We start from the raw sequence: 70,670 nt of genomic DNA, 5'->3' as shown, positions 1-70,670 counted from the left end.
AGGGCTGGGCTGGGTCGTGAGTTCCTGGAAGCAGGGAGGGGCCGGCTAGGAGCAGGACGCTGGAAGGTAATCCAAATCAAAGTCCTCAGATGCGTCAGCAAGGCCAAAGGGCATAGCATAAACAGGGCCCCAAACCAGACACGGCCAGTGACCGGGCTTCTGGGCTGAGCTGGATGAGAATGGAGTTAGGAGCAAGCGGGGAGGCACCAGGCCAAGAGTAAAGTCAAAGTTCATTGGTCTCTGGGTGCGTGAGTGGGGCGTGCTGACCCAGCACTTGAACTCTGTACACCATCCTAAGATTGTGACAGCCATGACCTCCGACAGAATTACCCCCACCCTTGGTCCTTGGCAATGGACTCTGCTGTTCCTACTACCACAAGGTGGCATCTATGCCACCTCCCCTGGAGTCTGCGCTGGCTTTGTGACTTGCTTTGACCAATAGGATGTGGTAGGAGTGATGTTGTCCACCTTCTGAGGCTGGGCTCCCTTTCAGAATGTTTCTATCATCAAGTAAAGAAGCCCAGCATGGAAGACCGGAGGAGAGGAAGCCTAGGCCCCCCAACCACGCCACGCTGCCAACGGACTGCAGCTGCACGCATAAGACAAGCAGAGGAACTCACAGAACCGTAAGAAGTAATAGATTGTTGTAAGTCATTAAATTTGGGGATGGTTGTTACACAGCAACAGATAACTGACACATCGCTCTACCCTATACATTTACAAAGGGTCTTTCATGTTGGGCAAGCTCAGAATTGTGAGACCCAAAGTTACAAATGTCTTATGTGTTAATTTATTACATTCTCAGAACCCCTTCACAGATACTAAGTTAATCGTCATGACAATACAGTGAGGAAGAGGAAGAGGGAATGTGGCATATCTCCCTTACACAGATGGGAAAACTGAGGCACAGAAAGATATGTGACTTCCCCAAAATTGATGCTATTATGGACTGAATTGTATCCCCCAAAATTCATATATTGAAGCCCTAACACACACACACACCCGTGTTACTATATTTGGAGTCAGGGCCTTAAAAGCTAATAGTTAAATGAGGTCATAAGAGTAGGCCTTAACCTAAGAGGACATGCACAGATAAAAGGCCATGTAAGGACACAGTAAGAAGGCAGCTGTCTGCAAGCCAAGGAGAGAGGCCTCAGGAAAAACCACACCTGTTCACACCTGGATTTCCAGGCTCCTATGAGAAAACACATTTCTATTGTTAAAGCCACCCCATGTGTGGTCTTGCATTATGGCAGCCCCAGCAAACAAATACAGATGCCGAGCCCTAACGGGTGTGGTTCAGTGGATAGAGCGTTGGCCTGCGGACTCAAGGGTCCCAGGTTCGATTCTGATCAAGGGCATGTACCTTGGTTGCGGGCACATCCCCAGTGGGAGGTGTGCAGGAGGCAGCTGATCGATGTTTCTCTCTCAACGATGTTTCTAGCTCTCTATCCCTCTCCCTTCCTCTCTGTAAAAAATCAATAAAATATATTTTTGTAAAAATACAGATGCCAATAGTCAAATTTAGGTCTTCTACTTTCTTAGAAGGAATTTTCTTAAGACAATAAGATACCATTTCTTGCATAACAAATTGGCAAAGATTTTTTTTTTTTTTTGGCAAAGATTTTTGAAAGATAAACTTAGTAGCAGTGAGGGTGTGGAGAAATGGACTTTCTCAATCACCACAGGTGGGAGTCTAAATTGGTACAACTTTCTAGAGGGAATTTGGTAATCATATCAAAGGTCTTAACAGTGTACTTACCATCATTTTCTCCTAAGGGCAAAAGACTGAAAATGACCCATGGCAGGCTGTATTTTCTAAAGATGGAAGCAGCAATAGATCCCATTTCCCATGCTCTTCTTCAAGGTGATGTTGGCCCTCCTCCACTGGGAGGTGGGGCCTATTCCCTCCCCTGGAACCTGGACAGACCAATAGAATACAGTGGAAGCCAAGGCACGTGACTCCCAAGGCTAGCTGCCACCTCGGCCCCTGCACAGCCCACGCCGTGGGATCCAGCCTCCTGCTGTGAGGACGCTGAGCAGCTCTGCGAGGCCCGTGTGGAGTGAACCAAGGCCCCAGCCCGCGGCCAGCACCACATGCCAGCGCCACGAGCGAGGGATTAGAAACCATCCTCCAGGCCCAGGTGACTGCAGGCCCAGAGGCCCCAGGTGAGAACTGCCCAGCTGACTCCTACTCAAATTTCCGACCAACAGAAACCGTAGAAAAAAGTACATTTCTATTGTTCTGTCAACTGCGTTTCAGGGCAATTCGTTATACGGCCATATCTAATATACAACCTATATGTCCATCAATAGGGAACTATTTAGGTATATTACAGTCTGTGCATATAATGAAACACTGGGCAGCTGTTTTTAAAAATACTTTTTAAAAATCACACATTTTTATTTATTGATTGATTTTAGAGAGAGAGAAAGAGAGAGAGAGAGAGAATGCATCCATGCATTCATTGGTTGATTCTTATATGTGCCTTGACCAGGCATTGAACCTGCGACCTTGCATATCAGAGACGAAGCTCCAACCAACTGAGCTACCTGGCCAGGGCGAAGAAGTTTTTTATGTACTGACATGGAAAGTTTTCCAACATCATTTTTTAGATGAAAACTGCCAAGTGCAGAATAGTATATAGAAGATACTACCATTTATGAAAAAAATTGTGTGTGTACAGATAGACATATCTATATTCTAGAGGCCTGGTGCATGAAATTTGTGCACAGGCAGGGTCCCTAGACCTGGCCGGCGATCAGTGCTGATCTTTGGGGGCAACCAGTGGGGTGATTGGGGGGCCCCCATTGGCACCCTCATTGCCCGGCCTGATGCCACCTGCTTGCCAGCCCCACCCCCCACTGCTGCCACCGGTTACCTCCCTCTGTAGGGTGACAGGGGGCAGGAGGGTAGGGGGATGGCGGGGGTAGGGCAGGCCCCCACTGGCATCTGCCTTGGCTGGCCTGGGGCCTGTGGGCTGGGGGCAGCTCCTGTGTTGAGCGTCTTCCCCCTGGTGGTCAGTGAGCATCATAGCGACCAGTCTTTCTACCAGTCAGTTGATTTGCATATTAGGCTTTTATTATATAGGAGGATATGTACATATGCATAGTTATAGAGAATGCACACTGGACAGCTCACACTATATATATATATATATGTATATATATATATATATATATATGCACAGTATCTCTGAGGAGAACATAAAATGCTGGTAATAGTGACTGCCCAGGAGAGATCAGATATGGGTAGATGCCTTTCAAATTTTGAACCAAGGGAATATATTATCTACTCAAAAATAAAGTTCAAAACTTTTAAATAGTGCTTCCTCTTCAACTCAGATATTTTACTTGTAGGAATGTACACTTAGTAAATGATCATGACAAAGATTTAGCTATGAGAAGTTATGAAATGGTATGGTATAACCTTATCTTTAAAGTAAAACTTACCCTATAAATGTAGATGGACATGGAGATTAAGACACATGGAGAAATACAGAGAGATACAGAGACCAAAATGCTACTCAACAGTGGTTATCTCTGCGAGATCAGATGATCATTCATTTTGTTTTCTTCTGTTCTGTGTTTTCAACAACAAACATGTTACTTTTGTAAAAACACAAATGTTAAGTTTGTCCCTTTTAATAAATATACATGGATGATCCTATAAATAGCAGCCCCAGGTGGAGAATTTGATGCTTTATTGTTAGAGACACAGTTTTTCAAGGACAAAGATTACCAGACTTGTACTGCTGGGTAGAGAGAGCTGCCCACTCAGCATTTTGGTCACAGTGCTGACCCCTCCCAGCCCGATGGCCAGGGGGCCGTGCCCAGAGGCTGCAGACCCAAACCTCCCCTGGTCAAAACTGGTAGGCCAGGGGACTCCCGAACTTCTAGAGGCAATGCAGCTCTAAGGAATGGTCTTGGACCAATCTCCAGCCTGATTTCCAGAGCAGACTCACTGTTTTCCCTTCCGCTGTAGGTAAAAATCAACTGTTATGGGCTGAATTGGGTGCCCCCCCCCCAAAAAAAAATTCAGAATGTGCTGTATTTGGAGATTTTACCTTTAAAGAGGGAATTAAGTAAAATGAAGCCACTAAAGTGGGCCCTAATCCAATATCTTATATAATAAAAGCCTAATATGCTAAGTGTCCGGTCGTCTGGTCGCTGTGCCACCCGCTGGGACTCAGAAGCTGGAGCTTTGCCGGTGCCGAGTGACCAGGGCGGTCAGACACAAGCAGGATGTCCAGTTCAATTTGAATTCACACAAACAACAACTGTTTTCGCATAAGGATATCCTACATGTTGTTTGTCTGCAATTCAAATGTAACTGTGTCCAGTGAGGCCCCCCCACCGGGTGTCCCCTGTCCTGGGTCTTTTGGGCCCCCCCTCCCCCGCGCAGCTGCGAGTCACACAGTGGGGACCTCTAGGCAAATGTTTCCGAACGGAACAGCATCACGGTTTAGGGAAATCCCCTCACCGTCCCCATAACGCATGTGTTGGCAAAGCAGAAACCCTGCCTGCGAGAGGAAAACAGAAGAGGTGAGGGGGTTCCTAGCATCCCGAGGTGGCTTCAGCCTGCTCCTGCCTCCCGAGGGCGCCGCTGCTCTGAGATCCGGGACTGGGGACCAGACCTTCCCAACTCCTCCCGCCCCCCCCAAACAGGGGGCAGATACTCCTTCAGGCGTTTCTGCGAAAAGGTCTGCGGGAGGAGTGGCCCTGGGGCTGTGTGAGCTGGGCAGGTGCTTGACAGTGTGCCCCCTCCGGCATCCCTGTGGGGGTTACAGGAGGACACGCCTGGCAGGGAAGGGCGCATGCCCGTGCTCCCCACCCGGTGAGGACCTTTCTTTACCCCCGGCCAGTGGGAAGGCAGGTCCTCAGTGCTCTGTGCTCCCAGAGCCTGGCCTCGGGAAGCCCCCCAAATGGACCCGGCCACTGGACAGGACTCGGCAGTGAGCCCTGTCACCTGTCATTTGGCAGCAGGCCAGGGGGCAGGACTCAGAAGGTTTTGGTTTTGGACACACACACCCCCCACGTCCCGAGGGTGAGGGGCCTGGGGGGGAGGAAGTGGGGGGACTGGTGTGTCCCCAGCGTGGGGTAGGGCCCTGCCTCTTCTGGGGAAGCTGGGCTGCGACCCGGGTGGGGAAGGCCCTGAAGGTCCGCTCTGCCCGGCACCGGCTCTGGCCCTGCCTGGACACCCCGCTTCTTGGAAAGAAACTGAAAGCCGAGGAGAAAGGCCACTTCCCTCCTCATAAGAGGAACTCGGAGGCGCCCTGGCAGGAAAGTCTCGGTGGGGCTTCTCGGAAGCCGCGGCAGCTGCTCTACGGAGGAAAACCGCAGCCCTGCGGCCGCTGGAGCCCCATGGACAGGCCCGGCCCGCTCACGCTTGCTCTCAGCACCCCACCTCCTCTTTGCCAGTCTTCATGCCGCCCTGCTGCCCGGGTGCCCTCCCTTCCCCCCAGCAGCCCCCAACCAGGACCATCCAGTGTCAGGGTCTAGGGCCCTCCTCTCTCCACCACCCACCACTCACCATGGGCTCCCACCCTCAGGGAGGCGCTGCCCCTCCAACAGGCTGGCTGTGGCACCTGGGGGCACAAGGAGCTGTGTTTGGAACAGGTCGCATCCCCGGAGCATCTCCGCTAGCCTAGTGGGTTGAAGCGAGGGCATTTTCTGGGCACCCAGGGTGCTGAACGGTGACTGCTATGCATTTCATTCATTCTAGACTGGACCCGGCTTCTTTCTCTCAGGGGAGCGGGGTGCCTCTCCCATCCTGGGCACACGGGCAGCTGCTGCAGAGAGAGGAGAAGTGCATAGGGACAGTCCCAGCAGGTCAACCCGGGAGCCCTGAGCCTCAGCACAAACGTGTCCGTGGGCGTGGCACTCGGATCTGGCCCGGGCACTCCTCGCTGAAAACCTTCCGGGGCTCCCACTCTTCCAGGGCTGCAGTCCAGGTGCGAGACCTTTGGCACTGGGTCCCAGCTCTCCTCTCCCGCTCCTGTGGGCTTTGCTCTGATGAGCCTCTGCCTCCTCCACTCAGCCACCCGCTCATGTGATAAGACCCCGTGGGGCATGGATCTGGGGGGAGTCTTCCCTGCTCCCAGTGCCAGTCCAGATGGGTTAGGAGCTGCCTCCCTGACCTCACCGGTGCATCCCTCCCCAGGTGCATCCTCATCACCATCACCTGGTGGCTGCCTAGTCCCTTGACCATCACCCAGCCAGTAGGCACCCAAAGGGCAGCGACTGTGGGCTTGGCGTATCTCAATGAACATTTGATGAGTGAACTTAGGTCTATCTACCAGGCTGTGTGTCTGAGAGCCCCACGTGCCCACAGGCCCACCATCCGCGTGTGGATGTGTATCCCCCCTGCGGTGGGAGGAGACACGAGCAAAGCTGTCCTGGTCTTCCTGAGCTGTGTCTGGGTCCCTGCATTTACCCACCAGCGTCACTGACAAGTTTGGACAGCAGGTGGCGCTGCACCCCTCCTCTGTGTTCATCCTGATGGACCCTGTCATTACCGGAGGGGCCTCAGCAGGCACACAGGGCAACTGGGGCTGCCTGGGTCTCCTGGGGAATCAGTCTGGTCTTCCGATTGAGCATCCAGGGCTCTGACCCCACAGGACCCAAACCCCAGTTCAACCCATGCCCATGCCACTCTGTATGCCAGCACCCAACTGCACCCCCCAGGAAAGCCTGAAGTCCAGGCGGCTGCAGAGCACAGACGTGAAAATAAAAGCATGTGCTCAGAGTTCCAGCTCTGTCTCTGGCTGGCTGTGCGACCTTGGGCAAGTCTCTTGACCTCTCTGAGCTCATTTTTATGTCTGTTAAATGGGGATCATGGCAATCTGCGAGAAGACACAACCCGTGCGGGACATGGGTCACAGCGGGGCTGCACTGTAAGGCAGTGGTTCTCAAGCGGTAGCCCTGGAGGGCTCCTTAAAATACAGGCGTGGGCATCCCCTCCAGATTGTCAGACTCGGTAGCTCTTCCGTGAATTTGCGTTTCTATGGAGTTCCCGGGTGGTGCCCATGCTGCTGGTCGCTTTGAGACCCACTGGCTAGAGGATGCCCACGCTCATCAGGGAGACACACAAGGCTAGGCACAAAGCAGCCGGCCTCCTGTGACGTGGGTGGAAGGAGAGGACATGCAGGCAAACTCTGAGGGCTGCAGGGGCGCACGGAGGGGAAACACAGCCTGCGGCCTGGGGAGAAAGAGGGGCCTCCGCGCTCTCCCGCCACAACGTCAGCCCCGCCCCCTGGGCAGCCGGTGGCGGGCGGAGGCGAGCGGGCGCTGGCGCTGGCGGGGAACCAGGCCGGCCTCCCTCCACGTGGCCGCCGCCTTTCCCTGGAAGGGATGGGTCGCTGGTTTTCCTCTCCGGCTTGGCCTCTGCTGTGCTTCCTCAGTTCTGGGAACTCACATTTCCTTTGTCTTTCTTGTTTTAATGCTGCTTTTTCATCAGATTATCGACAGGGTAACGCACGCTGGTCTTAGAGCGTTATCACGGGGCGGCAGAGGATGGAGAAGAGAATGGACACAGCCATCCGGGGGGCAGGCCATCGGCCGCAATCGCGGTTTCTTCCCTCGGATAGGCGTCTCCCGCGCACGGTTGCAGCCACTTGACATGGTCGCAGGCGCTGTCCTTTGACACGAGCTCTTAGGACAGAGATGTGAGGGCCGCGCAGCGATCTGAGTGCCGAAATGAGTGCTGCTCCCGCCGCAGGAAGCACAGTCTGTTCAGGTGACTCACGGGCCGACTTCCTAGGAAGGGACTCACTGGGTCAAAGGGCATGCAAAGTAAACACTTAGGGAAATATTAACAAAGTGAGTGTAATATCCATACACGGAGAACTTCAAAACAATGTTTTTTAAAAGATCCGAATAAATGAAGAAACATACCATGGACTAATTTGGAAAACTCAATATTCCTGAGCTGGCGATTCTATTCACATTGATCCATAGATTCAAATGCAACCCTTATAAAAATTCAAGCAGGGTTGTTTTTGTAGGAATTAGCATATTAATATGTATGGTGTCAGGTGGGTGCTAGACTTATCAGGGTGATTACTTCATAAGTTATATAAAAGTCTAATTACTTTGTTGTGTATCTGAGACTAACAATGTTGTATATCAACTGTCATTGAAAGAAATTAATTGTTTTTTTTAAAAGAAAGAAATTAGCAAATTAATCCTAAAATGCACTGCACATAAAAATGGAAAAGACCCAGAATAGCCGATATAACTTTGGGGAAAAAATTGAAGGATCCACATTACCTTATTTCAAAATTTACTATAAATAACAGTAATGAAGAAAGTGTGATATTGGTATAAGGACAGACATATTGATCAATGGAACAGAATAAAGACCACAGAAATATATATACAGTGGGGCCTTGACTTATGAGTTTAATTCGTTCTGAGACCGAGCTCGTTAAGGAGCTCGTTAAGGAGTTCGTTAACTCAAATTACTCTATCAACTCAATGCAAAAAATCGGCCGTGAGACAGCTGGTATCTCAAAAAACTCGTTAGTCGGGACACTCTTAAGTCAAGGCCCCACTGTATTTTTTATAAAAGGACTCAATGCATATGGACAGACGGCTTTCCAAAAAAGGTTGTTCAGTTGAAGCTCCCGCCAAGGTGCAGGGTCATGGCAGCTGTAGGACCCATCACAACACTTGAGATGGACCAAGGAGGCTCAGGCAGCTGCAGGGAGCGGCGGGGGGCCCAGCACCCTCCAACCGCCTGTCCTCCTGGGCAGTCAGGCCCAGCCGCGCTCCAGGTGAAGGACGTGAAACTCAGGCCGGATGTGCCCCGGCAAGGCTGCCCTCCTGTTCTTGGAGCCAGGGTCGTCCTGACCCCTCACTGCCCCTCATCCCTCATGCCCAGTCTGTCTGCAAATGCTGTTAGGCTACCTTCCAAACACATCTCAGATGTGACCACTCCCCACCACCGCCCTGGCCCATCTCTGCCTGGGTGACTCAGCAGCCCTCGGTATCTCCCCCCAGTCTTTGCCCCATGAGAGCCTGTCCTCCGCAGTAGGCGGAGAGATCTTTTTAAAACAGGTCAAATCAGGGTGGTCCCCAGCTCAGAGCCCTCAGTGGCTCCCATCTCACTCTGAGTAAAAGCAAGGACTTACCACGTATGACCCACAAGGCTGTCAGGGTATGTGCCTCCCCTATTCCCTCCCTGCCCTCACTTTCTACCACTCCCTCCCTCACCTACTCGGCTCCCGGTGCTCCTCAGAGCATCCGAGCATATGCCTGCCACAGCCTCGTCTACTCAGATGTCATCTCAGAACAACCCCAAGCAAATAGGACTATTTTTTTTTCTACCTTTGCCATGATGTATCTCAGTCACTATCTCAACTGCCCACCTCCCTCAGCCCTCAGGCCTTGGAATCCAGGTGCATGTGACTTCGCCTCATGTCTGTAGCCCCAGGTCCAAGCTCAGGGCCTGAAACAGAGCAGACGCTCCAGACGAGGCTGGTGGACTGAACGAACGAATGAACAGGCTGGGATGAAGCAGGACCTATTTTGGAAGGTACTCCTGACCACTCTGTCTAAGCACCCTGGCCATCTTCATTCCCTTGCCCTGAGTCACATATGTCATTACTGCCTGCTTTCCCGCTGGAAGAAAGCCTCCAGGAGGGCCATACTCTGCCTACAGTGTTCATTGCTGTACCCCCAGCACCTGACGTACTGCCTGGCGCACAGTAGGTGCTCATTGAAGCTGTTGAATGGATAATTGAACGAAAGGTGTCACCATCTGGGTGTGTGGTTTCTCCTCTAGACTGTACCTGTCGCCAGCTTGTGGACAGCACCCAGCACATAGCCAGTACCCGTCTAGTGTATGAATACATGACGGGGGCAGGGGTTGGGGGAGTGGGTAGGAAGCAGGGCCCGAGAGACCGCTGATGCCGAGACTGGAGTTCCAGATGAGCCCCTGGGCCATTCTCAATCATCGAGGCCTGGGGCTAGTCACTTCACCTCCTTGAACCTTGGTTTTGTCATCCATAAAATGAGCATGATGACACCTGTGCTGCCTGCGTTACAGGGCTGTGTGAGGATTAAATGACAGATAGAGGTCAGCAAAGCGCAAAGGCAGCCCTGCTCAAGCTGCAGCTTCGCTCTGAGGGCCCCCTCCCCCCAACTCGCTCCTCCGAGTACCTCTAGACTGTGTGCCCTCGAGTGCGAGGCCAGGCCTCTTCATCTCTGCATCCATCCGCCGGGTACTGTGCCTGGAAGCTGGGCAGTGCCCCTTGGGCATCTGATGACTGATCAACAAATACATTTGTTGACACCTATAGCCAGTTACCCTGACACAAATAAGTCAGGTGGGAAGCTCAGAGCCTGACCGAGGGCTGGGGTGAGGCCACCCAGCTGGGACTCTGGGTTCTGGGGCAGAGGACCTGCTGGGGCCTCGAGTGCGCCACCTGGGAGACAGGGAAGGAGGAATGAGGGACCGGCCTGCTCCCCCTGGGATGGCACCTGGCAGCCTCCTCCCCAACATCGCCACAGTGGCCACATCTGGGCTGCAGGGCGGAGGCCTGGCTACCCACCTGCATTCCTCGCTGGTCTGCCCGTGACCTCATCCCAGCCGGCAGCTGCCCACGGGGCGAGGCTTCGCCCCACTCTGCAGATGAGGACACGGAGGCTGGCGGAAATGATGCCGGTCCCGTGGCCTCGGGCCCCCCAGAGGGAGGTGGCGTGTGGTCATGGAGGTCACTTCTTGCTGTCCATCGGGCTTAAACACCCCATTGATCCTCTCCTCACCCTTCACAAACTCTGGTCGGCTGGCCGGCTGACTCCCTAGGGCTGCCCGAGGTGCCCTGGGTTTGCCAGGCTCGGCTGCCTCCCCCCCCCTCCCCCGCCAGGCTCCATGACCCAGCAGGGCTAGCTGACAGACAGGCCCTGCCGGGAAGGGCGTGGGACGAAGTGAGCGAAACTCCTTTTAGGAAGGAACTCCTGTCAGAGCCAAGGCTGAGAAACCAGCCTCTTGCCAAGACCTGGGGTGGGGAGCCCAGGTGAGGCGACTCAGCCCTCAGGAATGGGTGGGGTCTTGAGGGGAGGCTCGCACTTCCTCCCGCCCCAGCCCAGGGTCCTGTTCAATCCTTACCGAGGAGTTTCCTGGCGACAGGCAGTGACCTGTCGGCCGCCCGTGTGGGAAGCAGCTTGGCGTGGCCCTCACCACCTCGTTAGGGTGACTCACCCCGGACTCACCTGGCTGTCAGGGACCTGTCCCACTCCCCCCAGAACCAGCTCTGCCGGCACCCGGAGGGGCAGGGGCCTCTGTTCTCCAGCTCCCCATCCTCCCTGGCACCCAGGGCAGAGCCTGCCTGGCACACAGGCAGGACTCAGAATTCATTCATTCATATTTGTTCGCTCATAGTTATTGAGCACCTACTGTATGCCAGACACTGTGCTAGATGCGAGGATACAAGGCGAGCCAGGCAAACCCAAATCCCTGCCCTCCTGGAATGCACATCCTCACCGGGAAAGTCCGACTGTAAACAAATCAGTGAATCATACAAGCTCTCCAAGAGAAAAATAGAGCAAGAAAGTGTGAGATAAAGGTTGCAATTTTTAATAGGATGTTTGGGTGGCCCTCTCCGAGGTGATATTTGAGCAAAGTCTGATGAAGATGAAGATGAAGAAGGGAGCTGTGCAGAGAAGGGAGGGGAGAGGCGTACCAGGAGCAGCAGGTGCAAAAGCCCTGGTGTGGGAGTGCAGGGGGCGGGTATTCCCGGACCAGGGAGGAGCCCTGAAGAGCAGGGGCAGAGCGGCTAGGGGAGCGCAGTGGGCGGTGGGAAGATGGAGCAGAAGAGGCAGGGTGGTCTAGAGTCTGTGCAGGGTCTTAAAGGCCTTTGTAAGAACTTTGGCTTTTACTTCAGCTGAATTTTGTCAAAATGCTCCCAAATCCCCCTGTTGTACCCCAGACCAGTCCCCCAGACTTCTTCTGCCTGGCTCGGAGCTCAGAGAGCTGAGTCAAGGATCAGGGGTGATTTTCCTGGGAAGGGTCTGGAAGGATGAGTTGGGTTGCCGCCTGTGGAGAATGCATGAGGAGGAAGGTGCCTGTTGGGGAAAAAGTACCCACCCTACAGGGATGAGTGGAGAGAGGAAAAGAAGGGAGCAGGGGCTGGAAAAGGAAGGTGAGCCCAGTAAGAGAGAGTCTTGCCCAGCTCTCTCCCACCCCCAAGCCTGTCTTCCCAGACTCGTCTGGGACACATCCCACCCGACACCCTGCTCCAACCTCTCTCAGCTCTGGGCTCTGCACATGCTCTCCCCTCTGCCGGGATTCTCTGCTGCTCTCTGCCTGTGAGCTCCCACTCCTCCTCGCCACGTGGTCTCTGAGTCTGCAGAGCGGAGCTCCTGCCACAGCCCAGCACGCCCCACTGCAGCACGCCCCACTGCAGCACGCCCCACTGCAGCACGCCCCACTGAGGGGTCTCATTCTCCCTGAGACCATGGCTGTGGAGACGGTGGCTGTGGAGACGATGGCTGTGGAGACCATGGCTATGGAGACCATGGCTGTGGACCACGCTGGCTTTGCTCACCTTCACGTCCTCAGAGCCTGACATGGAGCAGGTGCTGACCCAGGCGAGTGCGTGCACAAACGCTTGCTAGGATTTGCACGCCTCAGAGGGTCTGGAGCAGAGTAACAAGATCAGACTCACATGTGGGGAAGGTGACTGTCACTCAGGGCATGTTGGGGCTGGGGCGGCTGGAGGAGGGTAACTGCCCAGAGGCTGCTGCAATCGTCCAGGCAGGGGCCAGAGAGAAGTGAGGAAGGGCAGAACCAGGGTGCCAGCGGCTGGGAGTAAGAGGAGGGGCAAGAGCGAAACATCCATGGGACATCCGCCTGGGCCTGGGCGCGGCGAGGAGGCGGGAGTGGAGGGCGAGGTCCAACTTTCCCTCTTTTATTTCGTGTCCTTCCTTCTGCCCTGACCCTGGACAGAGATCACTCACTCAGACAAGATCGCGCAGTGGTGACAAGCATGAGCCTTTGGGGCCCGACTCTGGATTCAGATCCCATTTGCGCCACACGTGCTGTGTGACATCGGGGCGGGTTCCTCAGCCTCTGGCCCTCGGTTTACCCACCCATAAGGCAAGGATGGCAAGTGAGGATTAGTTGCTGCATTTTATGATTCGAAGAGCCCCATTTTCACAGTTCTGCCATCCGGGTGAATCTTAGAACCAACGGCATGACTCGCATTCTTCAGTGGCACATACATCACGGTGAATCTGAAGACCCGGGGAGCCTTGGGTTTGATGAGACACAAGGTACATGGAGAAAGCAGTCCCTGGCCCATCATGAGGGCTGAACAAATGTTAGCTACTGCAATTCTGTCAGCATTTGCTCTCTGAGCACATCGGTAACCAATGCCCCATCAGAATAAAGAGGTAATTATACTTTGGAGCTAAAACAGAAAAGGAGCTAACTCATAAATAGAGATAAAGGTGAAAACATTTTAGTAATTCTCCGCCCCCCCCACCCCCACGCCCCCAAAACACCCAAAGCCAAATGCTTCCTCTGAAAGATGCCGTGGAATTCTGCCGAAGTTCCAGGGAAAACTTCAGGAATTTCTCCTTCCCGGCGGGGGCCAGGACTCCTGGCTCCCTGGCCAGCAGGGGGAAGCAGGGCATGTCCCCGTGACTCAGGGTGTTCCCTGCGTCCTTGCAAATTTCCCTGAGTCACCGTTACTCACTGCCCACAATCAGGGTTCTGCTGCCTTCTGACCAGGAGACCGATGCCCTGGGATCAAGGGCCGCCCTCAAACAAAAGTGCCATTATAGCAAGTTCAGCGCCCCGTGGGCGTCCCTGCTCAGCAGAGGAGGGTGACCCTCGCTGTCTTATTCTTGGCCTCCTTCCTGGGTTGCGCTCCTGCCTACTGATCTTGCAAATCCCTGGCCACTCGCCTTGTTTTCGCTCCTCACTTAAGTACATGTCTGGGAAAAGCCGCCACCCCCACAGGCCCTGCTGTGTGTGGAAATGGTGACAGGCTTGGAGGAGGAGAAGCTGGTGGCTGGGCGAGGGAGGGAGAGCTGGCCCAGGCAGGCGCTCTGAGGTGCAGCTGCTGGGGGCAGTGACACCCCCAGGGCCAGTCCTGCGTCCCTTGGCCTCGGCCAGGGTGCCCACCCAGCTCTTCTCCTCTCCTGCTCCGACCGCATTGCCCTGTCCGGCTCCCACGCGTCTCTGGGGACAGGAGCAGGCTCCCTCCTGGGGCTGGAGGCTGTGAGCCTGGGCGCATAAGAATGTGACCGCACACAGGCAGCGGGCACGTGCTGGACTGACCGTGGGGAGGTGGGGGTGAAAGTAGCCCCCGCCAACGTGTCTGCTCCCGAGAGCTCTCAGCCAGCTAGGAGGCGGGAAAAGTGTGCCTGGGGCACTCTTCCAGGGAAAGTGAGGGCCTGAGGGTCAGCAGTGGGTCTCTTGGAGGCCTTTGGGCAGGACGACTGCCCTCTCTCCTGGGCCCAGATGCCAGGCCAGTGTTCTTCCAGGGCCACAGCCCAGCCCTGCAGCCCTCAGTCTCCTGGCAGCGTCACTCCAGACCAGTCCCCTCACGAGCTGCCTGGAGCCTCTCCTTGGGCTGGGCTGGCGTAGACACCAGGATGGGCCCCAAGCCTCAGGATGCCGCCTCCCACCACCCATCAGCTCCGCACACTTTTATTTTATGTAAAGGCACTTTGCAAATGCTGCCCCAGGCCTCCTAACTCTGCTCCCCAGCCTTCCCCACCTCAATATTGAAGTTCCTTGTCCATTACAGATGACTTCCTGAAGGCAGGGTAGGTCCAATTCACCTTTGATCTCCTGCCCCTCGCACAGTTCTGGCACATAGTAGGCATGTCATGAACATTTGTTGCATTAAAGCACTGTGTGAGACCTCACCAATGCCTGTGTCAGCCTGGGGTGACAGGCATTATCATTCCCATTTTAAATATGAGCAGATTGCCCGGCCAGCCTGGCTCAGTGGTTGAGCATCAACCTATGAACCAAGAGGTCACAGTTCGATGCCCCAGCTGTGGGCTTGATCCCCAGTGTGGGGCACACAGGCAGCAGCTGATCAATGATTCTCTCTCATCATTGATGTTTCTCTCTCTCTCTCTTTCTCTCTCATTTCCTTCCTCTCTGAAATAAATAAAAAAATATTTTAAATATATCCTCTAGTATATATATACTAGAGGCCCAGTGCATGAATTCGTGCACGGGAGGAGTCCACTTGGCCACCCCCAATCGGGGCCTATCGGGCCGGGCCGGCCAGGGGGAGGGGATGCGGGAGGCTGGCTGACCGTCCCCACCCCCTGATTGAACTCCCGGTTGAGGGGACAATTTGCATATTAGCCTTTTATGATATAGGATATAAGCAGGGAGGGTAATAGCCTTTTCTGTGGTCCCTCAGTTAACAAGTAGCAGATCTGGGTTTTTAAGCAAGGTCTGTCAAGCCCGAGAGCCTTCGTTCTTGACCACTGTATCATACTGCGTGCCTACAAGGGGTGCTTAGTGAACAACAGCTGTTTGATAAACAGTACTGATTCACGACAATTCATTGAGGTTGTGTTTTTGTTCCCATTTTACAGATAAGGAAACTGAGGCTCGGAGAGTTTCCATCGCTTGCTCAAGACCACACAGCGGTGGAGGCTGATCGGGTTTTGGCCTGAGTCTTCTGACTATACAAGCTGTGATGTAACCACAACACCCACTGTCTCTTTTGGGGGAACACTGTGAGAGCTGGTCAACTGCACCCCTAACAGCCTACTGGTGTTCTCTTTCTGTGGAGCCAGCCTCCTGTCTGGAATTTTCTCTTGCCCGTCCCTTTCTCCTGGGCAGCACCGGAGCTTTCAACCCAGCCTCGCAAGTGCAGAGACCTCCTGTGGCTGCGCAGCGCCCAGTGCAGGCCACCTCTGTCCTGGGCCGTCAATCACGTCTCGAGGCCTTGCCCCCAAGTCCCTTCAACAGAGCCCAACAACCTGGTTTCAAGCTCCTCAGCGGGGTCTTCACCAAAGGTCACCTTGGGAGAGATGTCAGGGGCAGATGACAGCGGTGAGAGGCCACCGGGAAGGGTGGCAGGGCATCGGCCACCCTGGCGGGCGCCTTGTTTCCTTGGTGGCATCTTTTCAGCCAAAGCAAATATAGCGGCAGTCGTGGGCTGCTCGGCACCGCACGCGTGTCCTTCTCCAGCCGCGGGCCCTGGAGGACAGCTCTCAGCTGGTCGAGAGCACTGGCATCCTGCCCAACTTCGCTCGGCTCTCAAGGTCACAGAGAACACTGTCCTGTGACCAATGCTGGGTCAATCCCGCAATCAGACTCATTAGAAGCATTGCTGGGGTGGTGAGAAGAAATTTCAATAGTGCTGCAAAAAGAGACCTGTTTACCTCACCCCATGAGGATGGCTACTCTTTTTTTTTAATATATATATTTTTTTTCATTGATATCAGAGAGGGAGAAATGGAAACATCAATGATGAGAGAGAACCATTGATCGGCTGCCTCCTGGGCACCCCTTACTGGAGATCGAACCTGCAACCCAGGCTTGTGCCCTTGACCGGAGTCGAACCTGGGACCTTTCAGGTTGCAGGCTGACACTCTATCCACTGAGCCAAACCAGCTAGGGTGAATGGTGGGATTGTAAAGTGATGCAACTGGAGAACAGTATGGAAGGTCCTAAAAAAAATAATAAAATAAAACTCCCATATGATCCAGCATACATTCCATTTCTAGGCACACATCCAAAAGAATTAAAGCAGGGTCTCAAAGAGATATTTGCACACGCATGTTCATTGCAGTGTTACCTCCAATTCCACCAAGAGGGGGAACGTCCATCTAAATGTCCACCGAAGATGAATAAACAAAATCTGATCTATCCATGCAATGAGATATTACTCAGCCTTCAAAAGGAATGGAGGTCTGACACACGCTCCACGGACGAGCCTGGAGGGTGCTGTGCTGAGTGAAATAAGCCAGATGCAAAAGGACAGACACTGCGTGGTTCCACTTACGGAGGAAACTGAAGTGGTCAAGTTCACAGAAACAGAAAGTAGAATGGCGGCGACTGAGAAGGTGGGGGAGGGGAAACGGGAATGGGTATTCATGGGTATTGAGTTTCAGTTTTGCAAGATGAAGAAAGTTCTGGAGATTGACTGCTCAGCAGTGTGAACTTACCACTGCGGAAGTGTGCACACTTAACAAATGGTTAAGAGGGTAAATTTGTATTTTACCGTAATTAAAAATAACTTTTCCAAAAGGGGGGGCGGGGCTTGTTGATTTCCTCGCTGTAGATGTGTTTATAATATTGCCCACGGCGGGCACTTTGTAGGCATCGCTTTCCTTCATTCTCACCGCGATGTCATGTGCTGGGCGTCCCTGTTCCTTTTTCACAGCCCGGGAAACTGAGGCTCCGTGAGGGAACCGACTGAGGGGAAGAGCTCCCGTTGGTACTCAGGTTTGTCCACCTGCAAACCTCCGTCCCGCCCCGTCCCGCCCCACCGGCTGAGTGTCTCCTGGCTGAAGCCCCCCATCACTGACAGAAAGAAAATGAACGTTTAATGCGAGCGCTCTGTTTCCCCAACTGAGCACGGGTTCCTTGGTGACGACCCGGCATCTTCTATTTCTCGACTTGCTGGGGAATTGAGCTGAGCACTGAGCAGGCGTCATGAGTGGGTAACAAGCACTTGAGAACTCAAAGCACCAGGATGGGTTTTCACAGAAAATATCAGTTAAGCAGGTGCAGCTCACACAGCATTTCCATATACATTAACCGATTTGCTCCTGATGGAGCCCTGGATGAAAGGCCTCATTATCGGCTCCATTCTACAGAGGAGGTGTGATTGACAGGTGTCTCAGCCCTCCCCCCTGCCCCCACCCCCGCTCCCCCGAAGTCTGTGGTGCTTTGGCAGGCGGCCTCATAAAGTTAGGGCCCCGCACCCTCTGGCTCAGGGCTCTCTGTGTACCTCGTGCGATGCTCACCTGCTGACCGAGAGGGCGAGCCTTGGTCTGTCTCCAAGGTCAAGTAAACGCCTGACAGCCGCGTGAAGGCTGGAGGCGCCCTCCTGAGATTGCAGTTGCAGCCCCGATTCTCAGCCAAGTGAGTGAAATGCCTGGGCAGTCCCGGCCCCGGGACAGGGCTGGTCAGAGGCGTCAGGCTGGAGTCCAGGTAAGCCGGGAGGCCTGGCAGCTGGCAGAGGGCATGGAGGCACCGATGGGGTCAAGCTCAGAGAGACAGCTAAGACCTTGACTTTGAAATGAGCCGGCTGCCCAGGTCTGCTGCCCGGGGCTCAGAGATTTGACCGGAGGGGCCAAAGTGGCAGAGTGGAGGCCCAAGGCAGCTTGCTCTGGGCCTGTTTCCCACCCGTGCCGAGTGAGCGTGGGGGCAGCCCAAGGTTCCTGGCCCCAGAGCGAGAGTGGTGGGCGGCCTGCAGGTGGGGACAGCAGGATGGCCACCCAATGGACAACCACATGTCTGGTCCCCTCATTATGCCGTTTTCCCCTGATGACAAAGGTATCTTGTGTTCACAATAAAAAAAAAAAAAATTGAAGACTACCAAAAACCCACACACCAGCGATGCTCTCTTCAACTGTAAAAAAGACAAAGTTAAAAGGCAAATGCCCTGTCTCCCCTCCCCCACACGCCCAGAAGTCGTCTATGGTGACAGTTTGACAGCGTTTGTTAAGACTTCTCTCTCTCCTTCTCTTCCCTTTGGCGGGAAAGTGCAGTGATTTTTCCCTGAAGGGAAACAAAAACTCCGTCACTGCTGTCACTGACAACATAAATGTCCATAATTCCGTTTAATATGTTGGTGACGAGGTGATCCGTCTGGGAAGTGTTCTGGCCCTGTCCTCTCTGACTCCTCTACCTCCCCCTCCTCCGGCACCTTCACCGCCTCCCCACGAGGGAGACTGGAGGCCGCGCTGCCCGCCGCCCGCCCGCCCGCCACACCGCCCTGGTAGGTGGCTGGACTCCACATTCCACCAGTAGAACGTCAGACCTTCAGTGGAAAACTGCATTTTCCCGGAAAACACAACTCTCCCTCCTGGGAACCGTGAATCCTTCAAGTGTGTGGAAGGGAAAGGAGTTGGAAATTTCTTTTCTGAGGACAGGATTTGGTTGTTTGTTTGTTTTTTTAATATTTATGGGAGTGTGTTTTTCCCGATTACAAAAATAACACATGTGTTGTAGAAAATGTAGAAAAAGAGCTTAAATAAGAAAACAAAATTTGCTCATAAAATATTACTCAGCGATAATCTCCCCTCACATTTTTACACAAAAATCTTCTAGTCTTTTTCCTGTGTAAGTGATGTATGTGTAGGTGAGTGCACACAAACGTATTCACACACACACACACACATAATACCAAACTGGCACTGTCCTTTGCTACTATACCGCGTCACTAAATATTCTTTGGTCACATGACTCTTAATGCATACGTGCAGGCCATCATAGAAATACAGCAACTATGGGTAACTGACATGTTACCCACAGCTGACAGGTAGCTGGTTCTGTCCTTTGGCCAATGCTGCAGTGACCACCTTGTGGAGAAACGCTGTGTGCAGTTTTAGGGGTTTTTAAAAGATTTTAAAATTAAGTTTTAGAGAGAGAGGAAGGGAGAGGGAGAGAGAAACATTCATGTGAGAGCGGAACATTCTCGGCTGCCTCCTGCATGCCTCCTACCCGGGATCTTGCCTGCAACCCAAGCATGTGCCCTGACCAGGAATCCAACCGGCAACCTTTCAGTGCCCGGAGCCACGCGGGCCAGGGCGTGTGCAGTTTTAATCACGGGATTGGGGAGCACACACAGAGGTGCCAGAGCCTGGAGGCAGGGGTCATTGAGAAGAGGGTGTCTCCCCCAGTGAAACCTGCAGCACGTGGAGACCGGGGACACCACAACCTTCCCAGATTGCGCAGCGTGGCCTGTGGCTGGCCCTGCTGAGTGGCACATGAGACGTGACAGGCAGGTGCTGTTTGCCGGCCAGATGACTGCTTCAGTGTTGTCCTCCCTCTATAAAAATAGCTCACATTCTGCAATAGACTGGCACTGCTCTCTCCCAGGGCAAGCCACACCCACAGCCCCTGGAGGCACAGCTGGCACTGCTGGGCATAGGAGCCCACACCCTGGCCGCAACTGCCCCGGCCAAGGTTTGGCCTGACACTTACCAGTTGGCTAGCTGTGCAGAGGGGCCTGGAGGAAGGGTGGCCCAGCCTGGAACTCTGCCCTGGGGGGGCCTTGGTGTTGAACAGTGGCTCGTCCAGCCAGCTCTCTCCCCCCCGGACGCGTAAGGAGCAGAGGACCACTAATGGGCAGCAGGCGAGGATTGCATGAGGCGACGGCAGCGAGCAGGAGCCAGGAGGCAGCAGAAGACATGAGGCAGCGTCACAGGCGGGTTGGTGTGAGGGTCAGGCCTCCAGCAGGAGGGTCCAGCGTGCGGGGGGCTGCTCCCTGCCTGATGAGACCCCGCCAGGCTCCCCCGCTCCCTGCACAGCCTCGCCGCTGGAAGTGGCCGAGCGGGTCGGGGTTCCCCGAGGCCTGCAGAGCCTCACTGCACACGTGGAGCGTGCTTTAGTCACACCGTGCTCTCTCAGGCGGTCTCGCATGCAACCCCGGGGCGGAGAGAGGCTTATTCCCCCTGCACAGAGGGGGCACTGATGTTTAGAGGGGATATGAGTGCGCTGGCAGGTCAGGCCCACGGGCAGAAACTCAGAGCCAAGTTTGTGGGCCCCACACGCAGGCTGTTCTCACCACCCCCGGGGGCCTCCCTCCCTCTGAGCTGCAGCACCGGCCACCAGCCCTCCCTGTCTGCAGGGGAGGCAGGCTTCCTGTGTTGCCACTCATCCACTCAATTTGATGTTGTAATTAATGCATGAGGACTGGGCTTGCAGGGTTTCTTGTCCATAGTGCCGGGCAGGTGTGAGCAGACAGTAGGTGCTCAGTAAATACTGATGGTCCCAAATGCAGTTTTTCAAAATTCAGAGGCCCACGTCCCACCGGAGAGGACAGAATAGGCCTCCTGGCAACTTTGCAAACTTCCTCTGGGAGTCCGGTCACATTCCAGTTTGTAAATCAGGTAGAAAGGGTGCCGATTCAGCTGCTTCCACTCTCAAAAACCCAGCCATGAACCAGGAAGTAAGCAAAAACATGCAAATGAGCAACCCAGCTGAATCTCATGCAAGCCATGTGCAAGGGCTAACGCCTGTTTGTCAAAGACACAGCCCCGCTCTGCACCTAGAAACCCTGCTTCACACAGAATGCTAACGAGGCGGGCCACTTGGCTTCTCAGCCCACAGGGTGTTGGAAGCAGGCATGGGAACAGCTGTGAGGACCTGCAAGCTGAAGGTTTGAGAATTAGCATTTTAGAATACAGTAAGTCCTCAACATCGGCAAGAGGTTTTGCGACTTTGAATGAAACGGCATATAACAAAACCAATTTTACCATAGGCCAATTGATATACACCAGCGTTGCGTTCCTACGGCATCTCATTATAACAAAACGGCATTGAATGAGCAATGACGTGCTATTCGAGGACCTGCTATGGTTACACACATCAGTAATCATAACAGCGGCCTGACTTGTCAAGAAAAGGCTACATTATGTGCGCCAGGAGGATGTACAATCCACTTTAGAAAGGGCTTCTGAAGAAAACGGGTCTGGGTGTTTAAGAGGAGAGCTCCGCTACCCTGAAAACTCCCCAGGCGCTAAAAAGGAGCCCAGCGCCCACCGATCCCCCCCCCTCACCCCGCCCCCGGCTCTTGCCTGAGAATGTTGTGTAGTAAGTAGTTAACAGCATGAACTCCTGGACCCAGGCTCATCCAGTTCAAATCCTGGCTCTGTCTCTTCTGAGCTGTGTGACCTTGGGCAAGTCACTTACCCTCTCTGTCCGTGTTTCTTCATCTGTCAAATGAGGATAACAGTCGCACCCACCCCCAGATGAGGTACATAGAGTGCTCTTGTATAGGAGAGTGGCGATAGCAGGGATTGGGTCTCATTCAACTCTGTCTCCAGCTGTCCCCTAGCCCCTCACTCCTAAAAGTGGGGTCCAACAGCAACTGGGAGCGTATCAGGAATGCAGAGAATCACCCCAGGGCTATTAACGCCAAACCAACACCTGAAGAGTTTGTGCGTGCATTAGAGTGTGAGAAGCCCTCCAGGAGTACTGCCGGGTGGGCGGGATGAGGCAGCATTGTGCACACTGGTCCCAGGGCGTCAGGACAGAGGACAGGGTCAGGGCTGCTCCCCAGGAAAGGAAAGGAACTTGGAACCCAGGAGAGACGGAGTGTGGGAGGCTGGGCACTCAGAGGACTTGATTTGGGCACTTTCCCGGTCTCACGTGTGACTGGAGGGGCTAATGCCCACCTCCCAGGGTTGTGACCAGGGTGAGCGATAGGACCTAAAGCGCCCGCACAGGGCGGGCCACAGGCCTCCATCCTGCGGGCTCCCAGCCCCCCAGCCCTTGCCTGTAGCCCTGGGTGAGTCGCACGGTTTCGGGCGCACGTGGGTTCAGAGCTTTCTGTTCCATCGGAACAGTCACACGCTGCACGTGCTGGCGGAACAGAACGCCCGGCAGGGCCCGGGCAGCCCCCTAATTAAACGCAGCAGTTTCTGCGGCGAAACGTATGAGCAGCATGAGACATAATAAAGACTTTCAATAACCTTACGTCAGGGCAGACGAGATTTGTGGCCAAATCAGTGTATATCAAGCTTATTTTTAAAAGTCTGGTTTTCAGAGCGTTTGGAGTTCAGAATTACAGACAAGGGAACGTGACCCGGATGACAGAGGAGGAGTGGCAGCCCCGTGGGGACCGTGCCAGCTGGGAGGGGGTGCCGGGGAGCGCTGAGCGGCTGTTGTCTGCAGGGCATGTCCACATGGGGGAGGAGAGGGCAGAAAGCGAGCCATCAGAGGCCTTGAAGACCGAGGGACCCTGACACAGGCAGCAGGAAGTCGCCAAGGTTACGGCCTGAGCAGGAGTGTGACCTAATCAACAACAGAGAGACAGCAGGGTCAGGCTTGCAAACAGGAAGAGGGAACCCTGGAGTTACCCTTGGCCCCACTCCAATTCCCAGCCTGAAGGGGGCGTGGACTCGCCCCCTCTCCCACCCACCACCCTCCGCCCCCACCGACGACACACAGGAAAAGGCTTTATTATTCTGTTGGATTGTCCGTGACAGCCCGCAGTCTGATCAATGACAGGCACATGGTAATTATCATAACATACACAACAAATAAACATCTAGTTTTACTGTGTAGGGGGTGCCATGAACATGTCTGTAGCTCTTACAGCACCTATAAGGAATGAATTATTGTTCCCTTTTACAGAGGAGGACACTGAGGTCTCCTAAGAAAGTCCAGGTCACATGGTGGAATCATCTAATGCTGGTGTCAGGGTAGCTTCCGTTAAAGCACAGACTTGGCAAGAGCTCACTCAGGACACTGAGGCCGAGGTGGGAACGGGCCAAGTGGAGGGCTGAGACCGAGAGGTGCCGGCAGCCTCAGACAGCCCTGCTTCAGACTTGGGCTCTGCCCTCAACCTTTCTGAGTCCCTACTATGTTTTGGATGTATTTCTGATAAACCCCAGAGACCTGGGATTTGTCCTCTATCCATTCTGACAATTTCTATCTTTTAACAAGAACATTTAGTCCATTTATATTTAATGTAATTATGAGTATATTTGGGGTGAATTCTTTCTATTGGTTCCATCAGTTCTATGTTCCCTTTTCTCTCCTATTTTCCCCCTTCTTTTGAGTTTATTCTTCTTATTATTGTTGCTTTATTATGTTTTTACCATTGCATTTTTCTATTAGTTCTGAGGTTATTCATCTTTCTCTGTTTGGACCTGCCCTCAATATTTTGAGAGTTAAGTTAAAAAAACAACAACATATATATACTGGAGGCCCAATGCACGAAATTTCTGCAAAAGTAGGTCTTCCTTCCCCTGGATGCTGGCACCGGCTTCCCTCTGGCACCCGGGACCCGGGCTTTGCCTCAACCCAGCTTCGTCTGGAAGGATGTCCAGAATGACATCCGGTCTAATTAGCATATTACCCTTTTAGTATTATATATGTTATGAAAGTGTTTTGTGCCACTAGTCCAATCGCTGGAGATGATCTTATAAAACCTAGAGCTTTGGAGTTAGCCTGGAGGGAGCCCTGGCTCTAGTGCTTCCTAGCTGTGTGCTCCTTCCTACACACTTTCCCCGAGTCTCAGTTTCCCCCGTCTGTGAAGTGTGGGCGATGGGATGCCAAGTGCCCTGGCCAGGGCTTGGCACAGAAAAGGGGCTCAATGAATGTGTGTTCCCTCGCCTCTCTGCCTTTGGCTCTCTGCTTCCCGGAAATCAGCCTGAATGGAGGCTGCTCAGGAGCCCGCTGCACAGCTGGGCCTGACCGTAGTGAACCTTCCCAGGAGGAAGCCTCTCTGGAATGAGATGTCCCCAGGGAATGGCAAGTCTGTAGGATCCTTGGTGGACAGTCCGCCCTCAGTCTGGGAAGTGGGAGGTTATTGGGAAATGATGCTAAAATAGGGGAGGGGAATGGTTTGCATTGATCAGTGTCCCAGAGGAGCCCAGGGCAGGGGGAGGGTTCCCCAGTGTGTGTGTCCCAGCCCTGCAAGGGAAGGGGGCCTGCCCAGAGAGCAACAGCCCCCCATTCCTGGGAGGCAGGTGTGTCCTTTGGAGAGCAGCGCAGTGACTCACCAGGCTGCCCCCGCTCATTATAAATATCCCGAGACACCTAACTCCCTCGGCCCTGATTCTATATTAGCACATGCGGCGTCCATGATTCCATAACTGATTGGGTTTCCTAGGCACCTCAACACTGGGAGAGGGTGTCCCAACCTGTGGACACAAATATTACCAACTACATGGCAAGGCCTCCCTGCCCCCACTGTGAATCCTAAAATAAGTTCTCTTCCTCTTACCTATTTACTTATTTACAAATCAGAATTAGGTGAATTTTGAGAAGGGAGGGCTAGCCAATGTCCCCTTTTTGAATAATTCTAAATTGTCCTAGTGGAGCCAGTAACTCAAACCAACTCCCATCTCTATTTCTTAACCTCCTGTGGGGAAACTGAGCCCAGGGAGGAGGGATCCAAGCGCCCAGACCTCAGGATGAGACAAGGTGGCTGGGTAGGGACGCGGGGCTCAGGCCTCTCTCTTGCTCCAACTCTCAGAGTCTCGGTTCCCTCACCTGTGGACAGAGGTGTAGTACTTGCTGTGAAGACCAGCGAGAGCACGAATGCGAGGCAGCGGGGCGGGGCGGGGCAGGGGCTGGTGTTGTGGGAGCCCAGTGCATGGGGGGCTCAGAAGGATGGGGTCCCTCTATTTGTTTTCTCGCCCCAGACAATACCTTTCTCTGCTTCCTTCCATGACCCCTGGCAGTAAATGGGTGCAAGTCTTGATAACGTGATTAGAAATTAATTTTACCAGCGGCAACTCGAGGCTTTACTGACCTTAGACAGCATTTATTGAACACCTACTCTGTGCTAGGCACTAGTCGTCATGCGTGACCTCTTTCAATCCTTCAAATCTGAACTGTCCAGTAGTGTAGCCACTAGCCATGTGCTGCTATTGAGCATTTGAAAGTGGTCAGTGCCACTGAGCACCTGCATTTTTAATTTAATATTAAAATTTATACTCAATTCAGTTATTAGAAAACTTTTAATTATGTTTAAAACAACTTGAGTATGGGAATCTATTGTTTCAACTCTAAGTTTTGTGAAAATCTAACTTCAGATCAAGAATTTCCAATGGGGGGGATAATTTCCAATCATTAAAAAATAATTTCCATTGAAAATTTAGTGTTCAAATTGAGATGTGCTGTCAGTAAAATCCACACTGATTTCAAAGACAGTATAAAAAAGTGTAAATTCCCTGGCCACGGGGCTCAGTTGGCTGGAGTGTCATTTATACACCAAAAGGTTCTGGGCACATACCTGGTTTCAGGTTCTATTCCTGACTGAGTACGGAGGCAGCTGATCAATATTTCTTACTCTTTCTCTCTCTCCCCCCACCCCCCACAACCTTACGCTCTAAAAATCAGTGAAAAGATATCCTTGAGTGAGGATTAAAAACTTTTTAAAAAATATATATATTTTATTGATTTTTTACAGAGAGGAAGGGAGAGGGATAGAGAGTCAGAAACCTTGATGAGAGAGAAACATCGATCAGCTGCCTCCTGCAAACTCCCTACTGGGGATGAGCCCGCAACCAAGGTACATGCCCTTGGCCAGAATCAAACCTGGGACCCTTCAGTCCGCAGGCCGACACTCTATACACTGAGCCAAACTGGTTATGGCAGGTTAAAAACATTTTTTAAAAATTTTTTGAAAGTAAAAATCTTGCCCTGGCTGGTTTGGCTCAGTGGATAAACTGTCAGCCTGTGGATTCAAGGGTCCCAGGTTCGATTCCAGTCAAGGGCATGTACCTTGGTTGCAGGCACATACCCACTAGGGAGTGTGCAGGAGGCAGCTGATCGATGTTTCTCTCTCATCGATGTTTCTAACTCTCTATCCCTCTCCCTTCCTCTCTGTAAAAATCAATAAAATATATTTTTTTTAAAAAGAAAGTAAAAATCTTATTTTTGTGTTTTATCGATTAATACTGACATGACAATATTTTGTAAATATTGAGTTAAATAAAATATATTATTCAAATTAATTTTACTTCTTTTTTCCTTTTTTAATGTAGCTAGTAGAAAAATTTTAATTACATATGTTTTGGAAAACTGGTAAAATCTAAATAAAGTCCATAGTTGATAGTATTGTGCCAATCTTAACCTTTTAGTTTTGGCAAATGGACCTGATTATGCAAGATGCTAGGCTCAGGAGAAGCCAGGGGAAGCAATTACTGGAACTCTCTGTACAATTTTGCAACTTTTCTATAAATCTACAATGATTCCAACATGAAAAATGTAAAATCCCCTGCATTAATTTATAATCACATCATGTTTCTATTGGGGAAATATATAATCCTATCCTATATAATAAAAGCCTAATATGCAAATCGACTGAATAGCAGAATGACCAGTCGCTATGATGCACACTGACCACTAGGGGGCAGACGCTCAATGCAGGAGCTGCCCCCAGCCCACAGGACCCAGGCCAGCCAAAGCGGGTGCCAGTGGGGGGCCCCCTGATCACCCTGCCAGTCACCCCACAGATCGGCCCTGATCGCCGGGCCAGGCCTGGGCACCCTACACAAGCACAGATTTTGTGCACTGGGCCTCTAGTTGTATATTTCTACCGGAGAGCTTAAAACAGTTCTCTACGGAAGAGTGCCCTCCTCTAGTAGATGAGGAAACTGGTGCTCAGAGGGGCCTACGCAGCGCGATTTTGGACCATCTGTTGGGTTCCAAGCCCTAGAGCTTCCTGCCATCCTCCTTGGCTTCTACTTTTACAACTGGCCCCACTAGATCTTCCTGAGAATTCTCCCCAGGGCACTTGCTGCAGGGTGGGGCTGGTGTGGGGGGTGGGAGTGGGGACTGGGCGGTGGGGGGAGAGGCAGGCAACCTGGGGGCTCCTGTGAAAGCCAGGACCATCCAGGTGAGAGCCTGGCGAGGTCTAAGGCCCAGGGCAAAGCGGGGAGCAGGGCCCAGCTGGTAGCTGTACTTTCTCTGGGCTGGCTGTTCTCTTCTATCTCTGTCTGACTTCGTAAAGGATCTCAGGAGCCTCTGCTGATGCCTCAGGAAAGAATGGGCAGGGCTGCTAAAGCCTCAGAGGAACCAGCCCCAAAGGGGAGGAATAATGGCACCACGGGGGGACGGAGGCGGGGGTGGCGGTTGGAGGAGGGAGAGCAGGGCACCCGGGCCCATGGGTGTAAGGAACAGGCCTTGGGGACGCTCTGTTTCCAACCCGCCTTGTTGCCCCTCTCCTGTTATTTCAAACAGGAGTGTCCTCCATCCTGACGCTGACGCCCCTGCCTCCTGCCGCGCTCTCCCTGCCCATCCCTTCCCTGCGGCCGCTCCGCTCCTGGGATGCTTTCTGCTCCCCATCCGCCGGGCCCCAGGACCGCGCCCGGAGTCCAGAACCCCTGCTCCCTGCAGGCCCGACCCCCTCGTCCTGGGAGGCCGCCGGGCCTCGGGCTGCCCTGCCGCGAGGAGGCTACCCGGCTGGGCTCCCGGCCAGCCCGCCGCAGCGCCGTCTGCGCCCGCCGCCCGCCGCCCTCCGCCCTCCGCCCTCCGCCTCCCCGCGGCCAGACGCCGGGGAGCGAGCGGCCGGCCCTGTCCTGACGTGCCCCTTCCCCTCCGCTGCCCTGCGCTCCGCCTCGCGGCGACCAGATGTGCCGGCTCTGGTGCAGGCGGCCCCTAACGAGCTCCAGATGTGCGGCGGGCCGGGCCGGCGGCGGCGGCGGCTACCAAAGGAGAGGGAGGCCGCGGGAGGGGGCAGCTGGCCGCGGGGCGCGGGAGGAATGCGCTGGGCAGGGTTCCCGCTGGAATGAGCCCGGGTCGGGCGGCTCTGCCTAAATAAGGGCCTGCCGCTCTCGAGGTGCCGCCGCGCAGTCCCTCAGCCCCTCTCGCAGCGGCGGTGTCTTATTTGACTCATTGTCGACGTTATGCACAGCGATGACCGGCAGTTTAGAAAACTCAAGTGAGTGAAAACAGGAATGAAATGAATATCACCTCTGTTCCCACCACCCCAACCACAATGGCAGTGCAGAGATGCATCCTGCTAGGACTTTCCAAACACAAACATACATGAAGGTGTGTTCGTGTAAATGGCGCTGCGGAGTCCCGGCCGGGTGGCTCAGTTGGTTAGAGCGTCATCCTGATAAGTCAAGGTTGTGGGTTCGATGCCAGGTCAGAGCACATACAAGAATCAACCAATGAATGCATAAATAAATGCAGCAACAAGTTGATATCTCTCTCTCTCTCTCTCTCTCTCTCTCTCTCTCTCTCTCTCTTTCTCTCTCTTAAAAAATATATATTAAATTGTGCGTCAGACTCTCAGAACCTGCAGTTTACACTCAGTTCCTTCCACGTGCGTCTGCCAGGTCAGTGTTCCCCACACTAGTGCCAGGGCCATTTTGCTATTAACAGGGGAGTCCTTCCCCACCTGTTGGGATGCCCTGGCCTCCGCCAGCTTAATGGGCTTCTTTCCTGGAGGGCGTCTCAGAGTCTTTAATTTCCTAATACGCGTCTGAGTCATCAGGAGGGGACTGGCGTTTCCTAAACAAATTTCGCTGTGGAATTCCTGGAGGGATCCTCTGCGGCTTAGGACTGTGGGACACGGTGCAGGAGAGGCTGTTCGACCACATTCCTCATATGGCTGCATGGAAGCCACCCGTGTACACCAGAGTTTATTTCAGCGTCCCCCGATGGTGGGCATTGTGGCTGCTTTCTACGTATTAATACTTCAAATAACCCCGTGATGACACCCTTATACTTCCTCTCTGTTGTACAGAAACATTCCAAGCAGTAGGACCATGACCCATGTGAAAGACCATTTTTTAATATGTTTTATTGGTTTTAGAGAGAAAGGAAGGGAGAGGGAGAGAGAGAAACACCCTGTGGTGTGAGAGAGAAACATTGATCGGTTGTCTCCTGTACTCACCCAGACCAGGGATCGAACCTGCAACCTGACAGGGAATCAAGCCCAGGACCCTTCTGGGCATGGGATGACGCTCCGAATAAATGAGCCACACGGGCCAGGGCAATGAAGACAGTGTTTAACTCTCAGGTTCTGGGGGCTGTGGCTCTTGCCCCCACTCCTTATCCAACCTCTTTGTGGGTGGTGAAGGGTTTACCCCATCGCCACAAAAGGGGGCACCAGAGAGCTGGAGGGGTGGGGTCTGCAAGCCTTTAATATGCAGTTCTTGAGCGCTGGTACTCATTGGGCCTGGGTGATTGCGGTGAACAACAGCTTTTCTTGGACTACTATAAATAGCACTGTGATGAACACCTGTAACAGCTATTATTTTCCAAAGAACTGTTGCAAGCAGAGCGTAAAACCACATTTGAGGTACAGGTAGCACCTTACTGGGTCACCCCAGAGACCCTACAGTCCCATAGCACCCCAGGGTGCCCAACAGGTAGAATGAGTCTGTACAATCACTAACGTGCTGCTGCTCAAGGTGCTGGGGGAAGCTCCGTTTGGGAATACAACAAGCTGTCAGGCACAGTCCAGCCCGGCGCAAGCTTTGCCGCTTACGTCTTCTGCCATGTTATTTCCTTTGGTCCTCACAACACCCTGTGAGGGAGGGAGTCATAGACTTCATAGGCCCATTCCACAGATGAGAAAACTGAGGCAGGGAAGAAGACATGTCCAAGGTCACACCACTGAGTGGTGGGGAGGAACTGGACCCCAGCAACACCAGTCCATGCCTCTGATCAACTCATCACTTCGGTAGCTGACCACCTTCCTTCCTTTATGGACATGGGACACAGGACCCAGGGGTGTGATGGGAGGTGGGGGAAAGAGCCCCGAAGATCTGGAGCCTGAGGCTGCACTGAGGCCACTCCTGGTGTGTGTGTGTGTGTGTGTGTGTGTGTGTGTGTGTGTGTTCTTTGGTGGGAGGAGGAAGAGGAAGATGAAAGGGAGCTCATTGGTGGCAGGGGGGTGGAGCAATGTGGGGAGCCCCAGGTGGGGAGCAGGTCTTGTTCATTTTGGTACCCCCAGTGCCAGGCACAAAGGAGTTGCTTCACACAGGCTCCTAAACTGAAGACATACACCCCTCCCCGGCCGCTGAGGGAATTGCTCCTGGGCTCAGCCCCATGTGGAGGGTCTGCGTGTATTGTCTCCTTGGCTCCCCTCATGCTCATCCTGATCCTAGCTCTCCTGCCCCTCCTCCCGCCTAAACCTGTGTGCTCGCCCCTTCTTGCCTCCTCCCCCTGACGCCCACCCAGTCACTGAGGTCTGCTATCAGAATCCCCTGTCCCTTAGGCACCCAGGGCCACAGCGAGGGGCTCTGCCTGAGCACCTCCTAACCGGGCCCTTAGCCTTATTTGTGTAGCAGATTCTTCCGAAAACCTAAGTAAAAATAGGGACCCCAGGAAAACGCCCAAACGCACACATACACAGCAAAGATGCGTCGTTAGTGCCGGGAGTCCGCGGTGGGCTTCCAATAGCCCGGCAAGAGAGCCCGCTCCGGGCGGCCCAGCTCAGCACCGCTCCGGCCGGCCGGCTCCGGTGCAGGCAGCCAAGCTCTGTGACCTTCCCTCAGCGCTGGAACCTCAGGCGACCCACACCCAGGGAGTTTGCCTCCCACAGAGCCCATGGCTGGTGGGGAACCGACAGGCCCACTCTTCCTTATTCTCAGCTTCAAAATCCCCAAATCTGGAAACTGCGGGATCAAAGCGTTTTCATCGCCAGGCACTGGACTGCAAAGCCTGACCCCGTGTGAACTCATTTGACAGCATCACTGACCTCCACTGAGGTGATGCTATTTGCGGCCTCTCTTTACACCACAGCACGCGAATATTCATAGACTCTGCTCAGAACTGTGTGTGTTTACCAGGCGCTGCCCAGGCCCTGGGGGGGGGGGGGCGGTGTGGGGGGCCGTTTACAAGATTCCTTCCCTGAGTGAACGCATCAGGGCACCTTTGGAAACTAGAAACATTCTGAATGCTGAAACCTGTCTGCCCCAAGCGTGTAGCTCAGGACTGAGGGTGTGGATTTATACAATTTCTCCTTAAAGAGCTCACGGGCTTTCGAGTGAAAGGCGCCAGACCCAGTATGCATACGGGACAGTCCCGTTTATACGAAGTTTAAGGAAAGACGACACTAATTGATGGTAGAAATCAGGGAGGGAAACTGGCCAGGAGAGAGCGTGAGGGAACCTTCTGGGCGCAGGACGTGCTCTGGATCCCCCTCTGGGCAGAGGGTGCACAGGTACTTACATATGCAAACCCTCGCCAAGCTGCACATGGAGGTCAGAGCACTTCCCCGTGAGTCTGTTATGCCTCAGAGTAAAAATAAAATGTATAGATGATCACCAATTAAGCCAGAAGAGGCCGCTCCTCTTGGCCCCCCACCTCATCCTGTGATGTCCTTGAACTTCCTAGCGAAGCTTAAATTAAAGTCATCTTGATATGTGTTAGGCTTGTCTTTAATCCCAAGAGAGGAGTTTAACATAAAAGTCAAATTGAATGAACATTTTTAAGACTCTGATTTGCCCTCAGAAAGAGCCATCCCTAAAGCGCATCATGGCTTGGGAAGGACTTGGCCTGGCTCCCTTGGGCGACAACCTTTCGGCTCACGTCACCCACCAGGAAGGATGCTGCCTGGCCCCCTGCCTCCCGCCTGCCGCCTGCCGCCTCGCCTCCCGCCCAGCTGCTCCGAGCACACCAGCGGGCGTGAGCACAGATCCAGGGCTGGCGTCCTTCCGCGGTGATGCAAGTCCGAACTGGCCCCAGCCAACAACATCCTTTCATTGCATCTGATTAGCTGGAATTTGGAATTTGTACCTCAGAACGGAAGGGCACAGGGGACTCCTTGATTGAACAGGTCAGATAACCATTTATTGCTAAGAGGAACAGAGAGCCTTTCCCGTAACTCTCCTTGCTCAATATCTGCCTGTCCACAGCCTTGGCCTTTGACAATCACTCCCACAGCATCCACCTCCGCTTCCCCTCCCACTTCCTATCTGGGCCCGGGAGCTCAACCCACTGGGCCTCGCTTCTTTCTCTGCTACTCCACTCACGACCGGTTCAGCCCACACACCCAACCTTCGCATCCCCGGCTAGAAGGCACGGTCCTCGGCTGCCTTGGGTCCTTTTAGGAAAAAGTCAGGTATAAACAAACCCGACCTACTCAGGCCTTTTCCTCCTCTTTCTAGAAAAATACAAGTGTCTGTGCCGATGGAATGTCGTCCAATTCGGTAGCCACTATGACAGGTGGTGATTGGACACCTGATGTGTGGCTAAATGTGACTTAGGAACTAAATCTTTAATTAAAGAAAAAAGTTAAATTTCCATATTGAGTCCTAGCCGGTTTGGCTCAGTGGATAGGGCATTGGCCTGCGGACTGAAGGGTCCTGGGTTTGATTCGGGTCAAGTGCACGTATCTCGGTTGTAGGCTCCCCCATCCGCACTAGCCCCCCTATCCCCGGCCTGAGCCTTGGTCGGGGAGCATGCAGGAGGCAACCAGTCAAAGTGTTTCTCTCACATCGATATTTCTCTCTGTCTTTCCCTCTCTCTTCCACTCTCTAAAAATCAATGGAAAAATATCCTCAGGTGAGGATTAAAAAATAAAATTGCATATTGTATGTGTCTGGTGCCCACCACATTGGACGGTGCAGATCTAGAGGGAGGGAGCGGCTGGGGACCTGAAACTCCTGTAGCCTCCTCGCCCAGTGGCCTGGAATCTCAGGAGTGTTTTGTCTGCTCTTTGAAGATACTCAGCCGAGTCTCTCCGGCTTCCAGGCCTGTCTTCTTCCAGAATAACAACGAGGAGCATTTGTTTGGCCCTCAGTGCATAAGGCGTTTTGCAATTGCGACCCAGATATGCTGTATTGAGTCACCTCAAGGCCTGTGACAGCATTCAGAAGAAGGTCAGGGTTCCAGCACAGTTTAGAAAATAACACGGGTCTTTTCTAAAAACCTTCTGAGGATGCGTAAAAGGGAAAATATGTGAACATAACAGAGGGACTTCTTATCTGCCCAAGTCCCACTTCTCAGCCCAGCAGCTCTGCCTCTCTCATCTCCTCATGCCCACTCCACACGCACACTCAGGAGTGGCTCTGCTGGTCTCCTCCCTCCCTCCTCACCTTTCTTACTTAAAGAAATTGGACCCACTCTGGGCTTTGCCTGCCTGCCTCACCTGAACAGCATCCCAACAGGCCAGCCTTCCTCTTCGGCGTGGTGGAGAAGACAGATGGCAAATGCCTACCATGTACCTGTTTTCTTTCATCCCTGTTACACAGCGTCACATCATCCCCACTTTACAGATGAGAAAACTGAGGCACAGAACAGTCGAGGGCACACTGACAGTGAATGGAGAAATCATGATACCAGCCTGGAGCTGTGAGAGTCCTAGGACAATGAGGGGTCTTTCCAGTCTTTTCCTCACGACTCACCCATCCAGTGTGCTGAGCCACGGTGCCCACCGGTACCCACTCCAACCACAAGCCCAGACCTAATGGCTGACAAGCAAACCCGTCCACACCGACTTACTCTGCTACAGCAATGCAGTCCCTGGGTTATCGCACCCTCAGGAAACTACTCGTTTTAACCAGGAGACAAAGGCTGGACCCCAAGGAGTGACTCAGTGGGAATCTCAAATCCCACTTCCCAGCCTGACTTCAGGCTCAGGCTCTCCAGGGCACGCGCCTCCTCTCCAGTCCGACCAGGCCGCCTGCCCCCCAGCTCCCCCTGACTCAGCTGCCCACTGCCCCGGCCAGGCCTCCCACCACTGAACAACAGCCTGCTGCTCCACGTTCGTTAATTGTGGTCGGGAAAAAACATAGCACAGAACATACCATTTTAATCAGTTCAGTCCTGTGGGATCAAGTACAGTCACATTGTCGCACAGCCATCACCAGCACTCGTCTGCTTGACGATTCTACATACCAAATGCAAATGGAAGCATAGACTGTTTGTCTTCCCATGTCAGGCTTATGTCACTGAGCATACTGTTTTCAAGGTCCATCCATGTTGTAGCATGTGTCAGAACGTCATTCCTTTTTAAAGCTGAGTGATATTCCATCCTATGGACATACCACATTTCCTTTATCCACTCATCCATCAGTAGGTGCCTGAGCTGCTCCCACCTCTTGGCTATCTATAATAATAAAAGCATAATATGCAAATTGACCGAATGGCTGAACAGCAGAACGACTGTCCAGACAACCACACTATGACACACACTGGTGCCAGGCCAGCCAAAGCAGGTGCGATGCTATTGGTCAGGGGCCCTGCCATCACCTTATGATTGCCCTGCAGAGGGAGGCCCAGGCCACCAACCGGTGGGCTGCAGTGGGTGGGCAGAGCCTCCCTCTACAGGGCTATCGATCTCGGAGCCCCCTCCCCCAGGGGGAGCCCCAGGCTACTCAACTGGCAGTGTTATGGCAGGTGGGCAGGGCCTACCTCTGTGGGGCAATGGATCGCAGGGCTCCTGGACTATAAGAGGGCACAAGCTGAGCTGAGGGACCTCCCCTCCCCCCCCCCCCGAGTGCATGAATTTCATGCGCCGGGCCTCTAGTTATGAATAATGTTGCTATGAACATGGGTGTATAAATATCTGTTTGACTTCCTGCTTTCAATTCTTTTGGGTATATACCAAGAAGTGGGATTATGGGGCCATTTGATAATTTTATGTCTGATTTTTTTTAAAACCATTCTATTTTTCACAGCTGCTGCTCTATTTCCTCGAATCCATGCTCCTCTGACAGCTTCTAAATTAACCAGCCTATTAGCCGTCACACTTAAAAATGTAGGGCTGGCCCTAGCTGGTTTGGCTCAGTGGATAGAGCGTCAGTCTGCAGACTGAAGGGTCCCAGGTTCGATTCTGGTCTAAGGGCACATGCCTGGGTTGTGAGCTCAATTCCAGGTGGGGGACATGCAGGAGGCAGCCAATCAATGATTCTCTCTCATCATTGATGTTTCTATCTCTTCCCCTCTCCCTTTCTCTCTGAAATCAATAAAGATATATTTTTAAAAATAAATAAATAAATAAAATAAAAATGTAGGGCTGCCCTGGCCGGTTTTGCTCAGTTGGCCCATGGATTGAAGGGTTGAGGGTTCAATTTTGGTCAGGGGCACATACCTGGGTTGCGGGCTCCATCCCCAGCCCCAGTCGGGGTGCCTGCAGGAGACACCCAATTGATGTGTCTCTCTCACATCGATGTTTCTCTCTGTCTGTCTCTCCCCCTCCCTTCCACTCTCTCTTTAAAAAAAAATCAATGGAAGAATATCCTCGGTGAGGATTAAGAAAGCAAAACAACAACGAAGTGTGTAAGGCTAACCTCACTGCTTCCCACCCGAGGAGTGTAGATCAATCGGAGGAAACGTAAGGGTCGTGGAGCTGGTGTTGACCTGGCCTGTTCAGTGTTTATATTAAAAATTCCAGTGTAGGGGTATAGGTCTGCTAATCAAATATAGGCATGTTGTGAGAGGTCTGGCATACACAGACAAGTATTTCAAAGTATTGTGCCAGGCAGGAGTGATGAAGGTATAAAATTGGCTTCTTTTCATTGAATACCTGGATGGACCGAGCGCTGTGCCAAGTTCATTTTCTTTAAGTATCATTTAATTGTCACACCTCTGTGAGGTCAGTTGACCCACTTTACAGAGAAGGAAACTGAGACTCAGAAAAGCCAAGTAACTTACCCACCCTGAGCTTCTAGTCATACCACACTGTGCCATCTCCTACTCCGTTACCCTGAGAACATGAACATTGAAGGGGCAATGACCTTGATACAATTCACATTCAAGTTGGAGGAGACCTGCCTTGCCAGTGCTCATGACATCAAGATCTTGGAAGTTTCATTGAACTTAAAGGACAGCGATATAGCTCCTTTAAAACCTCACAGAACTTCGGGTTCCAGCAATAGGAGCACGGTGACCAAGAAGCTAGCTGTCCTACTGTGCACACCAGTGACATCAAGAAGATGTGGCCAGTTCCAGATATCAGGTTCGATAAAACAACCTTTTTGAGGTATCACTGACATAAAGTGTGCACATGTGTAAAGCAGACCATTTGATGAGTTTTGACATACATATAAGCCTGTGAAACTGTCATCAGAAACGGGTGACCATAACCATCACCCCACCGTTTCTTGGTGCCCTTCGTAATCTTCCCTCCGGCTCCTACTCTGTATCCCCAAGCGACCACCAAGGTGTTTTCTGGCCCCATGAATTAGTTTGCCTTTTTAAGAATTGTATGTAAATGAAACCATCCAGCATAGACTCTCTTTACTTTTCAGCTGGCTTCTTTTACTCGGTGTAATTGTTTTGAAATTCGTCAATGTTGTTAGGACATCAGCAGGTTCTGTTTTGGTTTTTGTTTGGTTTCGCTGAGTAGTATTCTATTGTGTCAACATGCCACGGTTTGTTTATCCATTCACTGTGATGGACATTGGATGGTTTTCAGATCTTATGACAAATAAAGCTTCTATGAACATGGTCTTTGAACGGACATATGCTTTCGTTTACGTTGGGTAAATGTCTTGGAGTTGAATGGCGAGGTCATACAGAAGATGTGTGTCTAACTTTTAAGAAACCCTCAGCTCCTTTCCAGGGCGCCTGTACCATTTACATTCCCGCCAGCAGTTGGAGCGTCCCAGTCGTTTTACACCCTTGGCGGGACGTGGTATGGTCAGTCCTTTTAATACTGGCCACTCTAATGAGTGTGCAGGGGCCAGACGTCACTTTCAAAAGTGTCATATTACAAACCAAAAAGTGTGTGGAGAACACGAGGAGACGATGTGGAACCAGGACCCACAGGGATGGTTTGGGGAAAGATGGTGGTTTTAAATACCTGGAAGGGGGGTTAAATGTCTGCATTGAGTTAGAAGATGTGCTCGAGCCAAAGGGACAAGCCGCTGGGAAACGGACGCTGCTTTATCCAGGGACCTTCCGATGCGGCCTCTTTGGCAGGTGCACTTCGGAGGAACTGAGATCTGACGTCGGAAGTGATCGGGCAGCAGAATCTGGAGGCCTCCCCTCTCTGGGACGGGCCATACCATTCCCCTCCCAGGAGTGCAGCACCTACTAGGCACCACCGTGGGACAGGGGCGAGAGGATGCAGTGTCAGCATGGCTCTGCCTAAGGCGTAGCAGGCGATTAGGGCTCTGGTGAAGGTATAGCGAGGGTGATGGGGGGCGAGGGAGGTGGCGCTTTCCAGAGGAGGCGGCGGGCCTGGCCTCAGGGTGCGGCAGCAGCTGTGAGGAAATTCCTGCACAGGGTGGGGTTTGGACTAGATGACCTTCCAGGTTCTAAGGTTCTAAGATTCAGTTGCATTAAAAAAAAACCAAGCCATCCCTGTAGGGCCAGCAGCAGAGGCCTGGCAGTATGAATGAGGGCTCATTCTTAGGGTGGAATAATATTCAGCTGAGGTACCATGAACAGCTTCACATATTCATATAGAAGATCTCCAAGACACAGTGAGTGAAAAAGCCAGGTCTAGACACTGCATGGTGAGCCACCACTTGAATGTTTCAAGAGGTCTGTGCGAGCACACGCACTCACACAAACACTTTTATTTGCATAACATCTCCCATCTCAGCCTGGTAACTTGGGTGCCTCTGGGGGGAGAGGGGGCTGGGAGGCAGGTGTGGGAAAGAAGCCGTCTGACACACCCTCTGTACCCTGAGAATTTTAACTATGTCAGTGAATTGCCTATTAAAAATGAAATGAAAATAAAACGAAAAACATTCCAGGCACCTGCCTATTTCCACATACTTCCTGGAGTGTGCCTTCCTCGGCCTTGTCCGGCGTCTACCTCCCTCCTGGGAGCCGGCCTTGGGGTGAGTCTTCCCTTCAGGGAAACCCCCACCCCCGTCCCCTCCCGGGAGCTTCTGTTTCCCTCTGGCCTCTGACCCCAGGCACGCAGCCGCGAGAGCCAGACCGTGTTTCCCACACATTCGTGTCACTGCGATCAGCTTGGCCTCTTGTAAAAACCCAGATCGTGGCTCAGTAGCCGGGGGTGGGTCTTGAGAGTCTGCATTCCCAGCTGAGGCCAGTGCTGCTGGTCCACCGCATGCTGAGGACAGAGCGTGCGCTGCTCAGGCTCCTGGTGACGCATCTGAGAACAAAATGTGTCCTGCTCAGGCTCCTGGTGACGCATCTGAGGACAAAACGTGTCCTGCTCAGGCTCCTGGTGACGCGTCTGAGGACAGAGCCCTGCGTAGCTCAGGCTCCTGGTAAAGCATCGGCCGGAGGAGAGAGGGCTGTGGTGTGGAGATCCTGACAGAGGGAGCACGCCCATCTCAGTCTGGTCTGAGCCTCTCAGCACCGCCAGCAGTGTGGGGACCACTGGCCACCGTCCTGGTTTCCATTCCCACGTACCGCTGTTTTGGGGGAGCACAGAGTGACCCCCCTCCGCCACCCCCAGCAGCCTACATGTGTGGCAGGGGCGCGGAGAGGAGGTACGCTAGGTAACAGCACTGAGCACTGTCCCAGGGGTCCTCAAACTATGGCCCACGGGCCACATGCAAATACAAATATTGTATTTGTTCCTGTTTTTTTTTTTTTTACTTCAAAATAAGGTATGTGCAGTGTGCATAGCAATTTGCTCATAGTTTTTTTTTAAAACTATAGTCCGGCCCTCCAGCGGTCTGAGGGACAGTGAGCTGGCCCCCTGTTTAAAAAGTTTGAGGACCCCTGGTCCAGACAGTCTGCTTAGACTTCACCAGAGAAGTATCTTTCTTTCTTTTTTTCTTTTTTTTAATATATTTTTATTGATTTCAGAGAGGAAAAGGGAGAGGGAAAGAGAAACATCAATGATGTGAGAGAATCATTGATCGGCCACCTCCTGCACGCTCCCTACTACTGAATCCACAACCCGGGCATGTGCCCTGACCAGGAATCAAACCGTGACCTTCTGGTTCACAGGTCAACACTCAACCACTGAACCACGCCGACCGGGTAAGAGAAGTGCCTTTCTTACCTCTGAGGGGCTAACGGTGGCTGAGGGCCACTCCCTTGCAAGCCCTCCCTGAACATTCAGAAGCCAAACCAAGCCTCCCACAGACATGAAGCCAGACAGCGCCGGGCACAGCCCTCCCCACTGGGTGAGCCGCCTGGGACCAGGTGTGGCCGGACACCTGCTCTGGCAGAAAGCTGATGGCCCTGCAGCGAGCGGGGCCTCCTCACGCGCCAGGACGAGGACTGCCTGTCCACTTGGAAGTCAAGCTACTGAACACCCCACCGCACCCTTGCCCGGGGGACAAGGCCGTTTTCCAGGTCACACACGTGGGTCTCCCAGACCCTGCTCTTGGCCACAGGCAAGAGCGAGCATTGAGTGTGGTGTGGGCTCTGGAGGGAAACCAATAGGCACATCTCCTCAGCGCTGACACCCGCCCTGCCTGGAGCAGCCTCAGCCCAGTGACCACGGGCGGAATGCCGGGAAAGGCGCCCCCTCCCGCACATCCCCCCCCTCCCCCCAACCCCCCCCCCTTCCCCCCCCCCCCCCCCCGGCCTACCTGGGACCGTGCCTGAAGCTGCACCGCACATAGTCATTCTTATGGGATGAGAAAATGAATCCCTCCAAACGCTCCACCCACAGGAGCGGTGCCACAGTAAGCTGCTGTCAGTCATCTACACCTTGGGGTGAGTCCGTTGATCAGTTCTGGAACGCTACACCTGGAAGGGGCCTAGCCCCACGCCTCTTTTCACAAGTGAGGGGAACTGAAGCCCAGAGCAGAGGGGCCGGACTCACCATCAGGCAGCAACGTGGTGGACAAGTCAAAAGCAGGAGGAGGTGTAAGGGCAGGAGTGCGCACAGGTGCGTGTGGCGACGAGGAAAGCCCCGGATCCTCAGAGGAGCAGGGCATCCCCACGCTGGCACTGGGCAGGCACCCGCAGCTGTACCAACTCTCCCCCAGAGCCGGTGGGAGACAGCCCAACGCCCCTCCCTACCCTGCCCCACCCCTCAGCTGCAAGGGCCTTTGGAGTTTCTGGTTTTATCTTAAAGTTCGTTCAAATGCAACATTTTACTCCAGAATATATTCTGGTTTGTTCTTATTTTTATTTTTTGAGAGGGAAAGTGGAAGAGACAGAGGGAGAGAGAGACCTATCGATCGGTTGCCTCCTGCATGTGGCCTTGACGGGAATCAGACCTGGGACCCTTTTGTCTGTGGGCCGATGCTCTATCCACTGAGCCAAACCGGCTAGGGCTCTGGTTCGTTTTCACATAAAAATAATAGCGAGATTTGGTCAGATACCAGTTTCCACTTCCCAGATATGCTGAGACCCAAGTGTGTGTTTCTGGGGAGGGGACTTGGATGGCTGGGACAGGGGTGAGGAGGCTTCTCACTGGAGGCCCCTTTGTATCTTTTTAAATTTGGAGTCCTCTGTAAATATTGCCTCGTCAAAAAAGTTAATAAAATTTCAACTTAAAATGTGGGTGGGTTGCGATATGGAGAAACAGATCTTCTCGTGCTGATTGGAGAGAATGCAGACAGACACCGCTGCATGTTAGACAACTATAATGTTTACCCAAATGTTAAATATGCACACCTTTAACCTAACAATGTCCGGTCCACACGGAGGCGGGGGGGAGAATAACACCCCAAAATAGTCACAGCTATATTATTTGTGCTGATCCTGAGGGGTAGCATCTAACCACCATCTTTTTTAAAAATGTTTTTATTGACTTTAGAGAGAGAGGAAGGGAGAAGGAGACAGAGAGAAACACCAATCGGTTGCCTCGCACATACACCCTGAATGGGGATTGAACCCACAACCTGGGTATGTGCCCTGACCGGGAATTGAACCAGCAACTTTTTGGTGCATGGGACATTGCTCAATCAACTGAGCCACACCGGCCGGGGCTAACCACGATCTTTAAAGTCCCTACCGACTCTGAACAAAGACCAGGACCTAGATCTCCTACTTTCCAGTCTGGTGATCCTCTCACACCACCTCTTGGAGAATCCCTCAGTGGATATAGTGCGATAATGGCAAGAGCTGATGCCCTGGGAGTGCTGGATGCACCTGGTTCTGTTCTGTAGACCAACCCCCTTCAGTTCTCACATCCACTGAATGAACCAGCTACTATTCTTTTTTTTTTGTTTAATTGTACACCTGAAACCCATACAATCCCACCAACCAATGTCACCCCAATTTAAAAAAGGGAAAAGGAACCCTAGCCGGTTTGGCTCAGTGGATAGAGCGTTGGCCTTTGAGCTGAAGGGTCCCGGGTTCAGTTCCGGTCAAGGGCACATGCCTGGGTTGCAGGCTCAATCCCCAGTAAGGGGTGTGCAGGAGGCAACTGATCAATGATTCTCTCTCATCACTGATGTTTCTCTCTCTCTCTCCCTCCCTCTCCCTTCCTCGCTGAAATCAATTTAAAATATATATATTAAAAAATATAAATAAAAGGGCAAAGGAGAGAAGCAAGGCCAGATGCAGCCACTTTGACAATTTAGACTTTATCCTGAAGCGCCAGTGAGTCATTAAAGGATTTCGGAAAGAGTGATTGGACTGACTACTATTCTCATCAGCCACGAGTGACAGGGCGGGACACTAGAGTACATCAGTGCTGGTCTTGCCCAAGGTCACACTCACTACCCTAGCAAGTGGCAGAGAAGATCTGAACCAGGGGCCGTACAATAGCACATGTGTATGTATTAGCTACCCTTTCTTAAGCAACTTCTATGTGCTAAACCACTGCAGGTCATCTCCATAGTGCCGCTGTGTTGAGTGCAAGAGGTGGTAGGGGTGGGAGATGTCACCAAGGGAACCAAAGAAGTAAACAGAAGACACGTCCCTGCCCTTCAGAAGCTGACAATATGTGTAAGAAGATGACAACAACCATCCTGACATTTGTGCAACACCACGGTTTTCAAAGCCCTTTCATTATCTCATTTAATCTTCCCGGCCGTCCTGCCAAATAATTGTCATGATCTCTGCTCCAGGATGAGGAAACCAAAGCTCTCTAGGTCACACGGGGCCTCGAGATCACCCAACCAGCCCGGGGAGGGCTGGAACCTGACCTCAGGTCCCATGACTCCCTGTCTGCTAAAGGGGAGTGACATGTGGCTTGACAGCCTGGCTCCCTGGCTCCCAACCTGCTCCAGCATGAGGACTCCTTTTTCCCTTCGGAAATTGTTGCAATCCTGCAGATTAGAGGAGTTATTTTGGGCTTTAGTCCACTGGGGACACTCATAGTGGAAAAACAACCAGGCCTCAGCACAGTTGCAGAGGAGACACACAGTTTTGCCCCAGACATTACCTATACAGTTGGCAGACAATATTGGGAGTACAAATAGACATGGAGATTTTTTTAAAAATTGATTTTAGAGAGAGGAAGGGAGAGAGAGAAACATCCATCAGCTGCTTCCCATATGCGGCCCAGCCAGGGATCAAATCCGTAACCTGTGTATGTGCCCTGACGGGGAACTGAACTGCCACCTTCCGGTGCACGGGACGACGCTCCAACCACTGAGCAACACCGGCCAGGGCCAAAGAGATTCTTGCAATAACCCTGCAGCCCATAGGCAGGTAACAGCGTGCAGCACCATACTGCCAGGGCAGGTCAGAGAACACCCCTCCCAAGGCCATCTTCTCAACAAGGGCACAGGGGGAAGGAGCACCCACATCCGAATGATGGGAGCAACAAGGGACACAGGCCTGCGGGGAGGCCCAAAGGGTTTGCGGGTGTATGTGTATTTGGGAGAGAAAGGCTGATCTTAGGTGCCCAGAGCCATCTGAGCAGTTGGGGCAAACAGCAGCCAACTGGAGAAAGTGGTCCAGAGGGGAGACAATGCCAGTTTAAACCGCTGACGATGCCGCTGGGGTCAGACCTGTTTTGTAATTCAGAGTTTTTACACTTGAGCAAAGCAGCACAGCGCCTATACCGCCTGTTCTGCAATGCCCCGGCAGGATGCTGCCCGCATCCTAGACCCAAGCACATTCATATTTCTGCAACGAAATATATTGATCATCACAATAGGTGGGGCTATGGAAAGACGGCCAAGGACCGTGCATTCGTTCAGGACAAGTTTTCTTGCCAAACGTGTTGAGTTTTCAGAGTTCCTAGGCTTTTGGAGTTGTGGATGAGACACTGAGACTTAGACGAGAAGCCCTGTGAGGCCAGCTCTCTCTGTGCCAGGCACAGATTCTAAACTGATCTCCATGCATTGCCTCACCTAACCTATGTCAGGACTAGGCGGGTATTGCCCTCCATTAATACGTAAGACAGCTAAGGCTCAGAGATATTGAGTGACTTGTCCAAGGTCACTCAGCTGGCCAGCGGCAGGGCTGGGACCAAATCCCAGGTGCCCGTGACGCCAGAGCCAGGCGGTCTTTCTGCCGCCCCTGGGGAGAAGCTGTTCTGCCAGCCTCACAACTTTGTTGAGGTCACCGCTCCTCAGCACTGAAATTACTCTGCGAGAAACAAAGAGAGCCATGAAGTCCAAGGCTGGGGTAGTGGGTTCTCACCGGTTACCGAGCGCACACACACCGCCCCCCCCCGCCCCATAACGCTCCCCTGTGTGCCCATGTCGAGCTGACAGAGCAGGCAGCCGCTCGGGGCCTGGCCTGGGGAGAAGGCCTCCATGCCTGGTGCCCACTCACTCACCTCCCTGAATCCGCCAAGGCAGGACAGGGCAGCGGTTCTCAACCTGTGGGTCGCGACCCCCTTGGCGGTCGAACGACCCTTTCACAGGGGTCGCCTAAGACCATCCTGCACATCAGATATTTACATGACGATTCATAACAGTAGCAACATGACAGTTATGAAGTAGCAACAAAAATAATTTTATGGTTGGGTCACCACACGAGGAACTGTATTTAAAGGGCCAGAAGGTTGAGAACCACTGGGTTAGGCTCATTGCGGCCAGAGCCGAGGGGCCTGGGTGCACATCCCAGCTCCGCAGCGACCATGGGTGACAGAAAAGCTCCCAGGGCCTCGCTTCCTCCCTTGGAAAACGGGAGTCAGAACTGAGCTTCGGGCCGTGTTGCTGTTGAGAAGGTTCAGTGAACGTGCAAGCTAAGCACTGAGACCAGAACCATCGTAAAATAAGCACTTGACATTATTCCCACAAACAAGCCTTTCTCCCCCAGCCAGCCATTCTCTTCTCTCCCCTGCACGCTTGGCTATCTGAGCTTTTCTATTATTTTTTACTACTTATTTGTCTCGATAGCTATTTGTTGCTATTAAATTGCAACACCCGGCATTGAGTGCTGAGTGAATAAATGCAGGAAGGACTGAAGGAAGGAATGGGGGCTCTGCCTTCAAAAGCCTGAAATTTTACTATGGAGAAAGTCGTCAAGGTAAAAAGAAACACATGATCATCATCTTCTATAATGAAATCCTCCTTCCCACAAAGCTGTGGGGAACGGGGTTTGCAAAAGGCACGAAGGTTGCCTTCCCAGCTCCCGGGGAGCGGACAGCCTGCCGGGGATGGCACGTGCCACGTGAAGCGAGCTGCAGAGCCAGGCGGCGGCACTGGCGGCCGAGGGGACAGTCAGTGCCGCTGGAAGTCAGGGCCGGGGGAGGGCAGAACAATGTGGGATGAGTCACAGGCGTGTGTCATCCTTGCTCAAGGTAAACAGGATTGTTGGGTAAGGACAGGAACAATGTCACAGGGCAGGATGAGCCAAGCGCATGCTTTCTGAGCGGTGGGCACAGCCTTGGGCGTGGGGCTCGGGGAGGGAGCGAAAGAGAAGGCAGGCTTCGTGCTGGTGGTCAGGCAGGCGTGGTGAGACTGGGGATCTGGGGCCAGGGCCAGGGCCCCCAGCGCTCATACTGGCTGAGGACCCTCAGTGCTCAGAGTTGGCCTCTGTCTTCCCTGTTCTGATCTCCCACTGGGCTGGGAGCTCTCCTACGTCTGGGTTTCCATAACTTTATAATATACAAGAAACTTGCTTTCACTATAATAATAATAATTAATAATAATAATAATAATAAAGAATTAGAAGGAGGAGGGGAGAAGAAAATGCAAAGAGGGAGAAAATAACCCATAATCCCATCTTCCCCAAAATATCACTCAATATTACTAGTATAGTGCCTGTCCACCCACCCACCCACCATTCTCCCCACCCTTCCTTCACCCACCCTTCTACCCACCCACTCACCCATCCTTTATGCACCCACCCAACTTCCAACCTATCTATCTGTCCATCCATCCATCCATTCATCCATCTGTATCAGAGTTCTTAGTTGCAAACAACAGAATCCACTCTAACAGAAAAGTAACTCATTTTAAGAATATTAAGGGGGGGGGGGGGGGAGACAAAAGAAAAAAATAAAAATATTAAGAGGCTCACAGAATCCCAGAGGGAAGATGGGTACAGAGGCTCAGGGTTCAGGGATGACACCCAGACCACAGCTACTTTGCCAGACAAGCCACCGTGGCAGCTGTCAATCAGGAACTTGCCCGTCCATCCCCTTCAACAATGATGGAAGTTGGATCCCAGAATATCCCTCTCACTGCCTTAAAGGCCAGATGCCTCTCTCCAGCCCCCTTCCCCAGAATTCCTTCGTTGCCCTCTTCTAAATCAAAACCTCAAGTGGGGGCATCTGACTGGTGGAACCGAGGTCATATGCCTGCACCGTGGTTGCAAGGGAGTCTGAAAAGGAAACCAAATTCCTGGCCTTCACTTTGGAGAAGTGGAATTTAGGGTGTGGGAAAAACTCACAAAATCAAAGGTGACCCTAAGGCTGGCAAATGTCCCCTCTACGATGCATGGCATTTCTCCATGCCAATTAAATCATTCTCTGAATCTCCAGTGCCTGGCACACAGTAGGCCTCCAGACATAAGGAAGGGAAGGGAGAACAGAAGAAGGAAGCGGTTACCCACTCACATGCTGCCTTACGAAGCCAGGCTGGATGAAGACTTTACACTTGAGTCTGTAAGACTCCCAAGGACTCTGTGGATTGCAAAGGAAGGGGACTCCCCTGCCCAGCACGGAGTGCAAAGCTGGCCTCCCACCCATCAGGGACCTGTGCTCACATCACACTCCTTCCCCGTGTGTGACCAGCGGACATAATGGGGCTGGTCCTGAGAACTCACTCATTCTCTCAGTAGCTCACCTGAATGTCCCTCAGCTGTCCCTGTATCTCCTCCCCTCTCACCCCAGAGTTCTGTGGGGTTTAGTCGCTTCTGAACAGTTGCTGCTAAGGCAACATTCCAGGCCTCCCAGGGCGATAAGGACCACTGGCCCTAAACCCCAGCGGATGTTAAATCCGTCCTGCTCTTCGTGGTCAAGGGGTGCCATCGCAAAATTATGAACTGCCTTTTAGAAGTAGTTTCATTGGCAAGAGGCAAGATATGGACACTTAAATGACAAGAAGTTAGCTCTCTGGCTGCCAAATGAGGTAGAAAAATGTCCCTGCTCCCAGGGTTTGGGGACGGCAAGTCAGCGTAGGCTGGGCGAGGTGAGGGACGCTGCTGAGAAGAGGGGTTGTTGAGGGATGAAGTTAGGGTGCTGGCTTGGGGGCTGCAGCAAACCTGCATTCTTCCCTAGCCCTTCTAAAGTAGGTCAGATCCCGTATCTTCAGTTCCTATCGCATAATCACAGACCCCTCCTTCCCAGGGCTGAATTTCATTTGGGTAATTATCTGATCACCGTCTGCCTCCTCCACGCCACCATGAGCCTGCCCCATTGTGCCCTAGGAAGGGGCTGGGTGGAGGCTGCTGAGGACCAGGTCAGGGCGAGGCTGCTGGTTGGGTGAGGGGAGACCCAGCACAAAGAGTCTGCAGCCCGCACACCCCCCCCCCCCCCACACACACACCCCTTTCCCCCAGGGAGGAGCAGCTGATGTGTTTCTGGAGTGTTCCAATCCAATTAGCGGCCTCCCGACACTCCCTTCCCTGAGGTGGTGGCTGGGTTGGGAGGGGGTGCTGAGAGGTCTGAACACCCTGACCCAGCTCCTCCTGGCAGCCCTGCTGACTCCCCGCATCAAAGAGGCTGCTATGACAGCGCCCCGTTTCCAGGCGACTGTTCTGGGGAATGGTCTGTTTTGGCAACCAGAGGGCCCCAGGATAAGGGGGGCCGCAGGCTGCCGGTCATTTGCATAGCACCCCCCTCCCCCAGCTGCCCGGGGCTCTGGCCTTGGGAGGGCAGTTTGGCCCAGGATCCAGCCCCAACCCCAGGCCCCACTGCGAGTCCCACCTCCGGAGGAGAAGGCTGCTCTGAGCGAGGGCATTTCCGGAAAGGCCGGTGCCCTGAGGAGCAGGGAAATGATGCTGGGGTACAAAACAGAAGTGGGGGAGGGACGATGAAATATAATCTTTTCCAAACCAGACTCACAGGGCTTGGTAGCATCCAATGCACTCTGGTTGGCTCACAAAACGTTGGTTTAGGTGACCCCTCAGCTAAGCCCTAGGAGGTGCTCAGAAAATGTCTTTGGATCATTGGATTACAAGTATTTTTTTTTAAATTTGGAAATGAGTAGGGCTGGAAAAAAATATTTCTAACCTAGAAAAGTTAGGCAGTGATATTCTTAGGAAATATTTTCAAATACTTGCAGGAGGGACTTGGTGCCATAGTGTTCTCTGAATTTCAGAAGAAACCGAAAGAGAAAATAGATGGATAACTCCTGGAGGCCCCTCGGTCCTGCACACACCCACCCCACCCCAACCACACCTGCCAGCTTCAGTCCGCGATGCCAACTGAGATACCAGGCTCAGAACATGACATTAACTGCCCAAGGACACATGCCCGGGGCTGGAACCCGAGAAGGGGGCTGGGCAGGGGCAGGTCACCCAGCTGAGCGATCACATTCCCTGGCAGCTGTCCAAGGGGCAGCTCCGGCTGCACCTGTTTGTGGGGCGATTTGCTTTTATCAGTATTGACACAGCAGCAGGGCCAGGGAATAGCACAGTAATAAATAAGTGAGGGGGGCAGGGCGGGGTGGAGGGAGGAGGGAGGCCAGAGCCACCCAGGCCAGACAAAAATGCTGAGGTCTTTTTTTGCTTGTTGTATGTCAGCGCATTCAATCCAGTTTCCCCACCCCTGAAATCTCTGAGGATCACGGAGCAGGCTTGGCATGGGAGCTCTGGGTCTTAAAGAGATAGAATTGCGGAGTCGGAAGCACCTTCAGATCCTTTTGTGCCAGACGTCCCTACCCAGTGATCTCAGTGTTGCTTGGTATCTCCACCTGCCACTTTCGGTTTGTCAGGAATCTCGGCAGGAAGGGAGTTCCTTCCTCTCTCTGCCAAGTTTCAGCATCGGGGAGGCGGTTTAATTAACGTGCACGTTTTAGAGTCGGTCAAACCTAGGATCAAATCCTGGCTCTGTGTCTCGCTCGCTGTGTGATTTTGGATAGGAGCCCTGCAAAAGCGGAGACAATAATACTCTTTATTTTTGCCAGGACGGAAGAGATGGTGTACGCCCAGGCCCAGGCGACTTCCTCAGTGTGTGCTCACTTGGCTGCCGCTACCTGTCATCTGTTCCAGGAGCGGAGAGGAGAAGCAAGAACCCACGCACGCTGTGCCCTGAACTGGGCCGCGCGGGGCCCCTCGGTTCCTCGGCCCTGCCTCCAGTCCTGGGGGCCGGTAAGCAGACCCACCTGTGCTCTAGTCCGTTGCGGTGCCACCTGACCAAGCCCAGAGATAAACCGCTCTTGTAAAAACGACTTGCAGTGAGTCACTGTCATGTTCCCGGCAGGGCAGCAGCTAAAAGGGCGGGTTGCGCCGCCGGACTCTCACCCCAGCCTCGACATCTACTAGTCCCGCGCCTGCGACAGGTTATTTAACCTCTGCGAGCCTCGCTTTCCTTATTTGTAAAACTAGAGGCCTGGCGCACGAGGAGGCTCCCCAAGGGGGGCCGGGACCCGTGCCTGACTTGCAGTGTCCCCTGGCCCCCCCTGCCTGTGTCCGCTCCAGGGCCGTCCGAGCCCGGCGCCGGCTCGAGCAGGCCCCCCTGTCTCTGCCTCCATCTCCATCTCCGCTCCCGGCCTCACCTGCCTGCGCAACCTCCTCCTGTCTGGTTGTGACCTGTTACAGCGTCCCAGCCTAATTTGCATATTACCTCTTTATATACATATACAGATGGCCATAATTGTGCCCCATACGCCTGTGGTGAGGATCTAATGCATGAGAGGCGTGTAGTGAGTGCCTGACAGAGGACGTGCTCAATCATCTTAGTACTACGGTCGCTGCTGTTAGATGAGTGAGGCCCGGGACTGTGTCATTTCATTCCTGTATCTCCAGATCCTCAAACAAAGCCTTCGATCGCGCACCGTCGTGTCTGATGGATGAGTGATGGCAAGGCCCCTGCCCTCCGAGGTAGATCTGCCCAGGAAATGTAAGACCGAAGCTGCCTGTGCGCGCACATGTAGGAGTCAGCAGAGGGTTAAAGCCATTCTGCCAGTCCCCAACCCCCAGAGGCACAGTCCCTTTGATCCCTCAGTGTCATCTATCCAGGATGCTTTCAAGAGAGGAAAACAGGAAGTATCCCTGATAGCCCAGCTTGCTCTGCTTTTCTTTCTTTCTTTTTTTTTTAATGATGGGGGGTGGAAAGGGGGATGGTCCTTTGGGTCACATTTTGCCAGGAAATCAGCCTCCCTCCTTTCAAATGCCAGGGCTTCCAAAGGGACAGCTAAATAGCTTCTTGCTGGAGGCAGGAGAAAGATGTGGTCCGGAAATGGCGAGGCTGACAGGTTGGGTCCCTGAGTGGACAGCAATAGTTACTAGACTGCAAGTGTTTGCAGAGCCGGGCCCCTTTGCATTCACTCGCTCACTGGCTCACTCACTCACTGTTGACAACCTGCCTGCCCTTGGGCTGGACCCGGGGTTATGACTCGGTGTCTAGCGTCCAGGATATGAACAGTCCAAAGACAAAGGACAGAGCTCAGAGAAGATGGGCCGAACGCAGGAAGGTGAGAACACTCTAAAGGAGAGAAACAGTAGCAGTTATGAGAAAGCAGTTGTAGGAGAAACGGAAGAGAACAAAAGAAAAAACCTGGAGAAGCATAAGGGCAGGAGGAAGAAAAGAGAGCTTCTGAGAATTTGCAGCCAGCGCAGCAAAGGCCCCTCGTAGATAACTGGGCACAGAGCACATGCAGAAGGCCACACCCTCCAGGGACACACAGGGTGGCAGGAGTGGGCTGAAGCAGGAAGCAGAACAGCTGAGGACTCCAGATCAGACTCTGACGAGCCAGCCCCAAAGAGAGAGCATCTGCTAACCCCAGGTGCTCAACTCACATTTGTTTAATTTTATTGTTTAACTAGTGGCCCGGTGCACAAAATTCTTGCACTGGGGCTAGGGGGAGGTCCCCCAGTCTGGCCTGTGCCCTGTCACGGTGCGGGAACCCCGAGCTCCATTGCCCCAAAGAGGTAGGCCCCACCCACCCATCCAGGGCTCCTCGATGGATTGCCCCAAAGAGGAAGGCCGGAGCCAGGGAGGCCTGCAGACCCCCTCCACCACGCCCCACCCCTGTCCCCTACACTGCAAGCCCCTGCCCACCTGCGCCTGGTGCACCTGCAGCCTCTAGCTGATCAGTTGTTATGCGTGTGGGCGTCCCGACCATTTGCATATTACCCTTTTATTAGTATAGATAAGGTCAGTTATATATTTGCCCATGATGGACACAAAAGAAGTTTCTAGGAAAGTAGAAATACTCTCTGTCCTGATAGATGTATAGTCTGCATGGGCAATTCCATTTATCAATATCACACAGTTAAAATTTCTGCATGTAAATGCTTGTAAATTTCACTTAAAAGGAGCTCCACAACTAACCCTCCAGTGGGAGGGGTGGAGGTAGGGATGAAACAAGATGAGCTGTGGGGGTTCACTATATTGCTTTGCTGAGTTTGAATTTGTTTGAAATTTTTTGTAATAAAACAAGTTTTTAGAAACTGCTCATCATGTGTCACTGTTGTCTTCCAGCAAGTCCCTTTGGGGTTATCAGGAAGGCAGCTGAGACACTATCTAATCCTCCCTTCCTGTCATAGATGAGGAAACAGAGGCACGCCTGACTTGTCCAAGGTGTTCTCCGATATCAGTGGCAGAGCTGACACTGGAATCTCAGGCAGGAGTGGCGCCCTTTCGACCTTTCCACTCTCACCCACTGGTGGGGGCTCTGCTGGAATTTGCCCCTTCCCGGGGCTGCCGTCCAAGCCCAGGCCCCGGTTCTCACGTGCAGGCAGGCTGTGTGGGCTGGAGGGGGCTCCAGGCTGCAGACCACCTGGCTCAACACTGTTTTCATTCTGAAAGGTGTGGGGACCCATAAAAGGACCTGTTCTTCCACCTCTGGGTTGCGGCTGGGCTAATGACCAAATTAACACGAGACAGATTAACAGGAGAAAATGTCCAAAATTCATTATGGATGCACATGTGGGGGTGCCATAGATATGACACCCAAAGACACACTGGGCAGTTGAGGCTTATATGCCACTTGGGGCAAAGGGTTCTGAGAATTCAACGGAAAGCAGGTAACTCACAGAAAGAGAAAATGTGGTAAACAAATTCTTGCTCACCCCCCTCACCCCCCAAACAATGAGACAGAGGGGGTCTAACAGACCTGCCTGGATCTCCCCCACACACACCCCCACTCCCACCCCCGTCTGCCAGACTTGCTTCTTGTATGCTGAGGTGAGTATGCTAAGGCTGCCTTCCAGAAGCAGTTCTTCTCCCTGAATTCCTTTAGGCAGGGAAGCAGGGGAGGTCAAAGGTTCTTTCTGAGTCTTTTGTTTCTTAATAACAAGCTTAAATCAATGATCCTAATGGGCATATTTTGGGGGGGCAAAACTTTGGTCCCCCTTCAAGGGTAATCCTGAGCTTGCAGATATTCCATCAGGTCCCCTGGCTGCCACTTCCAAAGGCAGAACAGGAAACCACACAATGCAAGATTTCCAGTAACCAAGAGCTATGGGGACTTGGGGACTATCAGTTTGCTCATTTTATTTTTTATTTTTTTATTTCTTATTGATTTCATAGAGAGGAAGTGGGGGGGAGAGAGAGAGAGAGGAAAAAAAAAAAACATTAATCAGCTGCCTCCTGCACAAACACCGACCAGGGATTGAACCCGAAACTCAGGTATGTGCCCTGACTGGAACTCGAACCTGCCACCTTTTGGTGCACAGGACGATACCACAACCTACTGAGCCACCGGCCAGGGCTAGTTTGCTCATTTTACAAATGGGGGAAAGAGGCACAGAGACCCTTAAACCACCTGCCGAAGGTCTCGTAGCTGGTGAGGTTGGAGCTGGGACTCAAAGCCCAGCTGTTCTGGGAGGGATGGCCACACCTTCATCCTAGGGCTGAGGGGCATCCGACTCACCGTCAGGAGACCTGGATTCAACTTGCAGCTCAACTGCTGCTGAGCCATGTGACCCGGTCGCGTCATGTCACCTCTTGGAGCCTCAGTCTGTCCAGCTGCACAACGGTGATAACAAAACCTGCGCGACCTACCGCACGGGGAGGAGGGAAGGAGTCCGTGAACGCGCTGATATTGAAGTGCTTTAAAACGCCTGCGAGAGCGACACAAACACAGGGGCCAAGACTGTTTCTTGGGTAGAGAAGCTGTCCTGGCTAACATGGTACCCCCAGCGCCCCGACTGGTAGAAGTCAGAGCAGGGCCTGTGCGTCTCTCAGGTATTGTTTTGGTGGAAAGAGGAAAGAGGCGTCACAGGCTGCACCCACGTAAGTTGTCCCCCAAAGAAACACCTTAGAGCAGTGGTTCTCAACCTTCCTAATGCCTCGACCCTTTAGTACAGTTCCTCATGTTGTGGTGACCCCCAACCATAACATTATTCTCGTTGCTACTTCATAACTGTAATGTTGCTACTGTTATGAATCGTCATGTAAATATCTGATATGCAGGATGTGTTTTCATTGTTACAAGTTGAACATAATTAAAGCATAGTGATTAATCACAAAAACAATATGTAATTATAAATGTGTTTTCCGAGGGTCTTAGGCGACCCCTGTGAAAGGGTCGTTCGACCCCCAAAGGGGCCGCGACCCACAGGTTGAGAACCACTGCCTTGGAGCATTGGCTGCGGGCGCTGTCCTCGCCGGAGTTCAGCGGGCCCTTCTGTTTGTGGAGAAACAAACAGGCTTTCAGCGATTGGACAGGATTTAACCAGCGATCAGACAGAGATACGTGGGCCACGCAAGTGCACTGGGAGCATCTGTACCCAAGGGCAGTTTATAATTTATAATTCTGAACCCACAGCCACGGCCTTTGCAGTGACTTGAGTCTTCCCACCCTGTGCCCGCCTCTGTCCAGAACCAGGTAACAAACGGGAGACTGAGCAGTGTGGATAGCCCGTTCCCATTATAGGGCCATAACAATTTGAGAGCAGGACCTCTTTCTGTTTATCTGTTCTTATGTCCCGTCCCTCCCCCACCCCCCACCCCCACGCCCTTACCTGCTTATCTGTAACACTGAGCACAAAGCCTGGAGAATGTTTGTGAAATGAGTGGAATTCGGGGAAAGAATGCTGTGGTTTTGCAAGTTTCCTAGAGGACGAGGTGAAGCCGGTGTGTGGCTCCTCCCTGGGACCAGCAGGCTGTGCCTCTCTGTTCGGCGTCCCCTCCTGAGCCGCACTGCCCACGCCTGCGCTGCGTTCAACGCTATCTGACCTGAGCCGGAGCCTATTTCCAAACCGCACCCCGGGAAGCAAGGCTTGACAAAGATTTGAACCCAGAAACCAACATTCCAAAGGGCCCTGTGCCCTTCTGTTTGCGCTTGCGTTTACAATACCCCCCTTTGCGTTTTGGCAGATCTTTCTCAACCGATTTGCAGGTCTGCAGCTTCCCTTCCAGTGAGTAGGTTGACTCCTCAGTACATCTAGGGAGACTCCTTGACCTCCTCAGCAGACCTGCAAATGAACTCACCGGGTGGCTTGCTGGTCCTCTTCTGAAGCTTGCCCATGTCTCCATTTCCCTCCCTAATGACCTTCCTGGAGCCCACTAGGCTACCTGTTCACTGCCCAGAGCACAGGTGCGGTGAGTGGCAGAGTATGGTCAGGACTCTGCCCCAGGGCACAGCCTGAAGGCACTGGGCAAGGCACGGGGAGCCCTGGGTTCTAATTCCAATTCTGCATCTGATCCTCGGCGTGTCCTGGGGCAGCTCGCTACTCCCTGGGTCTCAGCTGTCAAATGGAGGGGCCGGTGGGAAGCCCAGACTCAAAGTCCAATGACCTCACGCAGTTCAAGCACCCGCCAGGTCCTGGTGTGTGAGAACGGGAATCTGCTTTCCCGCCTCCCCTCCTGCAGTTGGGGATAAATGGCCGGTGCCCCTATCTAAGGCAAACACCTTCAGGGCCACTGCACCCCCTCCCTCCCTCCCCCAGCGATGCTCCCTCCTCTCTCCTGCATCACCGGTTTCCCCCTTTTGCTGAATCATTCACAGCAGCATATAGATGTACATAAACATGCTGTAATTTCACCCATCTTTTCAAAAAGGCTCTCCTGACCCTGTTTCCCCTCCAGCTTCTCTCTCAAACCCATTTCAGTTGCTCCACAACCCCACACAGACTGCTCTTGGTTAAGGTCACCAGTTCCCTTGATCTTATTTGACTGACTAGCAAGAATCAGCTGAGCCTCCCCTCGTCCTTGAAACACCTTTCTTTTCTTGGCTTCCACGACGCTACGTTCTCTGTTACTCTTCAGGGTTTCAGGGTCTTCTTTGGTAGGCTCTCAACTCCTTCACCTGTACGTGTCGGGGGGGTCCAGGGCCCAGTCCTCGGTCTGTTCCCGATCTTTCACGAAGCCTTTGGTGATCTCATTCGGCCTCCTGGAGTTAAATGTCACCTGTCTTAGCCGAGGTTCCCGTAGAAGCAGAAATTTAACGAAAGGTTTGCATGCAGATCGTTTGTACGGGGATGACATTCTAGGGAGCAGAAATGAGGGACGGGGCAGGAAAAAATGAGAGGGAAACCAATTCGAGGATGCATTACTGAGCGGACCACCACAATGGGAGACTGATGCTCCACAGAACTTTCCAGAGAGATTCAGAACTGTCTATCAAAGGAAGAATAGGTCATAATCACCCACCAGCTTCCATACACCATCGGTTAAAGGTGGCCCCATGAGTATCAACGCCCCTATAATCTGGGTTGTACATAGGGCAGTGCTGAGTGAGGTCCCAACCTTGACCTATAGCCACCGTGGGATGGAAGCAGGAAGTTCACAGAGCAGGCAGAAGTGAGCCACTCTCAGCTTGTACCAACTGCGAATCTAGCCAACATCAGCTGCATTACATCAGCTGGAGAAAGAAGTGGGGCCAAGGGGATTGAAAGCAGTGCTCTAGACCAGCCGTGGGCAAACTACGGCCCGCGGGCCGGATCCGGCCCATTCGGCTGTTCTATCCGGCCCGCGGAGCCGAAAGAGCGGAGGGTTCTCTTGCTCTCCCCTCCGCTCCTTCCCCAGCAGCAGTGTTAACATGCATTAGTTCACACAAACACTCCATCCATGCTTTTGTTCCGGCCCTCCGGTCCAGTTTAAGAACCCATTGTGGCCCTCGAGTCAAAAAGTTTGCCCACCCCTGCTCTAGACTCTAGAGCAGTGGTTCTCAACCTTGGCTGCACCTTAGCATCACCCGGGAATCTTTTTAAAATCCTGATTTCTGGGCCTCATCCTCCGGCAATTCTGTTTCTTTGTTACTAATGTTGTGGCCCCTCCCCATAACAAAGAAACAGAATTTCCGGAGGACGAGGCCCAGAAATCAGGATTTTAAAAAGATTCCCAGGTGATTCTAATCTGCGGCCAAGGCTGAGAACCACTGGTCTAGCGTGTCTATCAGCTGTACCTTGATGGCTCTGACACATCTCCAGACTAGAACTTCCCCTTTAACTCTAGACTCACATACCCACCTGATTACTGCCTATTTCCACTTGGTTTGCTCCTCAAAACCTGCTCTTCCCATCTTAGTTAATGGCAACCCCATCTTTCCAGATGTTCCTTCCTTCTAGGCCAAAAATCTTGAATCTGCTCCATGTAAAACCCCTCAGCAAATCAGGCTGGCTTTACCTGCAACATGTATCTAAATCTGATCACCTCTAACATCTTCCACTCCTTGTCCGAGCCCCGCTACCAGCACACATCTGGGCTGTTGCAATTACCTCCTAACTGGCCTTCCTGCTCGCGCCCTCATCCTATTAGTCTTTTCTCCACCAGCAGCTAGTGAGCCTTTTGTAACGTCAGTCAGATAATGTCACTCCTTGGGGTTTCCTTTCCCCCTTCCCTGCTGTGTATTTCTCCGTAGCACTTATTGCCACCTGACCTCATAATACTTTATGTGTTTACTTCATCTATTGTCTCTTTTTAAAAAACACATTTTTAAAATTTATTTTAGAGAGAGAAAGGGAGAGAGAGGAGAGAAGAAGATCGATGTGATCAATCCATTGCCTCCTGCATGCACCCCAACCAGGGACGGAACCCAAAACCTGGGCCTGTGCCCTGACCAGGAATCGAACCTGCCACCTTTTGGTATATGAGACAACGCTCCAACCAACTGAGCCACACCGGTTAGGGCTATTGTCTCTTTCTACTAGAACGAGAGCAAGGATTTTTGTCTGTTTCATCCCCGTACTAATCATACTGCGAGGCCTTCTTGATATGCCTCGACCGATGACTGGTCTCCATTCTCAGCAACATTAATTGTTAGTTATTATTATCGATGTTGGCCGTCTAGCCAGTCTGAATGGTAAGTTTGTAGCCAGGCTCAAACATACGCCATGAAAAATCATTAAAGAACAATTCGAAGGCCATGGGTCACATGATAGAAAGGGAGCAAGCGACAATGGAGGGGATCCAAGGTGAGGGAGAGTCTTTGGGGTGTATTGAGAGAAGTGCAACATGGAGATCCTTGAAGGCAAAAGTGAGTATTTCAGGTGTGGGAGCATCCAGAGTGAGGAGACAGAGTTACCAATCGCTAATGTATGCCATTGTCGCTGCTCATTTCAGTGGAGTGGGATGGCAAGAGTGGATGACTTGGGGTTTGATCTGGGGGCCGAGTTCCACTCAGCCATGTTCTGGCTGTGGGAGACAGGCAAGTTGCTTAGCATCTCTGACCCTTGATTTCCTCATCTCCAAAATGTGGACGATGATGTCCACCATAATGAGTTGTAAGGATTGCATGACATAATGTGACAAATGGCTTAGTTGAGCGACACAGACAAGCAGTAAGTAGTACTAGGGTGATTCCTATGACTCTTTGGCCAGATCATAGGAATATGCAGCAACAAGTGCCTGAGCCCATCGGGAGAGAGCTGTGAATGGCCGGAGGGCTGTGCCGAGGAGGAATGGTAAAATGCAGTGGCCAGATAGTGGTGGATGCTGAATGCCAAGCTGAAGTGTTGGCACTGAAAGACCAAGGTACAGGAAGACCTTGAGCAGGGAACACAGAACACTCCGTGCTCATGACAAAAGAGAACCCAGAGACCATCGGACCAACGGGAAGGAACAGCCCGCCATTACCCGCCCCTCTTCAGGTCCCTGCACGTGTTCCAATCGTTGCCCTTTCCTTGTTCCATTGCAGTGACATGTCTCAAGCCCCTGTATCCCCTGGAAGATCTGTGAGGGCAGGGACCAGGAAACAGCCATCCCATCAGAGCTTAGCACAAGGCCCGGCACATAGTAGGGCTCCATGAGTGTTTGTTTTAATCTTAATAATCCAGTAATAACCTAGTGTGTCTGCTATGGCAATAATTCAAGTGTGTGATGATGAAAGCCTGGGTGGGGAAAGCAGGTCAGACCATAGAAAACCTGCCCTGGCCGCTGAGGCTGTGGTTGAGCGTCATTCCATGCATCCAAAGGTCACCAGTTCAATTCCCAGTCAGGGCACAAGCCCGGGTTTCGGGTTCAATCCCCAGTAGGACTGTGCAGGAGGAGGCAGCCAATCAATATTTCTCTCTCTCAAATCAACTTAAAATTTTAAAAAATCATAGAAAACCTGGAGGAAAAGGCAGCAGTGGTTCTTTTTACGTAGAAAACAAGAAGACGTGCAACCCGGGCTGAGAGGGAGAATCTGAGTCCCAAGTCTGCTCTCGGATCTGTGTCCTTGGGTAATTTTTAATCATTTGTTGGAACAAGTGGTGTGCATGTCAGGAATGGGGGCAGACAGTCCACGAGGTAACAGATGGGAACGCATGCTGAGCACGGTAAAGCTTCGAACCCAAGCTCCAGCACCCAGTAGCAGATTGGGCATGGACATGTCATTTGCCCTCTCCGAGGCGCCGTTTAATCTGGAAAACGAAGATGATAACGTCTGCTGTACCTTCCAGGGTTGTTGAAGGGATCTGTGGGGGCTAGAAAATATATTAACATTTTTCCTTCCGTCTCTAAGTTCTTCAACAGATTAACAGGAGAAAGTCAAAGTTTAATACCGGGGCATGGGGAATTCACACAGGCATGAAAATTCCCAAGCCAGCGGGGCAGCATGGGTATATAAGACCTTTTGGATGAAGAAGAAAGGGTATTAGACTTCAGAAGTGAGAATGGGTGACTGAGGAAGAGTAGAATGCACATGGCAGGAAAATCCTTGCTAGGCCTCTCCAACAAGGGACACAAGGGGGTCTCTAGCTGACAGGCCCCTGCCTAACGTCCTCCGGTGTACCGTACTTAATTCAAATTAGGCTAAGGCAGCAGCCCAAGATTGCCTTTTTGGAGCAGGGTTCTCTGTCTGAATCTTTTGGGCAGGAAAGGGTGAGGGTCAAGGGTTCTGAGTCTTTTGATTCTTAATAAGCAGCTTAAAATCAATGTTCCAAAAAGCAGCTTCAGGGTGGCAGAATTTTGGTCTCTTCAGATCAAATAGATTGTGGATATTCGAATGCTTTGCCAACTGCCGAGTGTTTTGAAAATGAAAGCAGTGTCACTAGTATGGCTGTGATTATTTCCCCCATCCTACTCAGTTCTCTATTTAAAATTATGAAGGGACTGGCTTTGAAGGCTCAAACTCACTTCACAAATGTTTATATAGGTTTTTTCCTTCCTCTGTTAAAAGGAGAAACAATGATCTGGGGTGGCTAGGTAAAAGTGGGTGAGGGGGGGGCGCACACACACCAGTATGCAACATTACAGGTATACCTTAGAGATGTGAAAATACATATACATTGAGGGTTGGGGGGAGATCGATGGGAAAGCCACCCAAAAGGCAGTTACTGTCTTACTGCCTGAAGGTGCTGGGGATTTTGGTGAGAGGCAGAGCTGTTGCCTTTCAATGATTGAGAATGTGGCCATGCTGCTTATCTAACAAAACACAATCAATGAAGCAGGCTGAGGACGTACACAGGGGAGGAGGTGGAGAGCGCGAGGCTCCCCTCCCCTTACTCCAAGGCAGCCCCCTGAGGCGCCTTCTGGTACCCTCCCAATGGCTTCATTGTACGAAAGGGGAAATGACTTGTTCAAAGTCATAAAGCAGGTTAGTGGCAAGCTGGAAGGAAATGTGGACACCCACACACACGCATGCACACATGCACGCACACACGCACGCACGTATGCAGGTTTCCAAGCTGCCCTGACCTCTCCATTCATTCTATACCACCCTGCCGCCTTTCCCCCCTCTACTCACCCCTTCGCTTTTCCTCTTCTGCTGCAAAAACTAGAGCTACCCTGGACTGAAGCCTCTCAACAGCCTCGCACCCTTCCTCTCCCAGTCCGAGTGATAAATCCTGCAGGACAGCTCCTTCCATTCAAGCCCTTCACACTCTCCTTTGAGTTGGCTGGGTGGTCGCTTCGCCCAAGCAGAGGCTGCTGGCCCTTCCTTCCACTTAACCTTCCCCCAGGAGTCCGGGACTCCCCGCGAGCCAGGCATTCGCCTCCAAAACAATATCGAGATATGGCACGGCCCTCCCAACCCCCTTCCAAGGCCAGACCATAAAACAAAGCTGCGTGGGTCTTGCGCCCCTGGACAGAGGCCTTTGTCTGGATTGGAAACAGCCTGAAAAGATGAAAGGGCCTCCTGGCTGACCTCTTCACCTCTTGTTATCTTGTGCCCAGGCCCCTAGGCCTCTCGGAGGCTGCGGCAGCTTTTTCCCATGGTCACTGGGGTTAACGAGCCTGAGCAGCTAGCAGAAGGAGGAATGCGAGGAATGCACCTGCCTAAGGGGCGATCATTTTCCTCAAGGACAGGCCGAGATGGATAATGAGGTCAAACACAAACGCCATCCCTTTCTCAAAGGGCTCTACAGAGAGGCTATTAGATATAGTTCATTAGCTGTGGGGGCGGGGGGCGGGGGGAGAGGAGAGAGCTACGTTTTAGACTGCTGTTTGAAGAGAGACCAAGGTATTGTGCCAACTTGAGATTTTTCTCCAAGTCAGCAGGGGGGGCTACGTTTAGACTCAGATTCAAGTTTTTACATACCCGGGTTTCATCCCGGTATGGGCGACAGGTGACATCCTGCACGCAAGGCAGAGATTTTCTAGAAAATGTAAGATAATGATACACGCGGCGTCCACAGTCAAAAACCTAATAACAGGACACCGAATTTGGAAAACGGAAAAAAACAGAATTTACATGTAAAATATATTCATCATGTGTTAGTGTCTTTATAAAATGTACTCTTTAGTTATCATCATCACCCTAATTCAGGGGCATCATCCCCACCCCTCACCCCCAGACTTTATCATAACTTGCAAACTGGAATCTCTGCTTCTAAACCTTCTCCCTTCCAAGTCCTCCTACAGCCAGCACAGGCTCATCTTAAACTGGACGCGCCCATGGCCTGTTCATAACGGGCACAGCTCGCAGAGACGGGAGGTGAAAAGGCGGGTGCTAGCACAGTGCCCAGGCTGAGTAGACACTCCTTTCCTATCCCTTTTTCTTTAAATTTTGTAAAATTGATTTTCAGAGAGAAAGAGAAACATCGATGTGAGAAACTTCGATCGGTTGCCTCCCACACAGGCCTTGACCGGGAATGGAACCCACCACCTTTTGGTGCAGGGAGTGAGGCTACAACCAACTGAGCCACCAGCCAGGGCCCTCCCTTTTGCCTTATATCACCATAAAATGAAGTTCAGACTCTCCACATGGCATTTGAGGCTCTCCAAAACCTGAACCTAAATAACTTCCAATCTGTAACATCCCCATTGCACACCGCATCTCCTCCCCCCAACACACACACATATATTTAAAACACCACTTTCCAGTAATAACCCCGATTTGGCTGACTTGGTCTCAAGGCAAAGGCCTTTGGCAGGAGCCGTGGCACAATAAACTCTTCTGAGTATGTTTCGTTTCTTCTTTAGGTGTAATTTTCTCATGAAAAAGAAAAAGGAACTTTAAAAAAGGAACTCAGGCTGGCTCGGGTTACGCAGAATTACTTGTTGACCTCCCAGAGCGCTCATGGGACGGGAGGGGGCCTGGATGTGCACACACAGACACAGCTGCGAAAAGCGCACCCTTAAAAAAATCTACAAAGAAAAGGAAAAACCAATGGGGACGTAGAGTGCAGTAATTGAGAGCATAGGTGCTTCCTAACCTGGGCCAGTATCTTAACATCTTTCTAAGCCTCAGTTTCCCCACCTGTACAATGGTGTGGAGAATGCTCACCTCCTCAGGTTGCTGTGTTAAAAAAAGATGTGTAAAAAAAAAAAAGATGAGCCCTAGCCTGTTTGGCTCAGTGGATAGAGCGTCGGCCTGCAGACTGAAAGGTCTTGGGTTCAATTCCAGTCAAGGGCATGTCCCTGGGTAGCAGGCTTGATCCCCGGCCCTGGTTGGGGTGCCTGTGGGAGGCAACCAATTGATGTGTCACTCTCACATCAATGTTTCTCTCTCTGTCTCTCCCCTCCCTTCCATTCTCTAAATATCAACAGGGGGAAAAAATAATAAATAAATAAATACCAATGGAAAAATATCCTTGGGTGAGGATTAACAAAAAAAAGGAGATGTGAGTAAACAGCAGACTGCCTGGCGCATAGTAAGTTCTATAAATGGTAGCTTTGATGATGACGATGATCTAGAGCAGTGGTCGGCAAACTGCGGCTCGCGAGCCACATGTGGCTCTTTGGCCCCTTGAGTATGGCTCTTCCACAAAATATCGACTTCTGCGCATGGGCCACGAAGTTTCCATCGCACTTTACATGGGTGCCCGCACGTGGTATTTTGTGGAAGAGCCACGCTCAAGGGGCCAAAGAGCCACATGTGGCTCGAGAGCCGCAGTTTGCCAACCACTGATCTAGAGTCTAGATTCTCTAGACTGATACCTGCACAAGTTCTTTGCCGGCTCTCTGTGGAACAAGCGAGATTCCAATTCCCTGAGCAGGCGAGCTCACTCGGGCCTTTGTACCTGTGGGCCAGCTCCTCTCTGGGTTTGAAATGTTACTCTTCTCTCCTCTTACCTCAAGACTCCGCTCAAAGGACACCTTCCCAACCAGCCCTTAGGCCCTGCCCAGCAGAATTATTTCCTCATTCCATTAAGGAACCCTAGCTCTGGGATAGCATTTTTTCATATCGTATATAAATGGCTTGCTTATGTGTTGGTCTCTGGAGTTAGAATAACTTCCTTGAATATTCATTTTGGAATTCCCAGCATCCAACACAGTCCCAAATCTGACCCGAAAGGAATGGCTGGCCCCTGAGGGTATCTGTATGGCCTCACATCAGACCCACCTGACCTCTCAGCCCTCAGGCCCCTATCCACACTTGTCTGAGAAGAATCACCACTCCTGGTGGATTCCTGCAATCTAACAGGGTAGGAAAAAATGACAACTGATTATTTTGACTGTTTGTTCAGTAGCCACAAAAGACACAAATAACCCTGGTTCTTCTGCTGAGCCCCAATCCCGAGTGTTCCTTGTAAGAGAAGGAATCAAATTCAAGGGTACCGTCTGTGGTCTTAGAATGGGACCAAGATATTGGGTCCTCACAGAAATAAAGCCAATGACGGCAGCCTCGGCGATCGCCCCTTACATGGCCATCCCCGGGATTACGCAGACGCAGGAGGACTGGGAGCACGTCACATCCAGGGTCCGGGCAGAGCTCCGGGCTGCCAGAGACTTCAGGCAGGGTAACTTGAGAGAGGTGATGTAAGGAATGAAGCCTGGTCTCCAGTCAGATTTGGGTCACTAGGAGCTCACCACTCATTAGCTACGGGTGACAAATTTGTCAGCCTCGGGGCCTTGTTCCTTCATCTGCCCTCTGGGGATGATACCCTAAGTCAGAGCATGAAGTCAGGAAGATTAAATATGACAATGTAAAGTATTGAGGACCAAAAAAGGGGGTTCTGTGGGGAGTCACCTTACAGGGTGATGTGATCGCGAACTCCTAACTGGGCAGGTCATGCTGGGTAGTCATGCCCCGGGCCCATAACTTCTTTAGTGAAAGATTTTAAACCAGCCCTGTCCATTGTACTTGTGCCTCTAGGTTAACACACCTTTGAAATATCAGAAGCAGTACCCTCAAGAGCGTATATAATCTTGTTAACTATCCTATAATCCAACCCCCACCTTGGTTTTCCTCACCTCTACGTAAGCTTTACATCTCCTTAATTTCAAATGCAAAAGAGAAAATGCAAAACTGCTATTCTCCACAGCACGTGAGATCTTGCTCCCCCAGTATATGCTGTCCATTTGGCTCAAATACACTCTTATAAAAATTCTTCGGAAGACCTGAATAGACATTTCTCCAAAGAGGACATACAAATGGCCAAGAGACATGAAAAAATGCTCAAAGTCAGTAATCATCAGGGAAGTGCAAATTAAAATCACAATGAGATATCACTTCACACCTGTCAGAATGGCTATCATCAATAAATCAACAAACAAGAGCTGGCGAGGATGTGGAGAAAAGGGAACCCTCGTGCACTGCTGGTGGAAATGCAGACTGGTGCAGCCACTGTGGAAAACAGTATGGAGTTTCCTCAAAAACTTAAAAAGGGAACTTCCGTTTGACACAGTGATCCCACTTCTGGGAATATATAGTAAAAAACAATCAGAAAGAATATATGCTCTCCTATGTTTATAGCAGTGTTATTTACAATAGCTAAGATTTGGAAACAGCCCAAGTGCCCATCAGTAGATGAGCAGATAAAAAAAGCTGTGGGACATTTATACTATGGAATACTGTGCAGCTGTGAAAAAGAGGGATCTCCTTCCCTTTGGGACAGCATGGATGGACCTGGAAAATATGATGCCAAGTGAAGTAAGCCGATCTGAGAAAGACAAACATCACATGATCTCACTTATTTGTGGAATCGAATGAACAAAATGAATTAACCAACAAAATAAGGCCCGAAGCATAGAAGCATGGAACAGACTGACATACCTCAGTGTGGGGGTGAGGGGACGAGAAACCAAAGAACTTATTCACTTATATGCAGAGCCCATGGACACGGGCAATAGAGTGGTGAAGACCTGGGGGGTTGGGTAGGGGCTGGGAGGAGGGGGGGAAGGGGGGAAATGGGAGACATCTGTAATACTATCAACAATACAAACTAGGTTTTAAAAATTCTTTACAGATTTGGGCGTTTCTTATGTGGACAGTATGCAGTGCCCTGCACAAGTGATTCCTCAGTAAAGGTAGTGGGAAGTGGCTCTGGCCGGTGTGGCTCAGTTGGTTGAGCATTGTCCCATGCACCAAAGGTCACTGGTTTGATTCCCGGTCAGGGCTTATGCCCAGGTTGCTGGCCCAGGTTCAGGGCATGGAGAAGGCAGCCGATTGATGTTTCTTTCTCTCACTTTCTCTCTCTCTCCTGTCCTCTCTCTCTAAGATCAATAAAAAACATTTTTTTAAAAGATAGTGGGAAGCTACACATCTAGAAGCAGGATTCATAGTAAATGACCAGAAATTAGGGAACATGTGTCTGTGGGTTGGAAAGGGAGGACGGCTGCTCTAAGATGAATGTTGGCTGCCAAAGGCAAGGGCAGGGGGACTGAAGTGAAGATGTGGGGACCCCGGGCGATGAAGTCATCTTTCCCAACGTCTGGGAGTCATCTGTTCATCTGAGGACCCAGCTTTGCAGCCTCGAGTCCTGCCTTGTCCAGGGCCAGCTCCACTAGGTCCACGAGGACCCCCCAGATTGCCCAGGACAGCCACTCAATTACAACTTTATATTTTAAGATCTGGAGGGAAATGTTGGATATCAGTAAATCCCACTGTGTCACTGTATCAGTGACAGAACTGAGGCCTGGAGAGAAACTAGCCCGAGGTCATCGCCCTAGTCCTGCCTCTGCCACTAAAATGCTGTGAGGCCTTGGGCAAGTCACCTCCCCGCTCTGAACCTGCAGTTTCCTACCTGAGGGGCTTGCAGTATTCAGAGATCGAAGTTCCCTTCAACTCTGACCTTTGCCCTATTAAAAATAATGACTCCTTCTACCGCTCAAGTTTTGGCGTTAGATTTCTCACTGCCCCCCACGCTCATATCACACAGAAAAATCAAGGAAGAACACGTTTGGGTAACTTTCGAGCTCATTTAATTTTGTGCAAGTTTTCACCAGGGATGAGGGCAGACAGAGCGGGGTCAGGCAGAAGCCGTGGCTGGTGGCGCCTGCCGGGTGTGCCCCTGTGGTCGTCCAGGGCTGCAGGGCTCCTGAGAGCTGGCAGCCTGCGGGGATAAGTGAGGCCAGCGATCGCACCTTACATGGCCATCCCGGGATTACGCAGACGCTGGCGGACTTGGAGCAAGTGCCCGTCACCTGCTGCCGCCACAAGTGTGCTTGGGCTTTGGCAGCCTGGTCTTGTGACTGAGGAATTTTTAAATGGAGGCTCTGAACTCACAGAGATGAAAATGTCTCTCTGATGTCACACAGTTGCTGCCAATTCATCAGCTCCAGCTAAAGGTCAGAGAGGGGGAAGCCACCGCTCCAGGGTCCTGCTGCCCCCTCCATGGGGCTTCCCTTCCAGCAGGCTGCGCGCCAGCCCTGGAGCCGGAGCCGGGGTGGAGCCAGGCCGAGGCGGAGAGCATTTCCAGGGCACGCACCCAGGCTCCTGACACCGCGAGCTGCCCCTGCCTCTGCCGTCTCAGCACATTAACTGGTCAATCCACCCAGCCCCTCCCGACTCGGCTCTTCCGTGGACAGCCAGGCCTCCCTGAAACCTGGATATAAGGGTCCTGAGGGTCCTTCCCTAGCATCACTTCAGGAATAAAACGAAATTGAATAGATTTCCTTTTGGTGTTTTAATAACTAAATGCAGTGATCACAGAGCAAAGGCTAGAAGTGCACTGCCTGGAGTGACAGCCTGCCTCCTGGCCCGGAAGGTGAGGATAGGAGAGTCCTTACCTCACCGTGTTTTCCTGAGGGTTCAGTGGGCAGCACAGAGAGCCCGGCATGTCCCGGTGTCCATACATGGCAGTTCGGAACCATCCCTCACAACTGTAACTGGACAAGTTACTTAATCCTCGAGTCTTAGCTTCCTCACCCGTGCAATGGGGGTAGACACTTGTACCTGACAGGGCCGCAGTGAGGAGTCAGTGAGAAGGAAGAGAAGTCCACTGACGCAGCACCCAGCACTGGAAGAACAAATGCTGGCCACCAGGTCAGTCCTCTCCTCAGTCAACTGTGGCCTGGAGGGAAGGCCGATGTTATAAAACACCTGCTCAAGGCGGACAGAGTCCTCGGCCCTCGGCACCTCACAGTCAGGGTTAAAGAGGAGACGTAAGGAAAGATGTGGGTGGTCAACATGGACACAGAAAGAACATTTCAAAAATTAGTTTTAGAGTTTTTTTCCCGCTTTGGGGGACTGTTTTCCATTCTGGCCTACGGTTCTAGGGAGGAGAGAGAGAGAAAAGGAAGTTACATGGGTAAGAGAGAAAGGACTGTGGTGACTGCAAGGAGACAAAGATGGAACGTGAAGTGACGTCAAGGAGGAGAAGGAAGCTGAAATTCCTGAGGACTGAGAGAGCCGGGGCCTCCCCAAACTTGGAAAGGACCACAGGACCACAGACTAGTCCTCTGCCTCAGATGAAAGGAACAGACCTGGAAAGACAATGGTCAGAGTGGCTCCGTGCCTGCCCCGCGCTGTCTGTGGGCCTCCCTCTTGGGCACCCTCAGTGCCCCCCAAACACGCACTCCTGCAGCTGGTGACTGAATGTCACCCCTCCCACCAGTCTGCTCTCAGCCCTGCCTCTTCTTCCTCCCTACCTCCCCCCCCGCCCCCCCCCCCCCCCCCCCCCGCACTTCTGCACAGGGAAGTTCTACAGAAGCTCAGAGAAGGTGAAAGGTGAGGCTTTTCTTCTGGGCTCCTCTCCCAACAGGTGAGCGCTGGTGTGAAAGACCTCATCCCCTGGGTTCACCCTCCTCGGCCTCTCCTCCTGCCCTCAAGACAGGTGTATGAGGATCCTGGTTTTATCTTTCCAGGGGGCTTTAATATTTTAATGACAAGATCTAGAGATTCCACATAAATATATCATATTCTGTGAACATTTCTTTCTTTCTTTCTTTCTTTCTTTCTTTCTTTCTTTCTTTCTTTCTTCCTCACCTGAGGATATTTTCTCATTGATTTTTAGACAGAATGTAGGGAGGGAGATTAAGAAACATCGATGTGAGAGAGACACATGGACTGGTTGCCTCCCCCAGGCACCCCGACTGGGGCCAGAATCAAGCTGGCAACCAAGGTACATGCCCTTGACCAGAATCCAACCCAGGACCCTTCAGCCCGTGGGCCGACACTCCAATCACTGAGCCAAACCGGCCAGGGCGGGTGAACGTTTCTTGAGCCTTGCCTACCTGCCAGGCACTGCACTTGGTCCTGGTCCTTCTACTTCCTCCTGTGGGCTGAGAGCGCGGGGCAGGCACAGCCTCCTAGATGCTTCAGGTGGCGGCCTTGGGGCCTCACAGTGCCTGACTCTCCATACCTTCCCGCCCTCACATCCGGGCAACAACCAGGCGCAGGGAGATTTTTCTTCTGTCTCCCAGGCAGGCTTCTCCCTTCCTGTTCCCACCTCTGCCCTTGCTTGTCACTTGTGCCTCAATCCCAAAAGCCCGTGCCTCCAACCTCCCTTTCCTCCAACCCATCCTGCACAAACGCCTCATCTTAGAGCCCTCCTCCTCACCTCATTGCCCCCAGCTGCAGACCCTTCCGTGGTTCCCCCCCTATTTCATTCGAGGTCTCCCAGACCCGGCCTTAACTCTCCAGAAAGCGATAGATTCATAGAGCCTGCTTTCCCCGTGAAGGAGTTTCTAAGAGGGAAGGAGCAGGCCCGGGGTACCCATGTGACCAGAGGGCTGTGCACACAGAACGCTCTGGTGCAATGTGGCTGGGGCAAAACTCTGAATTGTAGTCAATGAGGGCAGCCAAATTCCTATCTGGGAAACCAGGGCAGTCTGAGGGTGAGGCCAAGCTGTAAACAGAATGAGTAATGAGGTCAGAAGCTGGTGGGGACCAGAATCATGTCTAGATGCAGTTCAGGAAAACGGAAACGGTACAGGACTGAGGCTGTGAATTGAATTACAAGAAGGTACTGGAGACCTGCTATGCAGCTCCACATGCGGAGGGGGAGGAAGGCGCAGCCTGTGAAAGCTCCCTTTCTTCTGGCTTTGCTCTGCTCTTTCCCGTCTGGGAATGTTGTCTTCCCCGCTGCCCACAGTGTCACAGCCTCCACATGGCCCAGCTCTGCTGAGTGGCTGGTCCACGGGTGCACGGGGGTGGACGAGGAAACAACCCCACCAATAGGGAGGCAAGACAAAGTCACGGTCATAGATTGGCAATGAGTTCACGGCTCCAGGTCCCAGAGTCCTCACCTGTAAAGTGAGGATAATAACCACCCTAGTTCATGAAAGCATTATGTAATGACACTACCATGAGGAGTCGCCACGCAAATATTTGTAAAATGCTTAGAACAGTGCTTGGCACCTAGTAAATGCTGTATAAGTGTTACTTAAATAAAAATAAGGTGCCCAGCTGGTAAATAGGGCCAGTACTCACTCAGGGTCGGCTCTAATTTTAACGTTGGAGTCCTCAGGGCCTCCCCCACTGAGGTCAACAGCAGGTTACGGCGGACTCAGCTAACTATAGGACTTTCAAAAATTAATTTTCATTTCAACTAAGAATAGAAGAACATGCTGCTGGCTTATTTGACTTGGGCACACAGGAAATATCCCTGGAGTTACTACCCTGACCTGCTCTTAGGCCACCACGGAAAGTCCAGAAGCATCAGTTCAAACATTAGCACCTCTCCCAGTTCTATGGGACTTTGCCAAAAGACACACATTTAGAAAATGACCGAGGGCGTCAAGAAAGAACAGCATGGGCTGGGGAAGTTCAGTTGAATCTGGCAAGGTTCAAGGCTACAGCTTTCCTCGGAAAGGTAGCTGAGAGCAAATAATTCAAAAAGGAAGAAATATTACAGTGTTTGTGTGTTTTTTTTTCAAACTGCTGGGGTGGGGAGGGTATTTAGAAAGGAGAGAAATGAGAGGGAGAATATGAGTGTATGGTTTGTAAGATGATAAAAAAAAAATAGACACGGCACTAGCTGGTTTGACTCAGTGGATAGAGCGTCAGCCTGTGGACTGAAGGGTCCTGGGTTCGATTCTGGTCAAGGGCACAGGCCCGGGCTGCAGGGTCGATCCCCAGTAAGGGGCGTGCAGGAGGCAGCTGATCAATGATTCTCTCTCATCATGGGTGTTTCTATCTCTCTTCCTCTCTGAAATCAACAAAAATAAAAATATTTTTTAAAAAATGGATACGGTGGCCCTAACCGGGTTTGCTCAGTGGATAGAGCACCGGCCTGCGGACTGAAGGGTCCCAGGTTCGATTCCGGTCAAGGGCATGTACCTTGGTTGTGGGCACATCCCCAGTGGGGAGTATGCAGGAGGCAGCTGATCGATGTTTCTCTCTCATCGATGTTTCTAATTCTCTATCCTTCTCCCTTCCTCTCTGTAAAAAACCAATAAAATATTTTTAAAAATGGACCCGGTGTACTTCAGCTCAGTAGCAATTCAAAGATGTAATGCAAAAGCCTGCTTGCTCCAGCAGTATACCACCCAGAAATCTTCATTAGCCGCACCTCTCACCAGGCTACAGTAGGCACTCAGAGGTGTTTGAAAACGGTGACCCTGGCAGATATAAGATCACCTCTCCCACTTTAGGATTTTCTGCAGAATCCTAAAACAGCCTTTTGAAATGGGAGAGAAAGGATTGATGAAGCCTGGTATGCATGGTCTGTAACAAGTGTATTTTATAGTACTCTCATTTTTCCGAACTAAAAATACTCCTTTTCTCTAAACATGCCTTCCCATCCCCTCCCGTAGGCCTCTCTG

The 70,670-nt window shown here is 52.2% G+C and overlaps 4 long non-coding RNA genes across 7 annotated transcripts in view; 2 read left to right on the top strand and 2 right to left on the bottom strand.

The window, feature by feature from the left end:
• LOC118660279 overlaps positions 1 to 16,492 on the top strand; it is a 17,081-nt gene extending 589 nt beyond the window's left edge. Inside the window, exons 1-3 of the long non-coding RNA XR_004968860.1 lie at positions 1 to 646; positions 1,780 to 2,169; positions 15,574 to 16,492. The exon at positions 1 to 646 is cut by the window's left edge and continues 589 nt beyond it. This is a non-coding gene — a long non-coding RNA (uncharacterized LOC118660279). The remainder of the gene's footprint in view (positions 647 to 1,779; positions 2,170 to 15,573) is intronic.
• LOC118660280 lies at positions 8,453 to 10,845 on the bottom strand. Its single transcript, XR_004968861.1, has 3 exons — positions 10,557 to 10,845; positions 10,165 to 10,430; positions 8,453 to 10,053 (listed from the first exon to the last, which is right to left on the bottom strand). It is a non-coding gene; the product is annotated as an uncharacterized LOC118660280 (long non-coding RNA).
• Positions 16,493 to 22,681: 6,189 nt separating the features above from the next.
• On the bottom strand, positions 22,682 to 54,776 carry LOC118660472. 4 transcript variants are annotated; one of them, XR_004968941.1, is made up of 3 exons: positions 54,369 to 54,776; positions 52,807 to 52,933; positions 22,682 to 22,957 (listed from the first exon to the last, which is right to left on the bottom strand). It is a non-coding gene; the product is annotated as an uncharacterized LOC118660472 (long non-coding RNA). The 4 variants fall into 4 exon arrangements; XR_004968943.1 differs by lacking the exon at positions 22,682 to 22,957 and adding an exon at positions 48,489 to 48,854; XR_004968942.1 differs by lacking the exon at positions 22,682 to 22,957 and adding an exon at positions 50,169 to 50,193.
• LOC118660473 lies at positions 48,531 to 49,158 on the top strand. Its single transcript, XR_004968944.1, has 2 exons — positions 48,531 to 48,671; positions 48,895 to 49,158. It is a non-coding gene; the product is annotated as an uncharacterized LOC118660473 (long non-coding RNA).
• Positions 54,777 to 70,670: the final 15,894 nt, after the last annotated feature.

Source organism: Myotis myotis, unplaced genomic scaffold, assembly GCF_014108235.1.
Source record: "Myotis myotis isolate mMyoMyo1 unplaced genomic scaffold, mMyoMyo1.p scaffold_m19_p_7, whole genome shotgun sequence".
Classification (NCBI taxonomy): domain Eukaryota; kingdom Metazoa; phylum Chordata; class Mammalia; order Chiroptera; family Vespertilionidae; genus Myotis; species Myotis myotis.
The sequence above is the reverse complement of the archived record's forward strand: the minus strand, read 5'-3'. Positions and strand labels throughout refer to the sequence as shown.